We start from the raw sequence: 72089 nt of genomic DNA, 5'->3' as shown, positions 1-72089 counted from the left end.
CTAAAAAGGACAGCTTCCCCACACGTGCACTCAATATGTTACTACCTTTATTCCAAAGTTTAAGACTTTTTTTTAATTCAAAGCAAGTAAAAGTTTAATCAAATTTAGAACAATCTAGTAACAAATATAATTTTTTGTAGACATCATATAAAAATATATTTCATTATCTATTTAATATTTTGCATGTTAAATGATTTTTGATAAAAGTTTACTCAAACTTAACATAGTTTAACTTTCTAAAAATAATATAAACCTTAATCTTTAGGATGGAGGTAGTATCTCACATAGCCAAGTTGTGAACTAGTCACGGCTGCAACTTTTTTTTGGCACACACATCGACGGGATAACTCGAAGTGAGATATACTTATGTGTTCCAAATAATGTTTGTAGCACGTCTACTGAAATAAACTAAGCAGGATATCAGCAATGGCTGAACAAATCATAGCAAAACTGTAAGTACTCATAATTATGTACCCCTGGTACACTTGAAGTGTATGTGCACGTGTAAACCATGGCTATATGCATACATCTCGGGTGTTTGTATTAAATTAAATTGTCAAAACGTCTTATAATTTGGTACCCTGGAAAGTTTGATGGCTGTAAACCTGCAAGGGCTCATTTCGTTGACCATTTTTAATTAAATGCGAACGACAAGGAGGCTATCACGGGAAACACGTGCAGAGTGGAATATGAATTCAGTCACGGCCTCACCCTCACCATAATTGGACCTTGAACAGAGAACAACACTGTCACCCTCAAAACACATACTATACAAAGTAATCAGAATATATTAATTAAAGGATGACAGGAACTGTGCACATCAATAAAAAAAAGCGCCGCTTCTATTGAATATTACTCCCTGACAGGAACACGAACAACTCTCCGTACGAAGGAAACTTCAGCGAATCCGTGTTCAAGAGTTAGTAGATGACTATGCATGGTCCAGGCCAGGTCGTTACTCGTCATTTGCCTTCCAAGCGTTTAACCACTAATACCATGTTCCCGGTCGCTGGCTGGGTCTGTTCACACAGATAAGCTACCTTCTCTCGTTCAATTCAATTTACTCGTTTCTGAGTTTTTCCTCCTTTTATGTTCCCATTGTGGGAGAAGTCTTTCTGGATGTCTAGTAAGAATAATATTGGTCGGCACATATATCCTTTTCTATAATATATCTTGTATTCTATAATATTGGTCAGCACATGTACTTTTCTACAATATATGTCTTGTATTCTCAACTGTCTCGCTGCATGTTTAGTTAGAAAATCCCTCTGCATCTATTATGCCCACAGATTCAATTTTAGTACTTCCTAACTGCCCCAAAATAATTTACAATATGGGAGAACATGTTGACATCCAAACAATTATTTATGATCAGACTCAGCACCATCCACTTTGAAATGTTATTTATTGGGTCTCTCTAGGGATCCGTCTAATGAGAACGAAATTGAAATGACGCCAACGGTTTTTGTTGTTATTTCTTTTTATGTTTTTCATTCACTATGAATGTTTTTTTCAAAAAAGGAGATTTTTAATTTTTAACATTTCTAAAATCCAAAATATTGCAAATTTGGACATTTTAAATCTGAAATTTTTCAAAATTTGAATGTTTTTTCAAATATGGACAATTTAAACTTTGACCATTTTAAAATCTGAACAATTTGAATATTTTTTAATCAGAAAAATTTCAAGTTTTCAACATTTTTTAAAATATGAATAATTTTAAAAATTAAAAAATTCATAATTTGAATATTTTTAAAATATCTCGGTTGCGAACCCGTTTGATGCAACTTGAGAAAATATCCCTTGGAACCACTTGCAATTAGAAAAGTCTCATTTGCAACTAGAGATAAGTTTCGGTTGCAACCGCACTTACAACTGAAAAAGTCTCGGGAAAAAGTTCGAGTTGCAACCACACTTGTAACTAGAAAAAAATCTCAGTTGCAACTCTATTTGCAACTGCAAAAAATCTCATTTGTAAATATAACTGCAACTAATTTTTTTTGTTACAACATAAAAAAATATTGATTGCAACCCCAGATGCAACTGGAAAAATCTCAGTTACAACTATAATGAATAATGGTAAAATTATCACTTTTTCTCTATGCAATAACACATCTTTTGCTCTCTCAGAAAGTTTCAAAAAAGGGACATCAATGCTTCTCTTCCTTAACCCTTTTTAAATCCAACTCCGTCCTTAATTAATAGTGACAATATAGCTTCACAAGGTTAACCTGTTCAAATTCATGCTTCACAAGGTTAAAGCACCTTAGAGCACATCTAGCTTAGTCTTATACACACTCTGGTGTCTGGTGTCGTATGCGTATAGGATGGAATACACGCGAAAATCAAAATTCCATCTTAGCTCTCCCGATCCTCGCGTACTCCTGACATCCTCAGTTTTTTTATTTTGCAAAATGTAAATAGAGTTTATAAATATATACATATACTTATCTTTATGAACGCAGTCACACTCTACCCCTATGACCACCTCTGAGAGACTGAGTTTAGAAAAACTGAGTCGATGGGTTTTAAGAAAAACAAATGCACCACAGATGTCTCGATGTGGACGAGAACGTCGTTTCCCACTGAAAGAAAATATTTCGCATTTTATGAGACACTAAAATATAAAATCTAGGATTTGAACTTTGGTAGGCCAAGGATGCCACTGTCATCCTAATCATTCAACCACAAGTTGATTCTCGCACGGGCCTTAGTTTATGCATCATGTTCTTGGTCCAAGAACAGGGCGCATACTCAATTTACACACTCTGTCCTAAGACTGATTTCTTATTGTAGAGGATGGCGTCCCGCAAGGCAGTTTCAGTGTGGCCTTTACACCGGCACTCTATGATGCTTGCGTAACAAAACAAAAATAAGTGCACAAATCTCCAGATAAGATCTGACTGCTATACAGAGCACGAGCCCAGTTCTTAGTTTATATTTTTGCGGTGATACTCTTTATGTATTTCTCTTTCTCATTTTTTTCTTGAAACAAAGTACAAATGGAGACTATCACAAATATGTACATGCATTCACCCCTATGAATGCGTGCATACATATCGTACCCCTAGGAACACCTCTGAAAGACCGAGTCCAAAAGACTGATCCAACGGGTACTGAGATTGGCAAAGTACCACATGCGCCTCGCTACCGATGGAAATTTCGTCTCTCACTGAAAAATATTTCATCTTTTATGAGACACCAAAATATCTAACCTAGAGTTTGTACTCTGCTGGGCTGGGGGTGCCACAGCCCTCCTAACCGAAAATACCCTTTTAATCTTAGGTGTATATGCTCCCTTTATTTTAAAACAAATCTTAACATGTCCGAAAATTTAGAAAAAAAATGCATGTATATCTCCATGTTCTATGTGCACACGTAGCTGAAAATCAACATTTTTCTTGTGTCCTATGTAAAAAAAAGTCTCTCCAGCAATGTCTTATTTTGGCACTAACTTTTGTCATTTTTACATAGGCTGCACCAACGGGTTTTGCTGAAATGACTTTGTGAGCACGTAGGATGTGAAGATATACACATGAAATTTTATTTTTAATTTTATTTTTAATTTTATTAATTTCTTAAATATGTTGAAAGTGCATTTCAAATAAAAGGAGCATATGCAGCTAGGAGCCAAAACGTTGGTTCCCTTTTCTAACCGTCCAACCACATATTGGTTCTCGTCTTTCGCACCTCTTTGGTCAGACTAGAATGCATCTGAAAGAAATTGTATGTAAATATTTTGTTCCTGCAGAATAGATTTGTGCAGAATAGATTTGTGTCTGCTACTTCCCAATCTATGCATACAAGGATACTTCATATTTGTGCCTAGCTTTGGCTAATAATTTGACCCAAAGATATGAGTCAAATGTCGCCAAAATCGCATCACGGTGAACTTCTTTCCAATGTGAATCCATGAAATAGTTTTCATGGCCTGTAACTACAATTGTGTTGGTAATTTTAATGCTTAAAGTTAGAATCGACAATATTTACCATTGATTTTCGTAAACTATATCTTTAGTTTGTTTCCAAATTGCTCGCACTAGGTGATACCACTTCTTCAACAGAAGAAATGATATGCCACAAGTTGGTAATTTTTATTTTAGTAAAACATCAAGACTCTTTGGTAAGTTAGCTACATAGTAAGTTAAGATATGAATAGGAAGAAATAGTAAGTTTAGGAACTTATGACGATATACCTTTTTAGCTTAGTTTGCGGTTGTAGAATTGTGTTATGCCAAACTTAATTAAAACTTTCCGTAAAAAACTACACTATATGTGTATAAATTCAATTGGACTAGAGCAACTCTTAAAGATTCCATAAACCTATCTTTTCTCTAAAAAATGTGACTACATAAAAATTATTTACTCTAGCAGATTTCCTAAAGGTCTTCCTATTCCTAAGTTTTCTGGAGATCACCCTAAAAATAACCCAATTGTCTCTAGTTTTGTGCATAACAACCCCTAATAAACTGATGTTCCTAATTTATAGTGTCAACAAGAATTCAGCCATAAGCGACATTCTCCATCTCCCCCACATTGCTTATATGATGCTTTCGGCATCGCACTGAACCTAGACCATTGCTGACATGCTCCCTACTTCATCGTGGCCCCATTCCCCTATTTTCCTTTCGACACTCAGTCTAAGGGGCCACGGAATCACCAGCAACCCCAAGTCAAAATGTGTGATGTAGCTTCCACATGTCTGACCCTGTAGCGCTTCATTGTGGAGAGTGCATGTGACGTCTCGTCACCCTTCGCAACAACTTATCTGCTCACCTTCAAGCTCCAATAGGCACTGGGCCGCCATTAGCGACGACGACCTCCAACATGGGTTGTCGGACCTCCCAAAATACTCCAACCGCTCCTCCCATCTCTAGTCCGGCTAGTAACGAGGTCTATGATCACAAGGGATTTGTCCTATTTTCTGCAAGGTAGTTTTCTTTTTCTATACATGGGATGATTCTGATGATGATCAATAACTTTGGCGGTACATTTTTTGTAGATGAAAATTTTGCAGGATATCATCGTTGGAGGAGTATGATGATAGTTGTTTTCAGGATGATGTTGACTTAAATAATATTGCTATGGTGTTTGATCGTATGGAAGAGGGTATCAGTAAGCGGCCAAATCATGAAGGTGGAAAGTCATGACATATGTGGATCCACAAGAATATGGTGGCCGATCAAAACTGTCTTGTATGTGAATACTTTGAAAAGGCTCAATCGTAACCTCCTTCTTCGCTCGTCAGGAAATGGATCAAGATGTGCATGGAGCTCCTTGTGCGCAATGATGATTACTTTAAACGAAAATGAAATGCATCTGGAGAACTTGGTTTCTATGCTCGATAAAAGATCATGACTAAAATGGACATCAGGGCATATGGTGTAGCTAGATATTTGGAGAAGTTAATTCGAATTCGGGAAAGCACCAACATCAAGACTATGAAGAAATTTGTAGAAACATTGATCAAGGTCGTCGGAACTGAGTATCCAAGAGCACCAAATCTAGTGGATATCGTAAGACTTTTGGAAATGGCCGAAACAAGAGGGTTCATGGGGATTCTTGGGTGTATTGACTACATGCCCTAGAGGTCAAAGAATTGGTCTGCAAGATAAAATGAAAATTTCATTATCAAACAATTTAAATTGTTGGGTCTCCGGATCTAAGGATTTGGCACTTCTATCTTGGGATACCTGGCTCTCACATTGACAGCAATATATTGCAACTCTCTCCTCTGATTGCAAGGATAGCTGCTGGGGAACCTCCACCATGCAACTTAAGGACAATGTCCATGACTACTATATGGGTTACTATCTTGCAGATGACATATATCCAACATTGTCAACATTTGTCAAGACAATCTAAGAATCCAAGGTAGGAAGGGAATCCTTTTATAAAAGGATCAAGGAAACATTAAAAGGACAATAAATAATGGTTGTGTCTTGGAAGCTCAGTTTGCAATCGCGCGTGGACCTACTTGCTTCTAGTACCAGAAGACCTTGAGAAACATTGTTGTGTACTTCTCGATAAATTGATCATAGAGGATAAGAGGTTCCAAGAGGTAGATTACGAGTGCAATGGTTTCGGAACTACTATTATCATGACTAAGGACAATAGATCGACTCACTTATTGAAGTCCACACAAATAGAGGACATGGTGTCACATGAAAAACTTTGTGATGACATCATAGGCTGAAAAAGGCAACTACATAGGGGAGTAGATACTTGATTTGATTCATTTAGGCCATATACTTGTGTATGGATGATTCTTTACTTTTCATCATCTTTGCTTTTGGACGATGTTCGAGTATGATTTTTTTAATATATAACATTTTCATACTATGTAATCCAGTAATATAAAAGTTTGAATTACTATGTGGTCAAAACATAGTTAATATGCACGGATATAAAGATTTTTAGAGTGCACTCTTAAAGCATTATGGGATAAATTTTAGTTAATCTTATGGAATTGCTTCTCGACATACTCTAGTCCCCGTGTCCCAAAATATTATTTGATAAAATGTAATTATGAAACAATCTATGTTTCATATCCATGCAAATTTTAAGGACCAACTCACTCACAACCATGAGACTGAAAGCAAAGGGTCCAACTACAAGATGATGCTTCTCTACCACATCTTCTCTACCGTTCTTGCGTATTCTTCCACCCAGCTCCTCTCTCTCATTAACGACCACCCATTTCTCTCCCTTGCCACTACATATTTCTCCCTACATCTCCTCATACTACATTATTACTTCCTCTCTCTTGTCCACTTCGTTGTGCCTTCCTCTAAACCTAGGGAGATTCTTGTTACCAATTTGACACCCCATTAGCCTTGTCATTTCATTTCTTCATAATCGGTGTTAGCCGGTCATGCACCCACCTCTTGTTTCTTCCCCTTCTTACACCTCTTCTTCTTCCTCCCGTTTCCCCTTATTCATCCCCTCTTGCTCCTTGTCGCTTATATCACCCAGCATTGTGTGGAACAAAAGGTTCGCTATGATGCTATCTAAGGCTTCCTACCAAATTTTTGGTAGAAATATATTTATAAATAAGTACATAGACCTACCTCTCTAGTTCACGGGGTAAAAATGATGTTTTGGACATTCCTTAAATAAATTTCGAAAATATTCATTGTCGATATTATTTTGAATTTTTTAAGTAGAAACTTTAAAGTAAAATGCATAGATTTTTATAAAAATATATTTCAAATATTTGGAATTATCGACAATGTCTAGTAGCTCACATTTTCTGAATTTTGTTTAGCTTATATGGCTGGTCCATTGTATAAATGATTGTATATTTTACTCGATTTGTGCAAAATCTAGCCCATACCTCGTTTGTTTTATCGTAATACTAGCAACGGTGTACACGTAAAGTACATATGTTAATGTATGTTACATGAAAAATTAGAACTAATATATGTTAAAATTCATATCTCAAATGAATAGTTATCCCTCATTACTTTTTCTTCTAGCAACCCACTATATTAAAAAAAAGTAATGAAATTAAGCATGGATTAATCACAAGACGGAAATCTAAAAAAAAAAGAAGATAAATTTGACATCTAAAGGGTAAGTAGTAATAGGGGTGATTTGGAATTGATTATGCCATAAGTGTGTAGTTAACAGATCGATATTACTCCCTCCGCCCCAAAATATAAGGTGTCTAAAAATTAGTCAAAAAATCAATGTTTTTTTAAGTTTGACCAAATTTATACATAAAAATATATACATTTACAGCTGAATCAACATGAATAAATTCACCATAAAATATATTTTCTTAATATGTTCATTCAATATTGTAGATGTAAATATATTTTTCTATATTGGGTCAAAGTTAGTAAAGTTTGACTTTTGACCGGTCCTTACATTTTGGGACGGAGGGAGTAGGTTCCAACTTAAATTTTTAGCCATGTGGGGATTGATGGTTGGCTCAGATCAATACTCCCTTCATTCACAATTACCCTGTGTTTTAGATTTAGTTAAAGTGAAACTTTACATAGTTTGACTAGAAATACAGAAAAAAATATTAATATGTAATTAAAATATAAAATTTGTACCATTAGAATCATCTTGAAATGTATTTTTATATTATGTAAATATGCAATCATATATGTTGATACTTTTTGCAATATCTTGATCAAATTTTAGAAACTTTGACTTTGTTTAGAGCCAAAACGCAGGGTAAATAAAAATGGAGGGAGTACTGTCCTATATAGGGATATTGACTTTTTATATTGGTCTAGATTATAAATAATTATATTATAAATCCCCAGCATCGGGTAAATTATGGCTCAACGATCTCAATTAGAGTAAGAAGGCGTGTGGAAAGCAAAGCTAACACAAGAAGAAGAATGTCAAAAGCTCATCAATAACATTTATAATAGGAACATGATGGAGGCTATCACGGTAAACACGGGGGCCAGCGGAATATGGATTTCTGCCGTGACCTTACCGTGACTATAGTTGGACCTTGAATAGAGAACAACCCTGTCACCCTCCATGCACACCATGCTGAAGGCTCTACATATCAATCTAAATTATCGAAGGAGAGATGATAGTGATAGAAAAAGGGGCAGTTAAGAATTAGTTGAAGAAATTAACGTTTCAGCGTAAACGTGTAGGGTGTTAGTGTAGAAGACTTTTTTCAGATGGAGGTGGTCGAAGAATACGGTCCAGGCGAAGTCTCTACTCGTCATTTGCTCTTCAAACGTCTCACGGTCGTACCGTACGCATAGGTAGCATGCACGTTCTCCGGTCGTAGGCCGGGTCTAGTTCACACAGGGCACAGCCGAGCTTCATTTGTTCAACACTTCCTACTCGTTATATTGAAAAATTCCTCTATTTGGTTCCCATTTGGAGGAATCCTTATTACCGCCCGCGTTAACTATGGTTGTCTTCAATGTGCAATAATATATAGTACCACATTGACGAATTATTAAATTACAAAACTATGAAATATTCTTCATGTAAAATGTACTTATCTCTCAATCTATATTTGAGTCAATATTCCTAATATTTTCATTCAATTAAATATTATGTATACAGTCAAACTTAAAAACCAGCTGATAACAATTGAGAGCAGAATCTATTTTTAACACAAAAGATTTCCCTCCAATCCAGGGTTCAAAATTTCAAGGAAATTTCCAAAATTTTGATAAATTTGGTGGGTATTGAAATTTAATTTAGCCGAAATTTTTGGACTATATGTTCGAACCCAAACTAGATCCAATTTTATTTGAATTTTCTTTACATTTGACGGATCAATAAGAAACATCGGAAATAATTTCTGAAAAAATATAATATTTCATGAATTTTGGTGGGTATAGAAATGTATCTATTTTTTTAAAAAAAATCGCTACTACATTCTAAACGAATTGAATTTATAGTTTTGTCTTAAGTGAAACTTTTGAAGTTCTAGTTTTGTCACGAGTCAAGCGTTTTAAACGACGAACAGCCCTATAGAAAACTACATCAAAATCTATCAAAATAAATATATTTCAATAATTTGTTGGAACGGGAACATCCCCGAAGGGCCTATAAACTGCATTAAAGAGGTGGGTCATACAAAGTCACATTAAGGAACCTAAGATAAAGGGAAAACACAACACAATCCTCAGAAATTACACACGGGGGACTGCAAAGAAATCCAAAAATGCCATCGAGTCCATGTATTAGACGTAGAGATTGCTCGATCTCTAGGCTCGGGAGCTAGCACCGTCGGGGACGCAACCACTTGGGGCACCGTAATCGACGAATCTCTCATGGAGGTCATCGAAGATCCTCCACAAGAGGAAGAAGATCAACTTGGATCAACAAGAAGTCCGAGCGCATAGTCTCCTCTCTAGCATGGGATAACCCAGAGCAAAGCTTCCGGTGTTGAAGAACTCGGCAACGAACAAGAGCACTTCCCGGAGTTCCCACTACTGCAAGATATCCACCTTCCCACCGAGCTAAAACATCAGGAGGGGCAGGCTCTCTTCGGCCGCAGATCCGCCACCATGGAGGCATAGAGGACGAGGTGGGAGCTTGAAATCTTCCCAATGTTGAGGTCCATCCAGCTTATTTAAAGGGGTGTCGCCAAAATCCACCTCGAAGCCTTGCCTTCCACCATAGGAGGCGGGCTTCGGAGGCGATCACCAAGTTGCAGCCAATGCAAACAACGCGGAAGCGGCATATCGCCAGATCATTGAACATGTAGAAAGCAAACTAATATACTACAAGCTAACCAACCTCTACAGGGCTCGATAGCCTCTGCACCTCGTCCCCCTCCGAGGGGAGAGACACCAAAAGAGCAGCGGTGACTGTTAAACCCTAAGTGTGTTAGTGCGGTGGGGAGGGGAAAGAGAGCACACGGAACTGATCCATTGTCCTCAACCTAGCTCCTACTCCTTTCATCGTCTCTTGTCGTTTGTAAATCTTTCGGTGCGGAGGGTTTTCAATAATTTGTATATTTGAAGTTGTAGATATTAGAATTATTAAGTATTTATTTAGAGTTTCTGCACTGGATTTTCATGTAAGTTACGTTCTCAGTAGGAGTAACATATTTTCTGTAGAGGGTCTGACGAAAAAGTATTTATATCCACAAGAGCAAAAACATTTCATTTGCTCTAGTACGTGGAACTTTCTCCGCCTCCACTGCCTAGTTGTGCAGCGTCACCTCGCCGAGAAGAGCAGAGCAGAGCGCGTAGCCGCACGCTACTAGCCACAACCACGTGTGCCAAATAGCACGATTAAAAAACAATTCCTTGCAGCTTTGACCATCTCGTCTCTTGGCTCTTCTCCGCCCATCCTCTCACACTGTGCAAATGAAATCCATTTGACCACGTGACTCATCTCGGCCGACGGCGGTGGCTATATAGCCGCGTCAGAACATTTCCCAAACCACGGCCCCCGCAGCAGCTCAAGCTCAAACCAGCCAAGAAGAAGAAGCAGAGCAGAGCACCTGGGAAATGCAGATGGACTCCTACTACTCCTTCCAAGACGACTCCCACTTCTTCGCCGGCGCCGGTGGCATACCGGGCTCGCCGGACCTTCCCTTCGCCGACCTCATTGCGTCCCTGTCCGAGCCGCTGCCTGCGCCCGCGAGCCAGAGCGCCTTCCAGGACTACCGCGCCACCGCCGGGACGCGAGGAGGAAGGAACGGTAACGTTAACATCCACCGGAGGATGATGGGCGTGCTGGGCAGGATGGCTCCCGGCTCCGGCGAGGAGGAGGAGGAGCTGCCGCAGCAACAGGAGCAGAAGCAGCAGCACGTGGGCGCCGTCGAGAGCAGCCGCGGCTTCCGCCACATGATGCGCGAGCGCCAGCGCCGCGAGAAGCTCAGCCAGAGCTACGCCGACCTCTACGCCATGGTCTCCTCCAGGTCCAAGGTTCGTGTCTTCCTCCACCTACAGTTTCCCACCATACTTGCGCGGCCGGCGGCAATGTCTACAAATGAATTCAGAGCCCAATTCGGCGAGAGCATGAATGTCATGGCCTGACTCCTGACGGTGTTCACTGGTGCCATTGCAGCAGGACAAGAACTCGATCGTGCAGTCCGCGGCGAGCTACATCCACGAGCTCAAGGTCGCCAGGGACCAGCTCCGGAGGAGGAGCGAGGACCTCAAGGCCAAGATCCTCGGCCACGACGCGCAGCAGCCGTGCGTCAAGGTCCAGTTCGAGGTCGACGAGCCTTCCTCCTCCATCGACTCCATGATCGGAGCACTCAGGTCCCTCAAGTGCATGAATGTCAAGACGAGGGGGATCAGGTCGACGCTGGCCGGCCATCGACTGACGACGGAGATCAATGTCGAGACAACGGTGAGCTTAATTTTCTGAATTTATTCCTACCTGCTTCTTTGACACTTGGCAGTGATGATGACTGGGAAAAGCTTTAGCTTAGAGAAGATACAGCTGCACCTAAGTCAACTGCAAGATTTTAGTGTTCGATTCGTACACTGCTACATCCTCTGCCTTACCTGATTAGATTGTTAGATGTGCGCTGCATCTGCATCGTCCATAGGATAAGGAAGACGACTTTAAAATTAACCCTAGAAATGATTGAGATATAATTAAGTCTTTTTTCTACCTTTTGAAAGCTACAAAAGATCTGCTGCGTTCCCTCATTATTTTCGAAATTTTCGTGTTCTGTTAGTACACTACCACATCCCTGCCTCTCACCTCATTAGATTGTCAGATAGGGACCGCATCATCGGGATAGGTGGATAACGATGAAGAGTTCTGTAGAAATGACTGTATATAACTTAACTTTTTTTATTTCTTTTTTGATAGCTACAAAACATCTTTTGGGACTTTTGGTTTAACCATATGATAAAAGAAAGCATAAAATTACTGTTGGGACATATTGCTATAGCTATAACTTGTAATTCACTCGGCAGTCCTAAGTTTTCCTTCTGAGTTCAAAACGCAGCCGTTTCAATACAAATTAGTATGAAATTTCACTGTCGCCAAGGCAAAGTCGCCTGGACCAAGATCCTCATGCATCCCTGCAACCATGCGCTTTTTACGGAGTAAATACCAAATTAAGCAAAGTCAACGCGTCTCTAAAATGAAAATACACAACGTCAGGCTCAAATTTTATGGTTGATCTGTCATATCCAGCCACTTGTGCACTAAACTAACCTTGCTTTCCTTGTGTGTCGTGTTCACAGATAGCGGCTTCTGAAGTAGAGAAGGCCGTAGAGGAAGCTCTCCAGGAAGTCGAGAGGAAGCAGCTGCCTGCAGACAGCGATAACACGTTTCCTGGAAGCAGGAGCAGCAACTGGCCTCAATCCCATGTGCAGAACGTGTTTTAATCAGTTTATAAACACGAAGAGCACGGTCCTGGAACCCCATTTGTGCACTAATTGTTTCTCTTTTTCTGACGGAGCAAGTGAGAATCTCCACGTGCCATTTCCTTCAGAGTCTTGTTTCCTGGATCTTCCTCCTCTGGAGCAGTGGGTTTTTAAGAAAGTTCTGAAGACGCAAGTAGCTTGCCTAGTTGTGCTGACAGTGAGGTCGACTTGGATCAAATGGGTTGGAAGAATCGGAGAGCAGCAACTTGCACATTTGGCCGTGTGCTAGCTTAATGACCAGATGCAGCAACCGGTGTTGTTGTTTGGCTCTAACTGGAGCTATCAAGGGCCCAACTACACGCCAGCAGCACGAAGAAGAATGATAAGGACAGCCGTACGTGGGTGCCGACAGCTGAGGCTGTAAATTTGTAACCACCCGATTTTTCAAGCATAGTATACCAAGTTTGTTAATTGCACAAAAGGAGTATTATGCGCCTATGAAAGTTTATGAAAAGTCTTCAAATCATCCGATGCCGGGTTGTTCCCGCACGCTCCCACTCCTTTCTCTCTCCATGGCTCAAGCTCAGAGCGCCTGATGTGTCGCCCCTCCCCATCAGCTGCCAATGCCGGACTCCTTTCTTCCGGCTCCTCTCTATCGGCCACCACTAGCTCTCTGATCCCCGTCCTTCTCCTGCCGCCCCCATAGCCCAGAGGTTATAGCCATGGCCATGGACATGGTGTAGCTTCAAGCCAGAGAGTCGGGGCTGGAGAAGATTATAGGGTTAAGGGGAATGACTCCATGGTCACCTGACCTAGCAGAGATGAGGCTCCGGCGAGCTTCGCGGCAAGCGAGCTTGAATCGATGAAATCGGGGTGGACATGGATGATGATACGAAAACAAAGCAAAGTATTTCAGGGGTTTTCAATGTTGCACATGGGTTTTTGGCAGCCTGCAAACTCGTGTATGTTTTGCTGCGAAAACAAAGCAAGATGTTGCAACAGTTTTGTGCATCTACTGCAAATGTTACTTGAATGCTACAAATGTTTTCGTGAGGTTCTACAAACGTTAGTCTCCCATGTTGCATGCGTGTTTCGAATTTTCTCGAGGATATTGATGCGACCAACGGGAATTTGTTGCGACTAATACATGTTTGTTGCATAAGCATACATTTTTACTGCATTTTGTTGTTTTCAAAATGCTACGTAGTTTTTGTTGGATAATTAGGCACAATTTCCATGATTAATACTGGAATATTAAACATAACGACATCAATTACTAACATGTGAAACTGAAACATACTAGATGCATTAATCAACATGAACAGTAACAGGACAAACGGTACAACATCCTTCGCTAAACAGATCGAGATATGTCGCACGTACCGATCTAGTGGAGGTGGCGGTGAAGGTGTAGCAAATGACGTCGCAGCAGTAACGTTGTTGACGACGGGTCGAAGTAGACGGCGTTGAAGATGACTTGGACGGAAGATGACCCGTGATGAAGAGCTTGAGCAGTCGAGCAAAGCGCTTCCCAAAAACCTAATTTGCCCTCTCACGTACAGGATCACAAATGCGAGTGGTTCCAGAGACCTGCTCTCCCGTTTGTCGGTGCACGCCCGCGGGCGGGATGGAGTAGTCTACGATGGCGGCGCAGGCAGAGAGAGGTGTAAACCCTAACTCGTGTACTGAATGTGTTTCTGCGGCAACCGTACAAGAGATTATATAGGCTCAGGAAACCCTAGGCAACGTGGACCGCACCCACGTCGGAAGGAAGGTTTGAGTCGATTACAAATAGCCCATGGTCCGGGAGCGACCCGAACCGACTAACTGCGACGCGTCTGTCTAGGACTCACTAACTGTGACGCGTCCGTCTAGGACTCTGTTCGTTTTTCTGAACTGCAAAAAGAAAGGAAAGTCTCGGCTCGAGGCTCAATCCACTCAACACGAGCGCGCGCGTGCACGCGCGTCGTGACGTGACGTGTCATGTCGTGTCAAGCAAACGAGGAGTAAGAGGAGCGCACGTGTACTACTCCTCTTCTCACTCACTTACTAGCGGTGGAACAACCCACCTTATAAGGTGGTCTAACTTCCTCCCAACTTTCCATGTAGGACTAAACTTCACACCTTTTGCCACTTCCTAGTGAGCTACCACTAACTTGGGCTCAAACTCACATGGGTTGCCATAATGTGGGCTTTGAGATTTATAGGAAAATCTGAAATCTAATTTGGGCCACTTCATATGGGTCCAATATTTCAACAATCTCCCACCAGATCTCAAATGCCCATTTAGTTTTTAACAATACTCGTTGCTTGTTTATAAACTAGTGTTTCAGCAGAGAATGTTAAGTTGAACTTCTGCCTGGAACTTTAAGCTACATCCATCCACACTTGAACAATGGACTAAGCCTTAAATTGCAAGTTTTGCGTGAACAGGTTTCACTCAAAGTCATAACCAGTACATAGCTGCCAGTAGCCTATCCTGCGGGTGAAGCATATGCGTCATACTTCGTGGTCTCTTCATGAGTTTACTACAGATCACCCAAATCTCATAGATTGCTACGTTTAACAATCTGACTCATATTGGTGTGTTCTTTCAAAAATGCTCTGTAGGACAGCATTTTTGCTAAAATAGCCAACTTCAACACATTAAGGCTTGTTGTCAATCTGTCTTACAGCAGTTGAGAGTTGTGCATCTTCACATAGAGCGAGTTACATAATACTCTCCTCAAGTATACCACTAGTTTGTTCTTCCCAGGTCCTAATTCACGGGATCTCCGATCACAAAGGTTGGGTTACTACTATGGTGTAATATCAACGGGTCTCAAACCCATCTCCCTCGATGCACTTTCTATCACATTACGTGATAGTCCCTTTGTAAAGGGATCTGGCAGGTTTTTGTATGTTTGAATATACGTACGTAACTGTTATTACTCTGGAGTTTTGCAATTTCCTGACAGACTTTAAACGTCTCTTTACGTGTCTGGATGACTCCGCGTTATCCTTATAATTGTTCACTTTGATAATTACAGTTTGTTTGTCACAATTCAAAAGGATTGCCGGAGCAAGTTTTTCAACCACAGGCAAGTTCATCAAGAGCTCGCGCAACCATTCTGATTCAATGGTGACTGTGTCTAAAGCAGTAAGTTCTGCTTCCATAGTGGACCTCGTCAATATGGTTTGTTTGCAAGATCTCCATAACACTGCGCCACCTCCAAAGGTAAATACATAGCCACTAGTGGTGTAGAGATCAGCTACATCAGAGATCCAATTCGAATCATTATATCCTTGAAGCACAGATGGGTGCCCTGAATAGTCAATCCCATAACTCATTGTACCACATAGGTAGCGCATGACCCTATCAAGTGCATGCCAACGATCAGTATCCGGGTTTAACATGAACCTACTCAACTTGCTAACAGCAAAAGAGATGTCAGGTCTACTCGCGCTCGCTAAGTACATGAGTGAGCCAACAATCTGAGAATATCTCAATTGATCTATGGCAATCCTCCGGTTCTTGCGTAGTGTCACATTCGGATCATAAGGTGTTTGAGAAGACTTGTTATCAATATAGCAAAATTGGCTCAAGATCTTGTCAACATAATGGGATTGTGTTAGAGTAATCCCACTCTCGTTCTTAATCAACTTGATGTTCAAGATCACATCAGCTTCTCCCAGATCTTTCATATCAAAGCTATTTGACAAGAAAGAGTTGACTTCGTTTATTACTTCCATGTTTGTACCAAAGATCAGAATATCATCCATATACAAACATAGTATAACCCCTTCGCCCCTACCATGGCGATAGTACACTCACTTGTCAGCCTCATTAACAGCAAAGTCTACAGAAGTTAAAGTTATGTCAAACTTCTCATGCATTGCTTAGGTGCTTTTTTTAGGCCATATAAAGATTTCAGCAACTTGCACACCTTTCTTTCTTCATCTTTTACTATAAACCCATCAGGTTGATCCATATAGATTTCCTCTTCCAACTCTCCATTAAGAAAAGTTGTCTTTACGTCTATTTGATGAACGATAAGACCATAGGAGGCAGCCATGGACAGTAGTACTCGAATGATGGTAAGTCTAGCGACAGGTGAATAGGTGTCGAAGTAATCTTCGCCTTCTCTCTGTCTGTAGCCTTTCGCTACAAGCCACTGATTGTATTTCTCAATAGTACCATCATGCCTTAGCTTATTTTTGAACACCCATTTGCAGCCCACACGCTTGCACCCATGGGGTCGTTCTAATAGCTCCCAAGTTCCATTAGAAAGAATCGAGTCCATCTCATTATGGACAGTTTCTTTCCATTCATCTGCATCTGGACATGCATATGCCTCTGCAATGGACGTGGGAATATCATCCACAAGGTACACAATGAAATCATCACCAAAGGATTTTGCAATCATCTGTCTCTTTCTCCGTACAGGAGCTTCATTGTCATCCTTCTCAGTAACTTTCTCATGTGATTGCTCAAACTACTCATTAGACGTACTAGATTCCAGAATTATCTTAGTAGAAATTCTAGCAATTAATGATATGCATATCTTTCATAGAAAACATATTCTCAAAAAATGTTACATCACGAGATTCCATAATAGTATCAACATGCATATCAGGTACCTCAGATTGAACTACTAAAAATCTATAGCCTACACTCCGCGGAGCATAACCTAGAAAGATACAATCCACCGTCTTTGGTTCGAATTCGCTTCTTAGTAATTGGAATATTGATTTTTTGCCAAACATCCCCTTGTGCGCAATACGTAAGTGATGGTTTTCTCCCAACCCACTCCTCGTAAGGGGTTTTATCTTTATTCTTGTTAGGAACTCTATTCAGGACATGACATGAAGTCAACAAAGCATCCCCCCACCATGCCTTTGATAAACTAGCAGTGGCTAACATGGATTTCACCAAGTCAGTCAGCTTGCGATTTTTCCTCTCAGCAACCCCGTTTGATTGGGGCTAATAGGGAGGCGTCCTCTCTTGAATAATGTCATGTTCCTCACAGAATTCATCAAATATTTTGGGAAAATATTCACCACCACGATCCGACCTAAGACGTTTGATCTTTCTCTCTAGTTGATTTTCAACTTCGGTCTTATAAATTTTAAAATAGTCTAAAGCTTCATCTTTAGTTTGCAACAAATAAATATAGCAAAATCTAGTCGCATCATCAATCAATGTCTTGAAATATCTCTTTCCACCTTTTGTCGACACACCATAAATCTCACATAGATCAGAATGTATGAGTTCTAGAGGTGCCAAGTTTCTCTCCTCAAACGCCTTGTGAGGCTTCCGAGGTTGCTTTGATTGCACACAACTGTGGTACTTAGAACCTTTGTCAAAGGTTAAATTCGGGATTAAAATTAAGGGATTTCTATTTTCGTGCCCTCGGGTCCTTAGTTATGCTCAGTTTTCCCCAGCTCCTTAGTTTTTCCTCAGTTTTCCCCAAGCCCTTGTCTGAAACCATCACACATGCTGTAACGGCCGGTTGCCCGACGGTTGACCGTTATCTTCTGATTAGTGGGGCCATGTAGAGCCCGCAAAGACACGACAGACCATCCATATTTGTTTGACCGTAAGCATCGTTGTATCCTGACCAAAACGCGAACGAGTGGGGCTTCAGTATATCGAATGACAAGTGGGGCCATGATGCTGATACAAGGGGCAATACACGGGTAGGATTAGATTTTTAAACGGAGCTCTACAGCGATGGCACGGAGGAGGTGTCCTGCGGGGTGCCGAGATGAGATCGACGTGCACAAAGAACTGCATGATGCGAGACCAGACGCATTAGATAGATATGAACTAGACGCGTTTAACCATGAAAGAAGAGAAGAAATGGTCGAGGACATCGACGACTACCTCAAAACTTTGACTGACCGTGTCGGACACGAACGCGAGCAATGTAGAAAAAATTAGTGTCTCTCCTTTCTGGCGTGTAAAGATGGGTGCTAGGAGAGTGTGGTGGCGAAGGGAAAGACCTCGCGTTGGTCTGTGGCGTCCAGCATAGCGGGGCGGCGTGGCCGTGCCCACAACGGCGTGCATGCATGTTCGGCATTGGCATCAGCAAGTACGTTCGGCATTGGCCTCGGCGGTATCTCTGGTGTGTCAGTGATCGAATGAGGGGACGGGATTGAGGGTGCATCCCGATGGTGACCTAGCAGTGGCGGCGAGCATAGCCGTTCTGACCATGTCAATATCGGCATCGGCATCGTTTGGAGGCTGTGGTGCTCGAATCAAGGTGGGATTTGTTTCTTGTACGCCAAAATGAATTTGAAACAAGTTTCATGTTGAAGGTTAGGTAACGAAAGTTTGTAATTAAAAATTATACTAGCGCCATGGTGAGGTTCTTTTTGATAGAGCTATATGGTTCGGCAAACTTTTTTGACACTTTTTAGATAGTCCTTGTTATTACACGTATGGCATCATGTATGGCAAATTTGGGGTCATTTGGAGATGTTCAAAAAAATCACTTTGCTTAAGCGCATGCCGTTTCGTCTCACTGAAACCAGCTTTTCTAACAAGGTGATTTTTTTCTACCATCTCTAAATGACCTCAAATTTCATACAGATGATCTTATATACATAGATAGATTGATTGTTTCGTTTTTACATTTTTTAAACTTTTTATTTCCCTTTATAATACCCAATTGATTTTCAGGTCAAAACCTCGAAAAACAGCATCATGTATGGCATCATTTTCACCCTAAATTTCAAATTTTGTGAAACTTTCCCTTTTAGATATTCCTTGTTGTTATAGATATGGCATCATGTATGCCAAACTTGGTTAGGTCTCACTGAAACCAGCTTTTGTAACAAGTTAGATTTTTTCGACCTTCTCTAAATGACCTAAAAAATCATACAGACGATCTTCTATACAAAGATAGGTAGATTGTTTCGTTTTTACATTTTTTTGAACTTCTATTTCCCTTTATAATACCCATTTGATTTTCAGGTCAAAACCTCGAAAGTTAACATAAGTAGATGGTGAACCCTCCCAAACTTCAAATACAGAGATAGATAGATTGTTTCATTTATCATTTTTAGCGTGAATAGTACTGGATACAAGAAATCGGTGATGGTTTATCATTTTTTGCGTGAAAAGTAACGTCTACAACAAATCGGTGATGGTTTATCATTTTTTGCATGAAAATTAATGGCTACAACAAATCGGTGATGGTTTATCATTTTTTGCGTGAAAAGTAATGGCTACAATAAATCAGTGATGGTTTATCATTTTTTGCGTGAAAAGTAATGCCTAAAAGAGTTTATAATTATTAGCGCGTGAAAAATAATACAGAAAACCGCCCTTTAGCATACTTAGAGGGTGGAAGCTAACCGTCGACAGAGAGAGAGGGTGGTGGCCCCGATCACAGAGAGAGAGGGGTTATCCTGTCCGTTAGATCATACGATCAACGGTCGGCGGGCACGATACGCGTGACATGGGCTAAACCAATCAGGGCAGTGTTACATGGCTATGAGAATTTGTGAAAGGAGAGGGCAAAACCGAGTAGTATCAAGAAACCAAGGGCACCTGAGTAGTAAACAGACTAAAAGATTCAAATATGAGATTTAAAAAATGGAAAATGCGTGTTTTGTACAATGAAACCCATCTTGGCCTACCTCAAACTATCTGCAACACAAATATACATGAGTGTGAGAATTGTGGCCTCATTTAGACAAAATATGTTTTGGGGAAATCTGTTTTGGGAAGGGCATATTGTGGAAAGCCATGCATCTTCATAGCTACAAGGTTATTTGAGAAGTGGCAATTTGTGGTAAAACTTGATTTATCTATGATTGTTATGGTTCCCAACGTGGCAGGTCGCGTAAGAAGACTCCATGAGTAAGTGCCACTCTTTTTCGGTATTTTTTGCACATTAAATGACTCATTTAACTAGTTAATCTCATTTGTTGACTCTTTGTTGACTAGCCACTTGAGGATAAAACTGAGTATATTGCACTAGCCAGTATTAGCACTCAAGGGGAAACCTAAGCACACAAAAAATTCTAGTATAAGACTCGAGGGTATACCTGAGTATATCTAAATTTCCAGGGTTAGACTCGAGGACGCGTGTTGCGGTGCAGAAGTGGAAGACGTGCAATTGTTGATGCGTAGACGCGAGTCGCGGTGCAGAAGTCGAAGACATACAATCATGGACGCGTGTCGCGTTGCAGAAGTCCAAGACGTGCAGACGTGCAATGGTGGACGCATAGGACGCGGGTCGCATTAACCACCCCTCGCAATAATAGATGCCTCCTCGCACTATCTCTATCACTCTCACTCACTCGCGCAACGCCGCCTCTCACGTCCCATCATCTTCTCCAAACCAAAAAACCCTCTCCCTCTCCTCTGCCGGCGAGATGGACAAGGAGAATGCGAATCCCATCGTCCTTGATGCCGTCGGCTCCAAGCGCGACACCTCCCTCTTCGACGCCGTCCCCTCAACGGCCGTCGCCGTCGCCGCCGCCGGTGCATCGGAGGCTACCGCCGGTGGCGGTCAGATCCCGCCGGGATTTGACCCCTATGAGGAGGTGTCGTACATCTCGCCCCCGAACCCCTACGACACCTGCATGGACGACCCATGGAACGAGGTAACTACGGTTTGCTCCCTTTTTTGTTCCCCATTTCTTGTTGAACCCTATTTTTGTTGGTTCCCTAGTAGCTATTAGTGCCGATCTGTAGATGGATGAGTATTGGGTTAATATTTGCGCCGATTTTATTCCATTTTGTTTTGATCCCTTCTTGATTTCGTTTAAGATTTGGGGTTCGGCCGTTCGGTTAATTTATGCAAGTAATAATGGGATCTCAAGTAGTTAATTTATGCAAGTAATCATGGGATCTCAATCAATTATTTTATGCACGGAACAAAATATATCAACCGTTTAATTTTGCAAATAATTTGAAATGTGTTCAAATCCAGATCTGGAATCTGTTTCTTTGCCTATGATGAATCGTTGGGCACAAATTTTTATAGGGAGGGTTTAGCGAACCATTGATGTGTACAAATCTGTTCTGCATGAGCTTTGGTTCTCTAACACCGTCCCTGTAGATATATAATCGTGTCCACTCTAACTGAGGCTTGCTCTGTTTTTCATAAATTTGTTATCATGCACGTTAGTCATCGTTGCAACTCATGCACTCATAGTTTCCGTTTGATATGGATCAGGTGTCTGACAGCGACGTCGGCAGCGACGACGGCAGCGACGATGAGGACCAGCACACCAAGACTCGGCAGGTGCTGCAGAGGCTGCAGGTCGGCTAGTACATCTCCTACTTCGCCAAGGGTGTCTACAGGTGCCCCTTCTGCACTAGGAGACTCGGCAGCACTGACTTCAACTAACTCCTCACGCATGCCGAGGACATCGGAAGGACCTTCCCCAAGGTCGGCGCGACGGTGAACGTCTACTCCTTTTGCGCCAAGCACAAGACACTCGGCATTCACCTCCACAACTTGCACTGGGTGGAGATCTCCGCCAGGCGCATGCCTCCGCTCAAGCCCAAGGTGCCCAAGGGTAGCAACAAGTGGAGGTAGAGCCAGATGGGGTAGGCGGAGTCCTGGACTTGTGCTGCTGCTGCAAAGCAGCTTCTATTTTGTTGTTAGCTAGGGATTCCTTGTTGTTAGAGCATCTCTAGTAGAGACCGAAAAAACGCAAACCGAAAAGCGCGAGTTCAGTTCACCGAAAACGCGAGTTCTGACGAAATTGGCAGTGGCGCAAAATGGAACCCGTAAAATGGAACCGAAAATAGGAATTCGAATTGGCGTATGTAATTTTAATCGATGATCATAGTTTAGATGAAATAGATGCTCCGATTGAGCATCGATACTTACATAGTGCGGGGAATTGACAATAATTGGTACACCGGCAACCTAACCTAGCTATAATGAGCAAATTGCGGCCTACTAGAGCTATGGCGCGTGCGGCGGTGCCGGTGCTGGCGGAGATCGTCGGCGGCGTGAAGTCTTCACGCGTCCTCCTTGGAAGCGCGCCCTTGCCTCCGCCTCGCTGATGGCGAAGGGCTGCACCATCACCGCCTCCTCCTCGTGGCTGCCGTGGACGTAGTCCCTGGCGGAGAATGTTGGCGATCGAGCGGGGACGAGGTCGTCCTCCTCGATGCTCGCCGCCACGAGCAGCCGCGGTGCGCGACTCGACTTCCCGGAGGAGGAGCTCTCGGCCTGGTTGCCGTAGCGGGCGAGCTTCCCTGGGGGCGTGAGCCCCCAGTTGCTCCACCGGCGAGCGCTCCTCTTGCGTGCGCCCTCGCTTCTCTTCCACTTCCGCTGCTCCGCCTCGGTGCGGAAGACAGGCGGACGCGGCGGCGAATCGCCGCCACCCAATCTAGCGGCACGGCCCTCCGAACCTCCACGGGAGGCCATCGCGTGGCAGCGGGCGGAGGATAGGTGTCTGGCTAAGCGCGGATTGCTCGTCGGAGCGCGCTACTGGCCGCGGTGGAGGGAGAGGAGACGGCAGAGGGGAATAGGGTTTGCGAACCGAACTCCCCTCCACGATCCCTTTTAATAAGGGCCGTGCGGGGAGCTGTTCGGGCCCCTGAACACCGTATTTGGGCCGGCCTACGTTTTCATTCACTTATCGACGCGCGTTTCGGCCCAAACCCGTAAATCCGCTGGAAAAGTTCGGTTCCGGCAGGATTTACGGGCTCTGTTAGAGATGCTCTTATGTTGTTAGTACGATGGTGTTGTGAAGAACCTCGAACCTGTTACTATGTTGGCTGCTATGTATGCAGCTTATTATCTAGGGATGGATCCCTATAATCTATCCATATTCTACTATATTTTGTTGGCCCTACTTTGTTTTCTCGATTTACTATGACTGTGTGAATTTATCATACATTACCCTGGAGATTTGCTTCTAGATTTAACTACATACATATGGACCAGAGGGAGTACTAGATTTGCTGCCATATTGAGCAAACAACGAGCGCCAAAAGGCACAAATAATTGAAGAAAGACAGAAATGCAAGCTTATCTAGATTTGATACTAATTTGGTGAAAAAGGACAGAGAGAAAGAGGGGAAAAAGGTGCTCTTAAAAATGCCAATTTGGGGCCGAGAGAGACAGAACCCAGCTCCTGCTCACGTACAACCAAACGCGGTCTCGTCCTGTCCCACGCGGTCCCTTTCTACCAGCCCCACGCGACGCGGCCCCACACTTCAGCACGGAACGGTCAACTAAACGGGAATCCTCCCGTCTGAGCTCCTTCTGCGGGTTTCAAACAAGGGCTTGGGGAAAACTGAGGAAAAACTAAGGAGCTGGGGAAAACTGAGTACAACTAAGGACCTGAGGGCACGAAAATAGAAATCCCTAAAATTAAACTGAATAGCCGAGTGATACGTCTCAAATGTATCTATAATTTCTGATGTTCCATGCTAGTTTTATGACAATACCTACATGTTTTGTTCACACTTTATATCGTTTTGATGCATTTTCCGGAACTAACCTATTGACGAGATGCCGAAGTGCCAGTTCCTGTTTTCTGCTGTTTTTGGTTTCAGAAATCCTAGTAAGGAAATATTCTCGAAATTGGACGAAATTAATACCCAGCATCTTATAATTGCACGGAGCTTCCAGAACACCAGAGAGGGGCCAGAGGAGGGCCACAGGCCCACCACACAAGGTGGCGGCGCGGCCCAGGGGGGCGCCCCCTGTTGTCTGGCTGCCCTGTCAGCCTTCCGACTCCGTTTCTTCGCCTATATAAGTCGTCTTGACCTAAAACTTCGATACGAATAAGCCACGGTACGAGAAAAGTTCCAGAGCCGCCGCCATCGCGAAGCCAAGATCTGGGGGAAAGGAGTCTCTGGTCCGGCACGCCGCCGGGACCGGGAAGTGCCCCCGGAAGGCTCCTCCATCGACACCACCGCCATCTTCATCACCGCTGTTGTCTCCCATGAGGAGGGAGTAGTTCTCCATCGAGGCTAAGGGTTGTACCGGTAGCTATGTGGTTAATCTCTCTCTCTGTACCCAAATACAATGATCTCATGAATTGCTTGCATGATTGAGATCCATATGATGAGCTTTGTATCGCTACTAGTCTATGTGCTACTCATGTGATGTTATTAAAGTAGTCTATTCCTCCTGCATGGTGTAATGGTGACAGTGTGTGCATCGTGTGGTTCTTGTCGTAGATTATGATCATAATCTCTTGTAGGTTATGGAGTTGATTATCGCTATGATAGTATTGATGTGATCTATTCCCCCTTTCATAGTGTAATGGTGACAGTGTGTATGCTATGTTAGGACTAGGTTTATTTTGCAAAGATCTATTATGCTCTAAGGTTACTTAAATGTGAATGCTGAATGTTGTGGCGCTTGTTAACTCCGGCTTGAGGGAGCTCTTGTAGCCCTACGCAACGACTGGTGTTTGTCATCCAACAAAAGAGTGTATGTAGCACAAATGAGAGAAGTTATTATTTATTATGCGATCAATGTTGAGAGTGTCCACTAGTGAAAGTATGATCCCTAGGCCTTGTTTCCAATACTGCAAACACCGCTTACTTACTGTTCTGTTGCATGTTTACTCGCTGCCATATTTTATTCAGATTGCTATTACCACTCATATACATCCATACTACTTGTATTTCACTATCTCTTCGCCGAACTAGTGCACCTATACATCTGACAAGTGTATTAGGTGTGTTGGGGACACAAGAGACTTCTTGTATCGTGATTGCAGGGTTGCTTGAGAGGGATATCTTTGACCTCTTCCTCCCTGAGTTCGATAAACCATGGGTGATCCACTTAAGGGAAAACTTGCTGCTGTTCTACAAACCTCTGCTCTTGGAGGCCCAACACTGTCTACAAGAATAGAAGCACCCGTAGACATCAAGCTATTTTCTGGCGCTGTTGCCGGGGAGGAAAGGTAAAAGGCACTCATACTCCGGTCCCAGGTAACTAAGTTATTTTCTGTTGCCGTTGTAAGTGCTCGAAGCTATTTCCTTTAGATTCTGCAATTGCATCTTTTGGTTTCTTGTTTACACTAGTTAGGCATAATGGAAAGCAACAATGAGCTTCTTATTCTATTTCCTGAGTTAAGACATGGATTGTTTGCTGCGAAAATTAAAAAACCTATGGAATCTTATTTGCATGCTAGTAGCAATGATATTAGTATGAACGCTTTGAACACCATTGTTGTTAATGATATGGAAAATTCTAAGCTTGGGGAAGCTGGTTTTGACGAGCATGATATTTTTAGTCCCCCAAGCATTGAGGAGAAAATTTTCTTTGATGATACTTTGCCTCCTATTTATGATGATTACAATGATAGTGGTCTTTTGGTGCCGCCTACTATGGAGAGTAAATTTTATTATGATTATACTATGCCTCCTATACTTGATGAGAATAATAATGATAGCTACTTTGTTGAATTTGCTCCCACTACAACTAATAAAATTGATTATACTTATGTGGAGAGTAATAATTTTATGCATGTGGCTCATGACAAGAATGCTTTATGTGATACTTATATTGTTGAGTTTGTTCATGATGCTACTGAAAGTTATTATGAGAGAGGGAAACATGGTTATATGCATCTTAATAATATTAAGTTTCCCCTCTTTATGTTGAGAATCTTGAAATTGCGCTTGTGTTGCTTTTCTATGCTTACCACTTTGTTCTTCATGAATTTATTTATGTACAAGATTCCTATGCATAGGAAGCGGGTTAGGCTTAAATGTGTTTTGAATTTGCTTCTTGATGTTCTCTTTTGCTTCAAATCTTATTTCTCGCGAGAGTATCATTAAAATTACTGAGCCCATCTTAATGGCTATAAATTAAGAACTTCTTGGGAGATAACCCATGTGTTTATTTTACTACTGTTTTGTTGTGTTTTGTAAGTTTTTACTACTGTAGCAACCTCTTCTTATCATGTTTATTTCGTTTTTGTGCCAATTAAAGTCTCTAATAGAAAGTTGATGCTAGATTTGGATTTCTGCGCAGAAACAGATTTCTTAGCTGTCACGAATTCACGTTTTTCTCTCTGTATAAGAATCAAAAAAATCTGCGACAATTCATGCGTGATCCTCAGATATGTACGCAACTTTCATTAGTTTTGAGTTTTCTGATCTGAGCAAGTTAAGTGCCTCGAAAAATTTCGTCTTTACGGACTGTTCTGTTTTGACAGATTCTGCCTTTTATTTCGCATTGCCTCTTTTACTGTGTTTGAGTGCATTTCTTTGCTCCACTAAATTTCAGTAGCCTTGGGTAATGTCTAGAAGTGTTGGGAATTATTGTGTTCTTGCTGAACATGTGAATTTTTAATTATGCACTAACCCTCTAATGAGATTGCTTTGAGTTTGGTGTGAAGGAAGTTTTCAAGGGTCAGGAGAGAAGGGTGATATAATGTGATCAAGAAGAGTGAAGAGCCTAAGCTTGGGGATGCCCCCGTGGTTCATCCCTGCATATTTCAAGAAGACTCAGGCGTCTAAGCTTGGGGATGCCCAAGGCATCCCCTTCTTCATCAACAACTTATCAGGTCATCTCTAGTGAAACTATATTTTAATTCTTTCACATCATATGTGCTTTACTTGGAGCGTTTGTGTGCTTTTATTTTCGTTTTGTTATTTTCATTCTCTGAATAAATTGGAACCTACCATGCTTGTGTGGGAGAGAGACACGCTCCGCTTTTTCATTTGAACACTTGTGTTCTTCGTTTTACTTTAGTATTCATGGCGAAAGCTGAAAGCCTCAGCATTGATTGTTATTTTGTTGGGAACAGAAAATGCTTCATGTGGTAATTGGTATATTATCTTGAATAATTTGATACTTGGCAATTGTTTTGATCTCTCAAGTAGATCATGTTTAAGCTCTTGCATCATATAGTTTAAATCTATTAGTGGAGAACTACCGTAGAGCTTGTTGAAATTTGGATTGCATGATTGGTCTCTCTAAGGTCTAAATATTTTCTGGTAAATGTGTTTGAACAACAAGGAAGACAATGTAGAGTCTTATAATGCTTGCAATATGTTCTTGTGTAAGTTTTTGCTGTACCGGTTCATCCTTGTGTTTGCTTCAAACAACCTTGCTAGCCAAAGCCTTGTACTGAGAGGGAATGCTTCTCGTGCATCCAAAAACCTTGAGCCAAAACCTATGCCATTTGTGTCCACCATAACTACCTATATGTGGTATTTTTTTGCCATTCCAAAGTAAATTGCTTGCGTGCTACATTTAAAAATTCATTCCTTGTCTTTGCAATACATAGCTCATGGGAAAGTAGCCTAAAAACTATTGTGGTAATGAATATGTTGTTTATGTATCTTAGTTCTTATAAGTTGCTTGTTGAGCGGTAACCATGTTTCTGGGGACGCCATCAACCTGTCACACCTTTGTTGAATATCATGTGAGTTGCTATGCATGTTCGTCTTGTCTGAAGTAAGGGAGATTTGCCATGAGTTGAATGGTTTGAGTATGCATGTTGTTAGAGAAGAACATTGGGCCGCCAACCAAAGCCATGTATCATGGTGGAAGTTTCAGCTTGGACATTAATCCTCAGAATCTCTTATGAGAATATTATTTGTTGTTGAATGCTTAAAGCATTAAAAAGAAGAGTCCATTATCTGTTTTCTATGTTGTCCCGGTATGGATGTCCTCAAGTTGAGATCTATCAAAATCGAGAAATCAAATGCGATTTATCTCCTTGGACCTTTGTACAGGTGGCATAGAGGTACCCCTTTGTGACACTTGGTTGAAACCTATGTAATGCAATGATAATCCATGGAAATCCGAGCTAATTAGGACAAGGTGCGGCCACTATTAGTATTCGATGCATGAGGCTTGCAACTTATAGGAAGTTTTATGCATAACACATATGAATTAATACTACCATTGACACAATTGTTTCCATGTTTTCAAAAATAAAAAGCTCTAGCACATGAGTAATCCCCGCTTCCCTCTGCGAATGGCCTTTCTTTTACTTTATGTTGAGTCAGTTTACCTACTTCTTTCTATCTTAGAAGCAAACACTTGGGTCAACTGTGTGCATTGATTCTTACATGCTTACTTATTGCACTTATTATATTACTTTGTGTTGACAATTATCCATGAGATATACATGTTACAAGTTGAAAGCAATTGCTGAAACTTAAATCTTCCTTTGTGTTGCTTCAAAACCTCTTACTAAGAATCTATTGCTTGATGAGTTAACTCTTATGCAAGACTTTTTGATGCTTGTCTTGAAAGTACTATTCATGAAAAGTTTTTGCTATATGATTCAGTTGTTTAGTCATTATCTTTTTGTTAGCAATCTATATACCATTGCTTTGAATCACTTAATTCATCTCATATGCTTTACAATATTGTTGATCAAGATTATGTTGGTAGCATGTCACTTCCGAAATTATTGTTTTTATCGTTTACCTGCTCGAGGGCGAGTAGGAACTAAGCATGGGGATGCTTGATACGTCTCCAACGTATCTATAATTTCTGATGTTCCATGCTATTTTTATGACAATACCTACATGTTTTGTTCACACTTTATATCATTTTTATGCATTTTCTGGAACTAACCTATTAACAAGATGCTGAAGTGCCAGTTCCTGTTTTCTGCTGTTTTTGGTTTCAGAAATCCTACACAGGAAATATTCTCGGAATTGGATGAAACAAAAGCCCAAGGCCTTATTTTCCACGAAGGGTTCCAGGACACCGAAGGAGAGACGGAGAGGGGCCACGAGGTGGCCACCCCAACTGGCGGCGCGGCCAAGGGGGGGCGCCCTCTGATGTCTACGGGTGCTTCTATTCTTGTAGACAGTGTTGGGCCTCCAAGAGCAGAGGTTTGTAGAACAGCAGCAAGTTTTCCCTTAAGTGGATCACCCAAGGTTTATCGAACTCAGGGAGGAAGAGGTCAAAGCTATCCCTCTCAAGCAACCCTGCAACCACAAAGCAAGAAGTCTCTTGTGTCCCCAACACACCTAATAGGTGCACTAGTTCGGCGAAGAGATAGTGAAATACAAGTGGTATGAATGAATATGAGCAGTAGTACGGTGCCAGAAAATAGCTTGCTGGCGTGCAGTTGATGGTAGTAATATTGTAGGAAGTAAACAAGCAGTAGTAACGCAGCAGTAATAACGCAGTAAAATAGTAAACAAGCAGCGATAGCAGTATTTAGGAACAAGGCCTAGGGATTAGACTTTCACTAGTGGACACTCTCAACTTTGATCACATAACAGAATAGATAAATGCATACTCTACACTCTCTTGTTGGATGATGAACACATTGCGTAGGATTACACGAACCCTCAATGCCGGAGTTAACAAGCTCCACAATTCAATGTTCATATTTAAATAACCTTAGAGTGCATGAAAGATCGACACGACTAAACCAAGTACTAACATAGCATGCACACTGTCACCTTCACACCATGTAGGAGGAATAGATCACATCAATACCATCATAGCAATAGTTAACTTCATAATCTACAAGAGATCATAATCATAGCCTACGCCAAGTACTAACACGGATGCACACACTGTCACCATTACACCGTGCAGGAGGAATAAAACTAGTTTAATAACATCACTAGAGTAGCACATAGATAAATAGTGATACAAAACACATTGCAATCATAAAGGGATATAAATAAGCACTTCACTACGCCATTCATAACAGCGAATAAGTATTCTGTGAAATATAGCCTAAGAGACCCACACGGTGCACACACTGTCACCTTTACACACGTGGGACAAGGAGTCTCCGGAGATCACATAAGTAAAACCCACTTGACTAGCATAATGACATCTAGATTACAAGCATCATCATATGAATCTCAATCATGTACGGCAGTTCATGAGATTATTGTATTGAAGTACATAGGAGAGAGATGAACCACATAGCTACCGGTACAGCCCCGAGCCTCGATGGAGAACTACTCCCTCCTCATGGGAGCAGCAGCGGTGATGAAGATGGCGGTGGAGATGGCAGCGGTGTCGATGGAGAAGCCTTCCGGGGGCACTTCCCCGTCCCGGCGGCGTGCCGGAACAGAGACTCCTGTCCCCCAGATCTTGGCTTCGCGATGGCGGCGGCTCTGGAAGGTTTCGCGTACCGTGGCTTCTTCCGTCGGGGTTTTTAGGTCAGGACCTTTAAATAGGCGAAAGGGGAGCCTCGGAGGGGGCCTGGGGCCACCACACCATAGGGCGGCGCGGCCCCCCCTCTGGCCGCGCCAGGGTGGCGTGTGGGGCCCCCAGGGCTTGGCTTTGGCTGCTCTCGGGTGTTCTGGATGCTTCCGGGCAAAATAGGAACCTGGGCGTTGATTTCGTCCAATTCCGAGAATATTTCGTTACTAGGATTTCTGAAACCAAAAACAGCAGAAAACAGGAACTGGCCCTTCGGCATCTCGTCAATAGGTTAGTTCCGGAAAACGCATAAATATGACATAAAGTATGCATAAAACATGTAGATATCATCAATAAAGTAGCATGGAACATAAGAAATTATCGATACGTCAGAGACGTATCAGCATCCCCAAGCTTAGTTCTGCTCGTCCCGAGCAGGTAAAACGATAACAAAGATAATTTCTGAAGTGACATGCCGTCATAAACTTGATCATATTGTAAACATATGTAATGAATGCAGCGATCAAAACAATGGTAATGACATGAGTAAACAACTGAATCATAAAGCAATGACTTTTCATGAATAGCACTTTCAAGACAAGCATCAATAAGTCTCGCATAGGAGTTAACTCATAAAGCAATAATTCAAAGTAAAGGTATTGAAGCAACACAATGGAAGATTAAGTTTCAGCGGTTGCTTTCAACTTGTAACATATATACCTCATGGATATTGTCAATGCAAAGTAATATAATAAGTGCAATATGCAAGTATGTAGGAATCAATGCACAGTTCACACAAGTGTTTGCTTTTTAAGATGGAGAGAAATAGGTGAACTGACTCAACAATAAAAGTAAAAGAAAGGTCCTTCAAAGAGGAAAGCATCGATTGCTATATTTGTGCTAGAGCTTTGGTTTTGAAAACATATGGAGAGCATAAAAAGTAAAATTTGGAGAGGTGTTTGTTGTTGTCAACGAATGGTAGTGGGTACTCTAACCCCCTTGCCAGACAAACTTTCAAAGAGCGGCTCCCATTTTATTTTTATTTTTGTGTGGCACTCCTTCCAACCTTTCTTTCACAAACCATGGCTAACCGAATCCTCGGGTGCCTGCCAACAATCTCATACCATGAAGGAGTGCCTTTTTATTTTAGTTTTATTTAGATGACACTCCTCCCCACCTTTGCTTTCTCAAGCCATGGCTAACCGAATCCTTCGGGTGCCGTCCAACAATCACATACCATGGAGGAGTGTCTATTTTTGTTAATTAATTTGGGACTGGGAATCCCATTGCCAGCTCTTTTTGCAAAGTTATTGGATAAGCGGATGAAGCCACTAGTCCATTGGTGAAAGTTGCCCAACAAGATTGAAAGATAAACACCACATACTTCTTCATGAGCTATAAAACATTGACACAAATCAGAGGTGATAACTTTTGAAATGTTTAAAGGTATCACTCAAGCAATTTACTTTGGAATGGCGGAGAAATACCATGTAGTAGGTAGGTATGGTGGACACAAATGGCATAGTGGTTGGCTCAAGTATTTGGATGCATGAGAAGTATTCCCTCTCGATACAAGGCTTAGGCTAGCAAGGTTATTCGAAACAAACACAAGGATGAACCGGTACAGCAAAACTCACATAAAAGACATATTGTAAACATTATAAGACTTTACACCGTCTTCCTTGTTGTTCAAACTTTTTACTAGAAATTATCTAGACCTTAGAGAGACCAATTATGCAAACCAAATTTTAGCAAGCTCTATGTATTTCTTCATTAATAGGTGCAAAGTATATGATGCAAGAGCTTAAACATGAGCACAACAATTGCCAAGTATCACATTATCCAGGACATTTTACCAATTACCACATGTAGCATTTCCCATTTCCAACCATATAACAATTAACGAAGCAGTTTCAACCTTCGCCATGAAAATTAAAAGCTAAGAACACATGTGTTCATACGAACCAGCGGAGCGTGTCTCTCTCCCACACAAGCATTTATTCAAACAAAAACAAAAACAAAAACATACAGACGCTCCAAGTAAAGTACATAAGATGTGACCGAATAAAAATATAGTTTCAAGAGAAGGAACCTGATAATTTGTCGATGAAGAAGGGGATGCCTTGGGCATCCCCAAGCTTAGATGCTTGAGTCTTCTTGAAATATGCAGGGATGAACCACCGGGGCATCCCCAAGCTTAGACTTTTCACTCTTCTTGATCGTAGTATATCATCCTCCTCTCTTGACCCTTGAAAACATCCTCCACACCAAACTCAAAACAACTCATTAGAGGGCTAGTGCATAATCAAAAACTCACATGTTTAGAGGTGACACAATCATTCTTAACACTTTTGGACATTGCACAAAGCTTATGAAAGTTAATGGAACAAAGAAATCCATCCAACACAGAAAAAGAGGCAATGCGAAATAAAAGGCAGAATCTGTCAAAACAGAACAGTCCGTAAAGACGAATTTTAAAATGGCACCACACTTGCTGAGATGAAAATGCTCAAATTGAATGAAAGTTGCGTACATATCTGAGGATCACTCACGTAAATTGGCATAATTTTCTGAGTTATCTACAGAGAATTAGGCCCAGATTCGTGACAGCAAGAAATCTGTTTCTGCGCAGTAATCCAAATCTAGTATCAACCTTTCTATCAAAGACTTTACTTGGCACAACAATGCAATAAAAATAAGATAAGGAGAGGTTGCTACAGTAGTAAAAACTTCCAAGACACAAATATAAAACAAAAGTACTGTAGCAAAATAAACACATGGGTTATCTCCCAAGAAGTTCTTTCTTTATAGCCATTAAGATGGGCTCAGCAGTTTTAATGATGTCCTCGCAAGAAATAGTATTTGAAGCAAAGAGAGCATCAAGAGAAAATTCAAAACACATTTAAGTCTAACATGCTTCCTATGCATAGGAATATTGTAAATAAACAAGTTCATGAAGAGCAAAGTAACAAGCATAGGAAGATAGAACAAGTGTAGCTTCAAAAATTTCAGCACATAGAGAGGCATTTTAGTAACATGAAAATTTCTACAACCATATTTTCCTCTCTCATAATAACTTTCAGTAGCAACATGAGCAAACTCAACAATATAACTATCACATAAAGCATTCTTATCATGAGTCTCATGCATAAAATAATTACTCTCCACATAAACATAATCAATTTTATTAGTTGTAGCGGGAGCAAATTCAACAAAGTAGCTATCATTATTATTCTCATCATCAAATATAGGAGGCATATTGTAATCATAATCAAATTTATCCTCCATAACAGGTGGTACTAAAAGACTACTATCATTATAATCATCATAAATAGGAGGCATTTCATAATCAACATAAACTTTCTCCTCAATACCCGGAGGGCTAAAGAGATCATTTTCATTAAAACCGACCTCCCCAAGCATAGAATTTTCCATAGCATTAGCAACAATGGTGTTCAAAGCATTCATATTAATAACATTCCCATTAGCATGCATATAAAGTTCCATGGGTTTCTTAATTCTTTCTTCAAACACATCATGTCCTAATTCAAGATAAAGTTCATAAAGATCTCTCATATTTTTGTTGTTTTCCATTATGCCTAACTAGTGTAAACAAGAAACCAAAAGATGCAATTGCAGGATCTAAAGGAAATAGCTTCGAGTACTTACAACGGCGCCGGAAAATAGCTTAGTAGCCGAGATCCGGAGTGTGAGTACCTTTTACCTTTCCTCCCCGGCAACGGCGCCAGAAAATAGCTTGATGTCTACGGGTGCTTCTATTCTTGTAGATAGTGTTGGGCCTCCAAGAGCAGAGGTTTGTAGAACAGCAGCAAGTTTTCCCTTAAGTGGATCACCCAAGGTTTATCGAACTCAGGGAGGAACAAGGTCAAAGCTATCCCTCTCAAGCAAACCTGCAACCACAAAGCAAGAAGTCTCTTGTGTCCCCAACACACCTAATAGGTGCACTAGTTCGGCGAAGAGATAGTGAAATACAAGTGGTATGAATGAATATGAGCAGTAGTACGGCGCCAGAAAATAGCTTGCTGGCGTGCAGTTGATGGTAGTAATATTGTAGGAAGTAAACAAGCAGTAGTAACGCAGTAGTAATAACGCAGTAAAATAGTAAACAAGCAGCGATAGCAGTATTTAGGAACAAGGCCTAGGGATTAGACTTTCACTAGTGGACACTCTCAACTTTGATTACATAACAGAATAGATAAATGCATACTCTACACTCTCTTGTTGGATGATGAACACATTGCGTAGGATTACACGAACCCTCAATGCCGGAGTTAACAAGCTCCACAATTCAATGTTCATATTTAAATAACCTTAGAGTGCATGAAAGATCGACACGACTAAACCAAGTACTAACATAGCATGCACACTGTCACCTTCACACCATGTAGGAGGAATAGATCACATCAATACCATCATAGCAATAGTTAACTTCATAATCTACAAGAGATCATAATCCTAGCCTACGCCAAGTACTAACACGGATGCACACACTGTCACCATTACACCGTGCAGGAGGAATAAAACTACTTTAATAACATCACTAGAGTAGCACATAGATAAATAGTGATACAAAACACATTGCAATCATAAAGGGATATAAATAAGCACTTCACTACGCCATTCATAACAACGAATAAGTATTCTGTGAAATATAGCATAAGAGACCCACACGGTGCACACACTGTCACCTTTACACACGTGGGACAAGGAGTCTCCGGAGATCACATAAGTAAAACCCACTTGACTAGCATAATGACATCTAGATTACAAGCGTCATCATATGAATCTCAATCATGTACGGCAGCTCATGAGATTATTGTATTGAAGTACATAGGAGAGAGATGAACCACATAGCTACCGGTACAGCCCCGAGCCTCGATGGAGAACTACTCCCTCCTCATGGGAGCAGCAACGGTGATGAAGATGGCGGTGGAGATGGCATCGATGTCGATGGAGAAGCCTTCCGGGGGCACTTCCCCGTCCCGGCGGCGTGCCGGAACAGAGACTCCTGTCCCCCAGATCTTGGCTTCGCGATGGCGGCGGCTCTGGAAGGTTTCGCGTACCGTGGCTTCTTCCGTCGGGGTTTTTAGGTCAGGACCTTTAAATAGGCGAAAGGGGTGCCTCGGAAGGGGCCTGGGGCCACCACACCATAGGGCGGCGCGGCCCCCCTCTGGCCGCGCCAGGGTGGCGTGTGGGGCCCCCAGGGCTTGGCTTTGGCTGCTATCGGGTGTTCTGGATGCTTCCGGGCAAAATAGGAACCTGGGCGTTGATTTCGTACAATTCCGAGAATATTTCGTTACTAGGATTTCTGAAACCAAAAACAGCAGAAAACAGGAACTGGCCCTTCGGCATCTCGTCAATAGGTTAGTTCCGGAAAACGCATAAATATGACATAAAGTATGCACAAAACATGTAGATATCATCAATAAAGTAGCATGGAACATAAGAAATTATCGATACGTCGGAGACGTATCACCCCCCTATGGTGTGGGCCCCTCGGGACCCCTCCGACGCCGCCCTTTCGCCTATATATTCTTCCAGTCGCGAAAACCCTAAATCGTCAAGTCATATTCCACGAAGAGTTCTGTAGCCGCCGCCATCGCGAAGACAAGTTTCGGGGGACAGAAGTCTCTGTTCCGGCACGCCGCCGGGACGGGGAATTGCCCCCGGAGTCATCTCCATCGACACCACCGCCATCTTCATCGCCGTTGCTGTCTCCCATGATGAGGAGGGAGTAGTCCTCCCCCGAGGCTAAGGGCTCTACCGGTAGCTATGTGGTTCATCTCTCTCTCCCATGGTGTGATCTTTATGTGATCATGAGCTTTGTATCACTATTAATCTATGTGCTACTCTAGTGATGTTATTAAAGTAGTCTATTCCTCCTCCATGATGTAAAGAGGACAGTGTGTGCATCATGTAGTACTAGGCGTAGGCTATGATTGTAATCTCTTGTGGATTATGAAGTTAACTATTACTATGATAGTATTGATGTGATCTATTCCCCCTTTCATAGCTATTGTTGACAGTGTGTATGCTATGTTAGTACTCGGTCTAAATTGCAACGGTATTATCTTGGATTATGATTTGATGAGGATATCCCTATGAGTGGTATTTGTCAAGTACTTGATGAACTTTGAGTGGAGCTTTTGTAGCCACTACGTGATGATTAGTGATTCCAATAGGAGAGTAATTCAGAGTAGCACAAGTGAAGAGAAGTTATCTAATTATCCAATTATGTGATCATTGTTGAGAGTGTCCACTAGTGAAAGTATGATCCCTAGGCCTTGTTTCTAAGCATTGAAACACCGTTTCCAACAAGTTCTGCTACATGTTTGCTTGCTGCCATTTTTATTTCAGATTGCAATTACTACTTATCCATATTACTTGTATTTCACTATCTCTTCGCCGAACTAGTGCACCTATACATCTGACAAATGTATTAGGTGTGTTGGGGACACAAGAGACTTCTTGTATCTTAATTGCAGGGTTGCTTGAGAGGAATATCTTTGACCTCTACCTCCCTGAGTTCGATAAACCTTGGGTGATTCACTTAAGGGAAACTTGATGTTGTTCTACAAACATCTGCTCTTGGAGGTCCAACACTGTCTACAGGAATAGAAGCGTGCGTAGACATCAGCCATACGCAATCACCCTCATGGAAGCAGAGATTTTTTGGAACTGGCTGAAAACCATCACGTCGGCGGCATTTCTACGTTGCTTGAAGTAATTCGAATTGGCTTCACAGGCCTTGACGATTTTGACGACCAAACTACGCCCGCATGCCTCCTACGGAATAGATGGGGCGGATAAGTAGGTACCTCGGCAAAGTAGTCCTACATCAGCTGCTCGTGGCCGAGGAGGCGATTCCGCTGGATGTGGTTCCGGCCCATCATTGACCCGCGCCTCCGATTCAGCAGCTTCGCGCGGTCCTTCAGCTCCTTGACGTAGAGGAGGAGCATGGTGGCCTCCATCTCGTCGTCCTGGAGCAGCTCGTCGAGGTTGGAATCCTCCGAGCTCGACGAATCCGACAGATCGACATCGACGAACTCCTCGCCCGAGCTCATCCTTGATTCGGACGGCGCGGTGGTGGCGGCGGGGACGGCACCCGGAGTTGGGCGACGAACAGCGGGGGGGGGTGCGGGTCAACCTGCTCCAGGATGTGGGGCTCGGGCGAATCGGGCGGTGCGGCAGCAGCGGAGTGTGGTGGCGGCGCGGGGAGGGAGAGAGCGAGCAGTTGCTTCAGCTGAAATTTCAGCGCACCCTAGATATGGATCGAGCGTTCGGTTCGCTCAAGCGACCCCTACAAATACATGCCGATTTGGGTTTTCGGTCTCGGCCCAAAAAACTTTTTTTTGGTTTGACCCTTTTACTGTAACTGATCGGCGCCATTTTTCAGCCCGAACCTTAAACTGGCGGTTATTTTTCGGTTTTGGCCCTTTTACGGGCTCTGCTAGAGATGCTCTTAAACCCATCTCTGCATAGAAGGGAGCCGCTAACGATATTCTTGTTCATAGTAGGGATATGTTGCACGTTCCTCAGTTGCACGATCTTCCCCGAAATGAACTTCAGATCTACCGTGCCAACACCACGAACAGAAGCATGTGACCCATTCCCCATTAAGACGGAAGAATCCCGGGCGACATGGTAAGAAGTGAACATGGATATGTTAGCACACACATGAACATTAGCACCTGTATCAATCCAACAACATGGAGATTGAAATACCGAAAGAACAGTAAAAAGATTACCGTACCCATCAGCATTGCTAGCGGTCACCATCTTGACATTGACATAGGTATGCCTAACAGGCATGCCAAATAAAGGACCCTGGTTATATAAAGAGGACATGAAGCCCATGAACCCGAAGCTTTGGAGGCCCAGAAGCCCAGATATCTTCGGATAAGAAAAGTAGAGTTGTAGTAGGAATTTTGTATCAAGATAGGAAAGGCCCATTGCGCCTCGAATAGTTTATAACTTGTACGACACGAAATGCCTCGGCTCCACCTCCTATATAAAGGGGAGCCGAGGGAGAAACAAGGGATCAAAATCTTGGCCGCCAAAACCACCGTAATCTTGAGTCGAGCACCATTGTCGGTTGAACCTTCGAGATCTACTTGCCCTCTACTTCTTACGAAACCCTAAGTCTACAATCTGTATGCATTGACATGTTAATCCCTCGTCAGACATGCTTCGCCTTTTTCTTGCGGTCTACCCACTCTGGACAGTCCTTAGAAAAGTGGCCAACCTCTCCACAGGTAAAACAGCTCAGATGTGCTTTGTTTATCATCTTCTTCTTCTTGAAGGTTGTGGTCTTCATAGGCTTATTGAAGAAGGGCTTGTTATTCCCTTTGTTCTTGTTGTAGAGTTTCTTTTGCACCATGTTGACGCTAGATTGACTAGAAGCATTAAGGGACTATTGCTGTGAATATACTAAATGTGTATAGACTCGATGTAGCCATATACTTGGGGGCCAAGGTGACCCACAGAAGGTGAGGCCATAAGGCTTACAAAGAGGCATATCTGCCAAGGACCAAGATGGAGGCACTACCGACTAGAAGCCCATACAGAGTCCGGCAAAGGATCTAAGACGATATTCGGGCAAGGCCTCAGGAGGAAGACTTGGAGCGCGTATGACTCATCATGTGTGTAGCTTTATGACTTAGTAACGTAGTCAGTTAGGGATTCCCGTGTAAACCCTAGGCCCGACGTAGTATGTAAGCCAACCTCTCAATATCCTTTATAACATACGCATATCTTTACATATAGTGAATTATAGAAAGAGTAGAGATCCGTCACCACCGTGAATCTTAAATTTGGGTAACTATTGTGTACCATAGTCCTGATCATCCACCCCCATTATGCCCTCTCTCTCTATGCCATCAGGTACCCCATGGCGTAAATGTTGACACTACCACGACAACACGCCCACGCCGGACCCGACCCATAGGGGTCGGTTTGGGGGCGCCGCCACACACGACAACACTGGATTAGCCCCATGGGGCCCCCTCGTCAGCTACACGAATGCAGATGCGGCACTAGGCGCGGGTGGTAGCAGCAGGTGGTTGTGGCCAATGGTGGCGACGAGGAAATCAACGGGGATAGTGAGGTTCATGTGAATATACAGTTGGCTCTTGGCTGATTATGTGTATATATTAGGCGCAAACGTGCTAAATTCATAAAATATGTGTGGTTCAAACTGCAAACTAGTGAAGCAACTAGTCTATTTTAGGGTAAATGCAAAGTGTAGTAGGAAATCTTTTAAGCTTGGCACCCCTAGTGATTTTGTACTAGATCCCCCACAGGTAGGATTAGGCTGCATGTATGGAGGTGGCGGTCGGAGGTGAAGACGATATGAAGAATTAGAAACATATAGGTGCTAGGTGGGCCGGCCCATACGCGAGTTTCTTTCAGGCGACGACGCGTTGAATAGGAGCTCTCGAAGGCAAAACCTATCCACCGACCAGGTTGGTGCCTACAAGGCACCGCACACCCCCGCGCGGGTGTGGGCATGGCCAAGGTAGATTTTTTTCTTCTTTTTTTCGTTTCACTTTTATAATTCTTTATTTCCTCCTTTTCCTTTTTATTTTTTATTTTTTACTTTTCAGATTTTCAAAAATATTAAAATTTAAAAACAATCAAAGTAAAAAAGTTCAAATTAGAAAAATGTTCAACTTTGAAAAAGTTCTGGTTTTTATATTTACTTTTTCCCAAAATTTAAACATTTTTCGAATATGAACATTTTTAAAATTTTGTAAAAAATTAGGAAAAGGTTCAAATTCAAAAATATTCAAATTTTGAAAATGTTCAAATTTTAAAATAATTAGATTTTAAAATTATTCAAATTCTAAGATTGTTCAAATTTAAATAATGTTCACTTTTGAAAATGTTTAGATTTAAAGAATGTTCAAATTTGAAAAATGAACAAATTTAAATATGCTTAGATTGTAAAAAAAATAGATTCAGACTTTTTTAAAAAAAATTAACATGTTCAAAATTTAAATATGTTCATATTCGAAAGAAGTTTAAATTTAAAAAATGTTTAAATTCCAAAAAGAAATAGCTTTTGAAAAAATATCACATATGTACAAAACAAATAGTACGTAAACTGACCAGTAGAGAAACGGAAGAGCCAGAATCAGTAGGGAAAAGCAACGAAATAATTCACTACATGAAGGAACCTAGGAAGGCAACCGTGTCCAGCCTCCATCGAATCAATCTGAATGCAATGCGAACCAAACACGAACGTAGATAACCAGCTTTGGCCAAGCCCACATACAACCAGGGATGCTTATGTGCCGACCAGGTCGGTATAAAGCATTTTAACTCATGAGTACATCAAAATCTATACACCAATCAGGTTGGTGGTTATACCGTGCCGTACATCCAGGAGCAGCCACGGTACTGGCCAGAATCGTGAATCTGTCTCTCTTGCCGGTTTTCTCTTTTGTTTTGATGGTTCTCTATCTGCGTTTTTAAATTTTTGTGCGGTTTTGTTGGTTTTCTTGCTGCTTTTTTGGTTTCAAACTTTTTTTTACTTTGTTTTTAAATTTTGATTTCGATTTTCTTATTTGAAAATGTTCAGATTTAGAAAATGTTCAAATTTCAAAATTTGTTCAAATTTTAAATTTCTGTAGATTTAAAATTTGTTCAAGTTTTGAATCTGTTCAAGTTTTGGAATTTGTTCAGATTCCAAATTTGTTCAAATTTCAAAAATGTTCATTTTCTGGAAAAAGAATGCTTACATTTTTAAAAACATTTATATTTTGGAAATTATTCAAAATTTGAATTCTTTCAGATCTAAAAAACGTTCAATTTTTTTCAAAAAAATAAGTTTCTCATAAGACATTTCGGTTTTGAAAAAACCGTTCAGATTTTGAAAATCGAAAAATAAACATGAAAGAAATGGAAAGCAGCTGTATCTTTTTTTTTTTTGAGGAAAAAAAGCAGCTGTATCTGCTGATGAGCCACGGTGCGCTGTTTTAGTCGGCGAATATGGTACGGGTCCGAGTCGAACACAAGGAATACGGCCCTGGCTGATAAAACATGACGGCCCAGCACCAAAGACCAACAGCACGCTCCAGCCCGCAAACCTTGCAGTTGCAGACGACGCCGCCGAGCTGCTCACTCTCGCCGTCTAGCGAACTGACACGCCCTTCTCCGACGACGGGCTGCCGCCACCACCTTCCCTCCGCTACCAGATCGTCTGCCACCCCATCCTCCTTAACCTACATTTTGGGTCTGGGCAGATCTACGCGGAGGCGTCGACCCTTTTGCCAGCCACGCCCCAACCCGGCGGTCCTTCTTATCCTTGGTGAGTTCCTTCCTTCCACGCTATCTCCGCCAAATTTGAGCTGTCGCTGCCAATCCATGACTAGGCTGAACCGAAGCAAGCTCCCCTTTTCAATGCTAGGTTGTTCTGTTTTTCTCTTCCTGTAAAGTTGGAGAAGACGGTAGATTTTAGACTCAGGGTCTTCGCTGGGGAGTGATGTTTTGGCACATGGGAGCGTATGCTCCCTTTATTTTGAAATACATGTTAGGCACATTTTAAAATGTCAAAAAAATTGAAACAAAAATTTCGCACGTACATCTTCATGTGCTACGCGCTTACAAAGTCGTTTCAGGAAAAATCGACATGTCATGTGGCGTGTGTAAAAAGACAAAATTCGGTGCTGAAACAAAGACTTGTCACAAGATAAAATTTCTCTTTTTCGCTTAGACTATAAAAAATATCATTTTTTCGTGAAACTTGACAAATACACATATATTATGGAGATGTACATGTAAATTTTTTTGTCAAAATTTTTTAACACTTGGAAATATGTTTTGATGGTAGAGGGATCATACGCACCCGGGAGCCGAATTGAGTTTCTGCGCTGCACATGTTATACTTATACAGTAGTATTAAAATACATAATAATCATGGCCCCTGTGTAACATCGTGTGTCGCAACGCACATATAGGTTTTTTCTTCGAATGAACTTGATTTTTGATTAGTCTATCTTTTTCCTAACTTATATGCTGTTCTATTCCATCAGAGGCAGCGAAACGGGGCGGGCAGATAACTCTGGAAACCTGATTATCTACCGTGTGTATCCCATGGAGGGGATCCAAAGTGGCGGCGGCAGCGGTGGTGGCCAGGATGTTTCCTCTTGGCATCATCTAATGAGGAAACCTCGGCCTGACTCCGTGCCGTGGAAAAGGAGTACACATAATATGTCCTCTGATGGCCACGCACTTACGGTCATTGATCATGTCGGTGTGAATGCAAATGTTTCAAGTGCTGAGTATGATGAGAAGAAGTCCCATGAGGATAATTCAGAGATCACACCCTCAGTTAGCACTCACAAGTTCGATGCAAACCAGTTGGCTGCAAAGATTCTTCGCCTTCGAATGAAAGGCAAGCATGAAGAAGCTGACCAACTTAAGGTTGCAACTATTACTGATGTGATGACTATATCGACCGGATCGTCCCCCACACACCCCTCATTTAGTTTTGAAATGATAAAATTTACAACATACTTATTATTTGATGATTCTTAGATACTCATTGGAACTATAGGAACCGTGTAGCCTACTTAGTGTCCTCATCTAGCTAACAGGTACACAATACGAACTGCACCAGTGAATGCTGGCAATAAAAAATGGACATGTGTATCAGTGTATGACCAACTCAGCTTAGGATTCAAAGGCACAAATTTGTTGGAACTTTAATTTCTTCATCTTCTTCTTCTTGTTTTTTCAAGCTCACATAACTTCTTAACTGATGGTTGTTCTCTCTCAGAGGGAAATGGAGGCTTTGCTGGAGGATGAAGACACTTCTGTTGATGAACCTCGGCATGAAAAGGGAAGGAGCTCAGTCAGGTTAGTCTATCTTCTGCCAGAATGCATTTGCATTAGCTATTAGGCTATTACTAGTTGTGCTATGACTGTCCAGTATGTATGTCAAGTTTTGCTTCTTCTGTTTGTAACTCCTGCAGTTGAAACAAATTCAATCTCTTTGCTGATCCAAAATGTTAATACCATTTAAGTCCCGTTGCCTTCCATATTTCTCTATGCCAGTGCCATTGATAATTGGTGCAGAAGTGAAGCAAATCCATGTATATGAGCCAGCTGACATACGCTTAGTTCAATTATTCTGAAATAGTACATATTACGTAACATATACTATAGCCCAGTCCTTCAGAAAACAGCTCCTGTACTGCTGTGCCCAAATATTGTGATATTGAACACCAGGCATCCACCGTGAAGTTCCTATTTCATTCTATTACTATATATGCTCCTACAGTTTATCTGGCTGCTTAACATACTATTGCCCTTTTCTGTAACTGCAGGCACACGATAAAGCCTATTGCAGCTGAAAGCAGGAAAGGAGAGGATGAGTATGATTTCGATGATGCTCCTAGAAGGAAGAGTGAAGGCACGCAGGAGGAGAAGAGAAGCACTCATGGACATATCTTAACTCAGAAAGATCGCTGTTTGTATTGTTTCGAGAACCCATCCAGGCCAAAGCATCTGGTTGTTGCTATTGGGAACTTCACTTACTTGATGCTTCCACAGTTTGAGCGCGTTGTTCCTGGGCACTGTGTTATTCTTCCATTGCAGGTATTTTGCGTTGTGCTTTGTTTTGAGTAAAATTGCTCTCTGCTTTCATAGGAGCTGAGTTTACAGATGTTCTGAATTGCAATAATTTTCTACTTGAACTCTTACTTATTCTGTGTTTTTAATTATTGCAGCACGAGTCCGCAACAAGAGCGATTGATAGCAACGTATGGGAGGAGGTTCGCAACTTCAAAAAGTGCCTCCTGAAGATGTTCGCGCAGCAGAGCAAAGATGTAATTTTCATGGAGACTGTCATATGCTTGGCCAAGCAACGGAGACATTGCATGATTGAATGCATTCCTGTGCCCAATGAAGTTTCAGACAAAGCGCCCATGTACTTCAAAAAGGTCAGTTAACTATTGATATCTTCCTAACTGAGAGTCATTCCTTCTGCAGGTGCTTCAGGTTCTAATGAAAGATGTTCTATTTAAACCAGGCAATTGACGAAGCTGAAGAAGAATGGTCCCAGCATGAGATGAAGAAGCTTATTCCAACAAGTGGTAACCTGCGGCAAGTAATCCCGGATAACTTTGCCTACTTCCATGTAGAGTTTGGGCTGGACCACGGGTTTGTCCATGTGATAGACGACGATAGCAGATTCAGCGCTGGTTTTGGACTGGATGTCATCAGAGGGGTGCTCCGCTTGCCAGGGGAGGACATGCACCGTCGTCGAAGGCATGCATCAGTGGATGACCAGAAGCAGGCAGTTGCCAGCTTCACGAAGGACTGGCAGCCCTTCGACTGGACAAAGGAACTTGAATAGAAGTAAAACTTCAAGAGCACTTTGGAATATGCACGAAGTTTGCACTAACGCATTTTTGTAGATATCAAACTAATAGGAGGTGGCATTTTTCATGGCAGTTGAGCATCTGTAATTTAGGATCCATGCAGTCATATACAAATTCTCAACTGCTTATTGCAGTTGGCTGGTGGATCAGCCACGCACGGTTTGCCTCTGTTCATGCCTTTGTGCTGAATGTTCGCATAGCATTACCTGCCTAGATCTGACAATATACCATCCGGTCCTTGTTTTACGTTCTGATAATACTTATAGAAGGTTGTTTATCTTTCGCACTGTTTTGTCGTGGTAACGTAGACAGTCATGTGCCGGATAGCCTGTTCTTTGATCCTGTACCGAAACTGCCGATGAAATCGAACTTCTCTTTGCCAGTGGTGTTGAATATTGCACGATCTCATCCATGTTCTCTGAACCGAACCTTCACTTCCTTCCATGCAACAGCAAAGGCCTCTGTGGCGATCAGCTGTATAGACAGCACGAGCTTGAAATGAAATGTTCCTCATATCGGGTTACAGTAGTGTCCATGATCATCTGCTCAAATTCCTATATATCCAACTAATGCGCACAATCACACCATGTATACTGAAAAAACGGAGTCAGGGGAGTATTTTTTGTGGTTTTGCTGGTCGTAAATTCTTTTCGAGTCTGCGGTGGCTGAGTCTGTCGCAATGTTTTTTTTTGAGAGACAAGGTCGCAATGTTATTTTGTCTTGGAAATGTAGACACTAACAAGAAACAAGGCGTCAGGTGCTTTGTACCTTGAGGTCTGAGGAGTGAGGATGAAGGCATATGTATATCTTTTTTTTGCCTCCGTTTCAGGAGAAATAGTCTGAGCCTTGGTTCTCGCTGAAACCGCCGAGTTCTCTCAGCCAGTTCAGTATGCCATCTGTTTTGACCTTCAAGTTCCTTCCTGCGCGCAGCTGCCGCAACAGCTTGAAACTAATCAAGCTAGCAAGTACATGGAGGAGTCAGGAGTGGAGCTAGTAGGGACTGGAGTAGTAGAGTACTTGGTTCATGTCGACCCTTGCTGAACACTCCCCGAACTTCCATGAGGCTGAAATAAAAGGTGAATGCTATGTACCAGTAGCTGAGAGCATCTCCAGCCGCGTCCCTCAAAGGTACTTGGGACGCGTTGGACATTTTTTTCCGTTTCCAGCCGCGCCCTCCAAACACTCTTTCCATCCGGCGCGACCCATACGGTGTTCGACGCCCCGAACCCGTCCCCAATCCACATAGGACGCTCCGGGCACGCCGGACACAACGAGAAACGAGGCGAGGAGTGGCGGGCCCGATGCGCCAGCGACACGGAAGTCTAAAACCCCGTCGCCTACCTCTGGTCAAGCCACGTTAATGACGCCCAGCTTTTCCAAGCGACGCAGTGAAGCATCTCGTCGCCAGCAGCGACGTCCCGAGGACTGCCCAGGGTTGCACGCGGCGTTCACGGCGTCTTTGAACGACAAGGACGCCTGGAGGGGAAACCTCGATGCGGCGATCGCAATGTCCATCCGCGATGCTGGGATGCCGCTCGTCGACCTCACCAACGACGGCAAAGCTGGGCCCAGCGGTGCGGTGAAGGACGAGCCCGACGAGCGCGGCAAGCAGGACGTCGTCGTCGATGACATGTACAACTTCCACCAGTACTACGGCCCCTCTGGCCACCGCAATTACTACTAGATTAGGGTTTAGGTAAATTTCATCGAATTTCGTTTGAATCTATGTAATACTCCCTCCGTTCCTTTTTCAGAATATAAGGTTATAGCTGGGCTCTTTTTCAATTACCCCCTCTACATGCGTGAAAAAAATCCATACAAAAAGGAAATAATTAATTAAGATTCCTAATGTATGACCCCAACGATTTCTTAGATTTAGGAAGCAATGTTTTTATTTCCTTAATATAACCTGACTTCACATATATGGAGAGTCAACCAGAGAGATTTGTGGGATTTGTTATGTTAATTTATGAAGTTACCGATTTCCCTCATTTTACTCTGATCTTAAATCGTTAATCTAGGAGGTCTTGTGTAAAGAACACTCTTGTGCTAATTTCTGTGCCAAAAAATATAGGTACTATAGAATGGAATGGAGGGAGTATATAGCAAGTTTGAATAAATTTAAGTGTTTCGGTTAAATTTAAAAAAAATCAAATTTTGTTTGGGGGACAAGCCTGGGGAGGCACGAAGAAAACGAGTCTCCCAAACGCTAAATCCGGCGCTGTTTGGGGACGTGGCTGGAGATGCTTTGATATAGTCTTGTAATCGAGCAGTATCAGTGGTCAGTTGCGCCCGTTCTTGGTTCCGCTGTCCGGGATCATCCGCTACGTGCGTACGTGGTCGGTTCACTACAGAAATGACGCAAGGCGTCGATGGCCAAAAATCGGGCCAGGCCAGCCCGCTGAAAAGGCCATCGGCGGTGGAAACTCTACGCCGACACTTACCCTCGGCGCACCTCGGCCCGTCGGCGTAGGCCTCGGGATGCGCCCCACCAAACCTGGGCTGTGACGGCGTTATCATGGCGTCACATATATGCCGAGGGATGCCTTCAGCGTAGCCTCACCTTTTTTTTTAACTCCTAGCGGGCGATGTCACAGCTGCCCTCAACGCCGACGGCCACCCTAGGCGTAGCGCTTTCCTTTTTTTTTCTCCTAGTTATTATCTTATTTATTTATTAGTATCAATTATTTGAATATGGTTCTATTTTTTATTAATTGGACAAATTCGTACCCCCAAATAGAAGTCTCCACGCTCTCATAGAATAACATTGTGAATCTTGTCTCTCACCGAGAACCAACCTGTAGTTGGATGGTTAGGAAAACAGTGACACCTCCAACTCACCAGAGTTCAAATCCTAGACTAGATTTGACACTTTGATGTCTTATTAAAAGGCGGAATATTTTTCAGTGGAAGGTGACGGTCCCGTCAATAGCGAGGCTCCGGTGGTGACTTCGTCAATTTTAAAACTCGTTGGATCACTTTCTTGGACCCAATATTTTAAAGTGCTCGTGGGGTAGGATGTGCGTGTGTGTTTCGAAAAAAAAATCTTATCTCTCACCCACCCAATTTCTCCCTCAAGCCTTTCCCGCCCTATTTCTCCCGCCAAGCTTTGGCAAACACCAAAGACCAACAACACTCTCGAGCCCGTACACCTTGCAGACGACGCCGCCGACTTGCTCACTCTGGCCGTCTCGCGTGTCGGCCTCTGCGCGAACCTCTCCAGCGACTGAGACGCCCTTCTCCGACGACGGGCTGCCGCCACCACCTTCCCTCGCTACCAGATCGTCTGCCACCCCATCCTTCTTAACCTACCTTTCGGGTCTGGGCAGATCTACGCGGGGGCGTCGACCCTTTTTGCCAGCCACGCCCCAACCGGACGGCCCTTCTTATCCTTGGTGAGTTTCTTCTGATCCCCTTTCTCTGCATAATCCCCTTCCTTGCACGCTATCTCCGCCAAATTTGAGCTGCCGCTGCCAATCCATGACTAGGCTGAACCCAAGTGAACTTCCATTTTCAGTGTTCTGTTTTTTTTCTTCCTGAAAAGTTGGAGAAGACGGTAGATTTTCCAAATCCCCCTGCAACATCGTGTGTCGCAACGCGCATTGGGTTTTTTCGAATGAACTGATTGTCTGATCTCTTTTCCTAATTTAGGTGCAGCATCTCAATTCCATTCCATCAGAAGCAGCAAAACAGGGGCACAGGGCGAACAGATAACTCAGGAAAACTGATTATGTGCCGTCAGGGGAGAAAGGAAAGCACGGCAGACCAGGTGCAACGGATAGAAGAAACATTAAGGATGCTGGAGGAGCAAATAAACGTACAGCGGCGGGACGAAGATCCTGCATTCAATGCTACCGGCCCACCATCTGAGCGGAAAAGCAGCGTGGCTTCCACGGAGCTCCCGGCTGATGATGATGCAGTGATGTTGGCTGCTCCTCGCTACCCCGTGGATGATATCACGGAGAGCGAAAATTGTGAGCTGCATGGGAAACTTCGAAACATATCAATCAAGGTGGCGGTCGGCTTTGCCTTACCTTCTGGACCTAGAACAACCTCTCCGGTTCCAGATGGCTACGCTGTTGTCAGGGTGGATGAAGTTATGAAGGGATTTGAGCACGTGGAACTTGACTTCCCTGCAGGTGAAGGGGATCTGATTGAACTGGGAGAAGCCATGAAAGGCACCGTTCTATGGCCAAAGGAAGACATCGTGATTCCAAATTGGACGCCAAGGCCACCGACTTCTCAGAGTAGCAATCCAGCTCAATCTCCGCCGCCGCAGCCGTCTCCGGCACGTCAGCAGACTCCGCCGTCTCCGGCGCGTCAGCAGACTCCGCTGCCTCAGCCCCGGTTGCTAAAGCGGAAGAGCACCGCCTCTCCAGCAGCTAGTACTACAGCTGCGAAGGAATCCTCAGCCGCGAAGAAAGCTCCTGCCAAGTTACGATACGAGTTGACTGATGAGGAACTCGCAAGGGAAGTGGATGCCGATGTGAAACGCCAGCTTGCACTGAAACGGGCCCCACCAAAGCAGTATATAGCACCGAGAACAGTGAAGCACTTTGTGGACATGCTTGAGCGACCAAGGCCAGAACATTTGCCATCAGACTATGACTGCTCTAATATACAGTCACATAACGCGAATGTGCAACAGTCGAGAAGTAGTAGTGCAAGCGGGAAAACAATTCCCATGGAGGGAATCCAAAGTAGTGGCAGTCGCAGCGGTGGTGGCCGGGATGTTTCCTCTTGGCATCATCTAATGAGGAAACCTCACCTTGAGTCCATGTCGTGGAAAAGGAGTAGACGTAATATGTCTTCTGACGGACACGCACTTACGGGAAAGATCATCGATCATGGCAGTGCGAATGCAAATGTTTCAAGTGCTGAGTATGATGAGATGTCCCATGAGGATACTTCAAAGATGACACCCTCGGTCAGAACTCAGAAGCTAGACCAGTTGGCTGCAAGGATTCTCCGCCTTGAAACGAAAGCTGACCAACTCCAACTTTATGTAAGTGTTGCAACTATTACTGATGTGATGACTATATCAACCGGATTGCCCCCCCCCCCCCCCCAACACCCCTCATTTAGTTTCGAAATGATAAAATTTACAACATACTTATTATTTGGCGATTCACAGATACTCATTGGAATTATAGGAAACAGTGTAGCCTACTCAGCGTCCTCATAGTTAACAGGTAAACAATATGAACTGCACCAGTGAATGCTAGCAATAAAAAATGGACATGTGTATCAGTATATGACCAACTCAGTTTAGGATTCAAAGGCACAAATTTGTTTCAACTTTACCTTCTTCATCTTCTTCTTGTTTTTTCAAGCTCACATAACTTCTTAACTGATAGCTCTGTTCTTTCTCAGAGAAAAATGGGGGCTTTGCTGGAGGATGAAGACACTTCAGTTGATCAACCTCGGCATGAAAAGGGAAGGAGCTCAGTCAGGTTAGTCTATCTTCTGCCAGAATGCATTTGCATTAGCTATTAGGCTATTACTAGTTGTGCTATGACTGTCCAGTGTGTATGTCAAGTTTTGCTATCTTCTGTTTGTAGCTCCTGCAGTTGAAACGAATTCAATCTCTTTGCTGATCCAAAATGTTAATACCATTTAAGTCCTGTTGGCTTGCATATTTGTCTGTTGACATACCCTTTGTTCAGTTATTCTGAAATAGTACATAATACTCCCTCTGTCCATAAAAGAATGTCTTAGATTTATCTAAACTTGGATGTATCTATACACTAAACAGTGTCCACATACATCCAAATTTAGACAAATCTAAGACATCCTTTTATGGACAGGGGTAGCATGTAACAGATACTATAGCCCACTCCTTCAGAAAACAGCTCCTGTACTGCTGTGCGCAAATATTGTAATATTGAACACCAGGCACCTGCTTAACATACTATTGCCCTTTTCTGTTACTGCAGGCACACGATAAAGCCTATTGTAGCTGAAAGCAGGAACGGAGAAGAGGATGAGTATGATTTTGATGATGCTCCCAGAAGGAAGAGTGAAGGCGCGCAGGAGGAGAAGAGAAGCACTCATGGACATATCTTAACTCAGAAAGATCGCTGTACTCATGGACATATCTTAACTCAGAAAGATCGCTGTTCGTATTGTTTCGAGAACCCATCGAGGCCAAAGCATCTGGTTGTGTCTATTGGGAACTTCACTTACTTGATGCTTCCACAGTTTGAGCCCGTTGTTCCTGGGCACTGTGTTATTCTTCCGTTGCAGGTATTTTGCGTTGTGCTTTGTTTTGCGTAAACTTGCTCTCTGCTTTCATAGGAGCTGAATTACAGATGTTCTGAATTGCAATAATTTTTTCCTCGCAAAATAAATTGCAATAATTTTTCTACTTGAACTCTTATTCTGTGATTTTTATTTTTGCAGCACGAGTCCGCAACAAGAGCAATTGATAGCAATGCATGGGAGGAGATTCGCAACTTCAAAAAGTGCCTCCTGAAGATGTTCACACAGCAGCGCAAGGACGTGATTTTCATGGAAACTGCCATAAGCTCGGCCAAGCAACGGAGACACTGCATGATTGAATGCATCCCTGTGCCCCATGAACTCTCAGACAAAGCGCCCATGTACTTCAAAAAGGTCAGTTATCTATTGCTATCTTCATAGCTGAGAGTCATTCCTTCTGCTGCGCTTGAGGTTCTAATGAAACTTGTTATGTTAACTCCAGGCAATTGACGAAGCTGAAGAAGAATGGTCCCAGCACGAGCCGAAGAATCTTATTCCAACAAGTGGTAACCTGCAGCAAGTCATCCCAGAGAACTTTGCCTACTTCCATGTAGAGTTTGGGCTAGACCGCGGGTTCGTCCATGTGATAGACGACGAGAGCAGATTCAGTGCTGGTTTCGGTCTGAAAGTCATCAGAGGGGTTCTCAGCTTGCCAGCGGAGGACATGCACCGACGCCGAAGGCATGCATCAGCGGATGACCAGAAGCGAGCTGCTGTGAGCTTCATGAAGGGCTGGGAGCCCTTCGACTGGACAAAGCAGTTGTGATTTGATGTTTCTGAATGCCTCTTAGTTCAAGCCATATACCTGGTACTGACATTAATGCTCATCCTAGAATGTCACCGTGGATTGTTCGGTGACCAGACTAGATGAAAGGAAGACAGGGAGATTAGATTTTTTTTTTCGTAGCAGTTTTGGGCATCATGTATTCGGGGTCCTGGTAGCTTGAGCTTTGGTCTTATACTGAAACTTGGACATCGAATTGGACTTCTCTTTGCTACTAGTATAGTTCAGTGTTTCATCTCTGACGACTCTTCTCTGAACCGAACCTACATCTCATTCCTTCGCCTGTGTAACCATAAATGTTTCTGTGCTCAGCAAAGTTGCATCAGTTTTGGGTTCCACTGTCCATGATTATCTGCTACATGTTCAGAACAAGCCTCCTGCAGCCATGGCAACCACCTGTAAGTTCATTCAAGACAAGTACACTGACATTGGTGGCTGCAAAGTCCAGACAACAATAACTAAGGTTATTTGGGGTCCAATCCCAGTCATACAAATTCTCAACGGCTGATCGCAGTTGGCTGGTGGATCACAGGATCAGCCACACGTTGCCTCTCTTCATCCCTTGGTGCTGAGAGTTTACATATGACTGCTCCACTTTACATTTAAGAGTGCTGAGAGTTTGATCTTGTACCGAAACTGGCGATGAAACTGGAGTTGTCTTTGCTAGCTGTTTTGTATTTCACGGTATTGGCAATGTAGGCAATAACAGAAAACAAGGTTTCAGGTGCCTGATAGATATTTAGCTTGAGCTTGCAGGAACAAGGCAAATCTTTCTGCCTCCGTTTCGAGAAATACTCGAGCTTTGGTCTTACTGAAACTACCGATCAAACTGGAGTTGTCTCAAGTCTCGACGTCTCAACCTTCAGCTCCTTCCTGCTGGCAGCTACCACAACGGCTTGAAATTGATCAAGCTAGCTAGTACATTGAGGAATTGAGCTGGATCTCTTTTTGGTAGTAGAAACAAGACTAGTTCAGTGCTCCCTCCGTTCCATATTAGTTGCCAGGTCCGTTTATATTTGTATATAAAATATGTCTAGATACATCATAATCAGCGACAACTTAGTATGAAACGGAGGAATCAGTCGATTCATGTCGACCCTTCTCTGAAGTCTGAACTACCGACATCTCCTCCCAGTGCGAGTCGACCACGAACGTTTCTGCGCTGAGCTGGTTTAGCGAGCATCAGCCTGAAATAAAAGCTGAACGATATGTACTGGCTGATATTGTCTGGTTATCAAGCAGTATCAGTGAGGTTGCATCCATTTTCGGTTCCACTGTCCATGATCATCTGCTACGACAAATGAAGTGCAGTGTCAGTGTGCATACTGCACCTGCGATGAAATGTTTTCTTTTTTGCCTTGGAAATGTAGACACTACTAATAAGGAACAGGGTCTTCAGGTACGTTGTAGTTTGATGTTTGAGGATCAAGGCATATGTAATTTTTTTTGCCTCCGTTTCGGGAGAAATAGTCTGAGCCTTGGTTCTTGCTGAAACCGCCGATCAAACTGGAGTTCTCTCAGATAGTTCAGTATGCCATCCGTATCTACCTTGAAGTTCCTTCCCGTGGGGCAGCTGCCGCAACAGGTTGAAATTGATCAAGGTAGCTAGTACATGAAGGAATGGAGCTGGATCTCTCTTTGCTAGTATAGGTACTGCAGTAGTTCAGTATACTGCATTCATCTCGACTCTTCTCTTAACCGAACTTCCATCTCACTCCCGTGTAACCGAATTTCCATTAGCCTGAAATAAAACGGAATGATATGTACTGGCTGATATTGTCTGGCACCGAATGGACAGTCATACCCCTTCATTAAGAGGTCCGGGGGTAATTTACCCATTCAACTTTGGTGGTGCGGGGACAGCGGGGCACACCTCGTTCAGAACAAGAATTAGAATAGAGCTCCTCCTGCCAATGGCATTGGTCTCAGAGTTCATTGCAGACAAAGTACAGTGCCAGAGGAAAAGAAAACCGCCCCAGCCCTAACCCTTCTCCCGCACCCCAGCCTAGCCGCCGCCGCCGCCGCCGGTAGCGCCGCCGGGGCAAAGTCCCACGGGGCGTGGCGGCGGCGGGGGCTCCTCCTCGTCGACGCCTGGTGATGGCGGCCGGATCTCCCTCCTCGATGTATGGCGGGTGCGCGGATGAGTCGGGCGGCGGCGGCCTGCGCTGCGCCCCTTCTCCCGTCGGCTCCCCTGGCGGTCGGCGCGTGGGATGGGCGGCGGCGGCCAGCGCTGCGGCCTCCCTCCTCCCGTCGGCTCCGCAGCACTCCGGCAGGGGTTGGTGGTGGGCGGCGGCCAGGCTCATGGCCTGCGCCAATTTCTCCCCGCCTCTTGCCGGTGAGTGGAGGTGATCTCGGGTTTCACCCGCGACACGAGGTCGCCCGGGGCAGCAGCCTTGGGTACGACGGTGGAGGTGGCCCTCTTCTTCGCCGGAGAGGGTCGGCCTGCGGTTGGTGGTGGTGGATCTATCGATCTATCACCGCGTTCCGGCGGCGAGATGGAGATGCTTGGAAGCTGGCGACGGAGTCGCCGGTGGAGGGTTGGCATGGCTAGCCCGGGACGGTCGCCGACGAGGGGGTCCGACCTGAATAAAGGTGGTGGTCCTAGGATCTCTCTTGCGTGAAGAGGAAGACCTACTGGAGGCCTGGACTCGTGATCTAGCCGGAGTGTTGAGTTCCGGAAGGCTCCGCCGGCGAATGTAACAGTGCTTTTTGCCTGGAGTTTGCTGGATCGGTGGTATTCGGTCGTGCGCACCCATGCTTTTATTCCGACCGATTGGTTCTGGAGGGAGCGGCGCGAAGCTCTTTTTCTGTGTTGACATCAAGTGACTATGGATCCATGATGAAAGTCGGAAGAAGGGAAGTTCATGAAGGCCGGAGGGGAGGACTAGCTAAGGGAGGTTTAAATCTCCGCGCTGTTGAGGGATTTGCTTGGTGTTCCGGGCTTCACAACAGCGGTATGAAAGTGGGGGCGACAACACAGGTGAAGTTCAGAGTCCTACCTTTCAGGGTGAAAACCCAAGGTCTGGCCTTAACTGGTTGTGCCTGGCAATGACCTTGTTGGAGGCATTGTTTTGAGAGCGGGGACTATCTTCAGGGTGAAAACCTAAGATCTTTGATCGGGCGACGATGGTGTTACCGCACTGTTCCCTTCTTGGAGGCGTCGTTTTTGGAGAGTCTGTACTTCAGGTGTTGTCTTGGCGGTGGATGTATTGCTGTTGTTAGGCCCGAGATACTGTAGCGGGACTTTTGTTTCTTAGTTTTCTTTCCTTTTTTTGGCTGTGTGCATCCGTAGTGCTATTAGGGTGATGCGTTGTTGCAGAGGCTGGATGTAATTGGTATCGTTTTGATATTAATATATTCCCTTTATCAAAAAAAAAGTACAGTGCCAGCCAGCGCCGCAAAAGGCCAGACAACCATATAGCTATAGCTAGGTTGTGTAAGGCAAGCATACCGTGCACTGAATGCCAGGCGCGGCAACGAGAAAGTTGGAGTTGTGCAGAGGAGTCCAGGAATGACGTACGGATCAGAAGGTTCTAGCTGGGGGTTTATCGTCGGTGGGCATCGCCACTGTGTCTTTCTGAGGTTCTAGCTAGCTTTTAGCTAGTAGATGACTGGAGGAGCAGCCGACAAATGAGCGGAGAAGCAAAGCCTCCCGGGAGCGCACTACCAGACTAGAGAAAGAAGGAAGCTAGAGCCCCTTGGAACCGAACCTCTCGTACAGCGACCGTCAAGCATCAGCACGCACGCTGCACCGGCATTCATTCAGAAATCAGAATCGAAACATCCAAAATCCGGTCAAGATCTCAGAGCAGACCAGACCAGATCACGAAGGTCGATCGATCTATGGATCGAGCTGGGTGGGCCACGTAAGGCGGCAACAGCGACATCCGCGTCAAACATTCCTGCATGCGGCAACGACCCCGCCCGAAGAAAGGAGGCGGATCGATGGGGATGCATCACGAGGGAGAGAAAGCAACCGGACGACAAAGCCTCGTCGTCCAGTCTCCTTTGTCTTCCTTTGCCTTTCCCTCCCAAGTCCCAAGTGGAGGAGATGATGGAGTCGGGGATGAGATGTAGCAGGGATCCAGCCACGCCTGCGCTCTGGGCACCTTGTTGGGTTCGACCGCTTTATGGAACCAGATCGAAGGCGACAGCGTTTTCAGTTCAGGTGGCCGTATCGATCCACAATCATCATGGAGCGATGGATGGTGCCGTTGTTTGCATCAGCGTCCCTTCCCTTGTTGCCCTAAGTTCGGATTAGGTTCCACGTGATTCCTTTTTTCCGTTGTGTCGTCGTCGAGAGCAGCGAATGTCACGTGCACGAGACATCAGGTGCATGTTTGGTCCATTAGAATTGCTGTGGTTGCGATTCGTGCCAGGAAATTTCATTCAGTTTCATCATGTATCAATAATCTGGAACGTATTACTATGAAATAAAACTGATTGATTACATGCACAGAAGGCCTGTCCTCGTCTCATTCCGTCCATCGAGAACCAAATGCAGCAGCAAGGGATGCACCTCGCGCCACGTAGGATTTCAAGTGTGGGGTCATCCAGTGGCGCACCCGCTTTAATGAGACGTCTCCGATACCGTCGTTGTTGTGGGTATACTTTATGGGTATATCAACGACATGGCCTAGATCCGGCAAGCCCGGGTGGCCCACAGACGGTGATGGTGGCATGGGGCCCATCGGGCGGCCCAGTTGCTGTTGATCAAGAAGGATGAAGTCCAGTCCAGGAACTTGGAGCCGGATCCTAACCGACCTACGAAGGAGGCCGGATCCGTGGAGGCCATAAAGTATCCGGATCCAGTACGGCCATAAGGAAGGCGGATCCTTGACGTACACGGCAAGATATTGTACCGTAGTTAGGCAACTTGTATTCCGGCTAGGACTCTCCATGTAAACCCTAGATCCGTGCGCCTTTATAAGTCGGATCCTGGGAGCCCTAGAGGGACAACCACAACTCATTGTAACAACGCGAAAGCGCCCAGATAATTCCAGACAAGCAGCAGTAGGCCCTGTCATCGTGCAGGTGTTCCGAAGCTGGGTAACTCGCGTACCACCGTCCCGTGTGCACTCCGCCCTATGGCCCCTACTTCTTCTCCCCCTCGTGAGGATCCCTCCTCCGAGGTACCGTCGATTAGGCAACGACAGTTGGCGCCCACCGTGGGGCCTGAGGCGTCTGGAGGCCGGAACCGGGAGGGCTCCGCCATGGGAAGCAACGACGACTCGATCGCTGTGGGGCGTGTACTCTACGCCGGGAATTTTCCGATCGTCCCCCCGGACGAATTTTGGATTCCGGCTAGGTCAAACCCCGTCAAGCTCTCCATCGTCCCAATCGGCGGCATCCACATCTTCATCGGGGAAACCGTCGATTCCGACGGAAACCCACTGGTAAGTAACGCTGACGCGACCGCCGCTGAGCAGGACGCAGTCGCGAAGTTCCGATCTGAGACGCAGGAGCCTCCTAAGGAAGATTCCGCCTTAGATCTGGGAAATTTCAAACCCACCCAATCCACCCCTGAGCAGGAAATAACGGTGGAAGACCAATGCAGATCCGCCTGGGTCTCCCAGGTGTTAGAGAAGCAAAGGTGTCACTTCGTACACTTCATAGCCCATACCGCAGGAGCCGCCCCCCAAGAGGACGGAGCTGGTCCCGTGCAGGTTGAAGCGCCGGAAAACGCTGCTCTGGATCAGCAAGAGGCTGTCGGAGAAAGCGGATCTCCGGTGGAAGAGTCGATTCTGGGAAACTTAAGCCCAATTTCCGGAGATACCCAATCCATGGACACTGAAGAGTTCGATCGTAGGGTGAAGGAATATGGATACGGTGCCCAGCATGAAGTTGATTCCGCCCAGCCAAAGCAGGTACTTGCGACCATTGCGGCGCTGGGAGAAAACGGATCAGAAGCAGCAGACACCCAATCTGACCCCCAGCCATCTCGTAGGGGATCCCCGATGTCGAGGGAACGACCCCGCAGGGACCCTACCCCGGAGGACCACCTTTCAACTGAAGACATGATCGCACAAGCAGCCATGGATGCGGCTTATCCCTCGGATGTTCTTAACACACCCATCACTCCCGGAGACGTTGAAGCTTTAGAAGCTAAAAGACTGGAGTTACTGGCCACAGCCAAAAAGATCAAGAACACTGCAGCCGCCATACTGGAGGAACGCAAAGACGCAGAAATTTTTGTGTCAGGTTACATCCAGCGTGAGAAGGAAGTGGACGAAGGACTGGTAAAGGTCAAGGAACTCCGAAAGCATTGGGAGGACAAGATCGTTGAAGCTCATCAAGAGGTCGAAAAGCTCCGGCGTGACATGATAACTCCCCGCAGGATCACCTTCGCAACTCCAACGGGGCAGCAACCGCTTGCCACCCCGAAGGACAATATGACGAAAGCCGCGGAACTCCTGAAAAAGAAGGACGAGGAGATTGACATCGACTTCGTCCGAAAGCTCGTTGCTTCAGCAGTGCAGCAACAAAGCAAGGCAGATACTTCGCGCAGGTTGGCATCCAACCCGGATCTTTGCGTATCCACCGCGCAGAAGGACGCCCCAGGAGATCAACACCGTGATGATGAATCGCGCACCGGTTCCACGGAACGCAGGAGAGAAGCAAGAGAGCACCCAAACCCGATTCCGGTTCCTTCGGATTCAACTCCGAGAGACCCAGCAAGGGGTAAGGGCCCAATGTACGCTGGCAGAGACAAGCACCGTGTCCCTTCACCTCCACCCGGAACTTCGCGTCCGCCGCTCCCCTCCCGCCGTCGCAGTCCCGCAGGAAACACCAGGCACCACGGGCCAGGTGGAATCAACATCCGCGACAACATGCCACCGCCAAGGAACAGGGACCGTCCGCTGGAGCTACGCAGAAGCCGGAACCACGAGCCTGAGCCTCGTCGGAACCAGAACAGGGAGCGGGCGCCGGAACCTCGCCGGAGTCAGCACAATGATCATGAGCCCGAGCCTAGGAGGAGCCGGAATGAGGAGCGCGACCCGGAACCTCGCCGGAGCAGGAACGACCAGGGCAGCCAACGCCACGACGAAGGCAGCCACAGGAGCCGGAGCCAGCACCGGGAGGGCCGGGGAGAGTCTGAAGGCGGAAGCAGGAGGTCGGATCGGCCCCCTCACAGATCTCCCTCACCACCACCTAGCGGTGGCGGCGGAGGTGGAGGCGGAGGCGGCAGCCGGAGATCTCGCTCTCGCTCAAAATCCCCCCGACACGGCTCGCGCGATGCACGGGAACGCCTCAACGAATACAGAACCGACTACATCGGACCAAAGTGCTTTGGCAGGATGATTCGAGAGGAACCAAAGCCAAGGAGCTCCCTCAAGCTACCCGGAAACTTGAAGCATTATGATGGCACCGAAAGGCCGGATACCTGGATTGAGGATTACTATAATGCAGTAACCTTTGCCGGAGGGACCCCTAACATCGCTTGCCGCATGCTCCAATTGTACCTTGTAGGTCCAGCCCGGATCTGGCTCAGCGACCTCGAGAAAAACTCCATCTTTTGCTGGTTTGACCTGAAGACCGCTTTCGAGAAACACTTCAGAGGCACCTACAAAAGACCTGCCACGGCAAGCGACTTGCAAGCCTGTATCCAGAAGAAGGGAGAATCCTCAAGAAACTTCCTCACGCGGTGGTTGGCATGCAGGAACGAGTGCGAAAACGTCGATCACACCACTGCCATGTACGCCTTCATCGGCGGACTGCAAAGAGGAGGACTGCTGAGGCACAAGCTCACTTGTTTAGCTAATGCAAATAAGTTAACTTTGGATGAGATGATCTCCATTGCCAGCGACCACACTGCCGCCGATGACGACGCAGGCGGTGATATCGCGGCCACAGCAATCCCCTTACACCAACAAAAGAAGAATCGTGATAACGGCAATAACAGCGGCCATAAACGCAAAAATCCTGATGACCAGAAGAGCGGCGGATCCGACTTGGTCGCCGTGGCGTTTCAACGCGGAGGTTCAGGAGGCGGAAGAGGACGCGGCCGTGGAAGCGGAGCCGGCAGGGGTCAGCAGCACGGCACAGAGGCCGCAGCTGGCGGATCCCGCGCCCCGCAAACCTACGAGGAGTATAGGGACATGCCCTGCCTGGCCCACTTGGATCCGGCTACGGGCAAATCCACCCATACCAATCGCAACTGCAAATGGGTCAACGATCTGAAGAACGACCCGGAGGCAGGATACAAGCGAGCCCGGAAGCACCGCCCGCGCGGCAAAGGAGGCAAGGGCAAGAACAAGGACAAAGAGGAGGACAGTTCCGAGGCCATGGACGAGGATGACGTTTCGCCGGAACCCAAAGAGGGTACCGCAGCTAACAAATCTAACCCCTTCAGCAAGAAGAGTGTCGGAAATTACCACACCTTCCTCGGAACCCCAACTGTCCGCGCGAAAAAATCAGCGCTCCGGATCTTGAACGCCACAGTTCCGGCTGTGCCGCAGTATGTCAAGTGGTCGGAGAAAGACTGTACGTTTGACAGGTCGGATCACCCGGCCGTCATCCCCAAAGAGTGCTACGCTCTGGTTGTGAGTCCCCGCATCGACGGGTATGACTTCTCCAAGTGTCTTATGGACGGAGGAGCTAGCCTGAACATCATGTACCTGGAAACCCTGGAGAAGATGAACCTCACCAAGGAACAGCTCAAGCACAGCACCACTGAATTTCATGGTGTGGTTCCGGGTAAGAAGGCAAATTCTCTGGGCAGCATCAAACTTCCCGTGGCCTTCGGCGATGTGAACAATTACCGCGAAGAGATGATCACGTTCGAAGTGGTGCCCTTCAAAAGCTCCTACCACGTGATCTTCGGCAGGCCCACCTACCACAAGTTTCACGCCAGAGCATGCTACATCTACAACAAGCTCAAGATTCCGGGTCCTAACGGTTGGATCACCGTGTCCGGAGACTACAAGAAAGCTAGGGACTGCGAGGAGGGCGAAGCCGCCTTCGCAGAATCCGTCATATCTGGAGAGGAGCTGCAAGGCTACAGAGCCGCGGTGGATCCGACTGAGATGCAGACCACCAAGAAGCAGATCTCCGAACAGAAGACCTCGTTCAAGGCCGCGATAGAAACCAAGAAGCATGACCTCGTCGAAGGTGACAGCTCCAAGCAGGTTTCAGTCGGAGCCAACATGGACCCCAAATAGGAAAGCGCGCTCGTCGAGTTCCTCCGAGCTAACATGGATATCTTCGCATGGCAACCTTCTGACATACCGGAGTACCAAGGGAACTCGCCGAGCACTACCTCAACATCAATCCGGGTGCAAAACCGGTGAAGCAAGCTATGCGACGCTTTGGAGACAAGAAGCGCCGCGCCATAGGAATGGAATTAGCAAAGTTACTAGAGGCAGGTTTTATAGTAGAAGTTATCCATACTGATTGGGTCGCAAACCCCGTCCTTGTACCTAAAAAGAATTCTGAAATACTAAGAATGTGCATCGATTACTCCGGCGTGAATAAGAACTGTCCGAAAGATCCGTTCCCTTTGCCGCGCATTGACCAAGTCATTGATTCGACGGCAGGGGCGGAGCTTTTATGTTTTCTCGACGCATATTCCGGGTACCATCAGATCTTGATGAAGGAGTCTGACCAAAAGGCGACCTCTTTCATCACACCTTTCGGCACATACTGCTACGTTACCATGCCTTTTGGTTTGAAAAACGCAGGTGCCACATATCAACGGACGATGCAGCGGTGCCTGAAGGACCAAATTGGTCGGAACGTGCACGCCTACGTCGACGACATCGCGGTCATGACCCGGAAGGGATCCGACCTGCTGAGCGACCTCAAGGAAACCTTTGATAATCTCCGAAGGTACAAGATGATGTTGAATCCGCTGAAGTGCGTCTTCGGCGTACTGATACGTCTCCAACGTATCGATAATTTCTTATGTTCCATGCTACTTTATTGATGATACCTACATGTTTTATGCACATTATATGTCATATTTATGCATTTTCTGGAACTAACCTATTAACAAGATGCCGAAGAGCCGATTCTTTGTTTTAGCTGTTTTTGGTTTCAGAAATCCTAGTAAAGAAATATTCTCGGAATTGGACGAAACTTTCGCCCAGGGTCCTATTTTTGCACGAAGCTTCCAGAAGACCGAAGACCTAACGAAGTGGGCCACGAGGCAGCCAGGGGGGTGGCCGGCGCGGCCCAAGCCCTGGCCGCGCCGACCTATCCCCTGGGCCCCTCGTGTGGCCCCCCGCGTTGACCCTCCGCCTACTTAAAGCTTCCGTCGCGAAACCCCCGCATGCAGAGAGCCACGATACGGAAAACCTTACAGAGACGCCGCCGCCGCGAATCCCATCTCGGGGGATTCTGGAGATCGCCTCCGGCACCCTGCCGGAGAGGGGATTCATCTCCCGGAGGACTCTACACCGCCATGGTCGCCTCCGGAGTGATGAGTGAGTAGTTTACCCCTGGACCATGGGTCCATAGCAGTAGCTAGATGGTCGTCTTCTCCTTGTTGTGCTTCATTGTTAGATCTTGTGAGCTGCCTAACATGATCAAGATCATCTATATGTAATTCTATATGTTGTGTTTGTCGGGATCCGATGGATAGTGAGTACTATGATTATGGTGATTATCAATCTATTGTTCATGTGTTGTTTATGATCTTGCATGCTCTCCGTTACTAGTAGAGGCTCTGGCCAAGTTTTTACTCTTAACTCCAAGAGGGAGTATTTATGCTCGATAGTGGGTTCATGCCTGCATTTACACCTGGGACAGTGACAGAAAGTTCTAAGGTTGTGTTGTGCTGTTGCCACTAGGGATAAAACATTGATGCTATGTCTAAGGATGTAGTTGTTGATTACATTACGCACCATACTTAATGCAATTGTCTGTTGCTTTGCAACTTAATACTGGAGGGGGTTCGGACGATAACCTGAAGGTGGACTTTTTAGGCATAGATGCAGTTGGATGGCGGTCTATGTACTTTGTCGTAATGCCCAATTAAATCTCACTATATTTACCATGTCATGTATATGCATTGTTATGCCTTTCTCTATTTGTTAATTGCCCGACTGTAATTTGTTCACCCAACATGCTTTTATCTTATGGGAGAGACACCTCTAGTGAACTGTGGACCCCGGTCCTATTCTTTACATAGCATACAATCTACTTGTTTTACTGTTTTCTTTGCAAACATCTTCCACTCGATACGTTTAATCCTTTGTTACAGCAAGCCGGTGAGATTGACAACCTCACTGTTTCGTTGGGGCAAAGTACTTTGGTTGTGTTGTGCAGGTTCCTAGTTGGCGCCGGAATCCCTGGTGTTGCGCCGCATCACATTTCGCGACCATCAACCTTCAACGTGCTTCTTGGCTCCTACTGGTTCGATTAAACCTTGGTTTCTTTCTGAGGGAAAACTTGCTACTGTGCGCATCATACCTTCCTCTTGGGGTTTCCCAACGAACGTGTGAGTTACACGCCATCAAGCATAATTTTCTGGCGCCGTTGCCGGGGAGATCAAGACACGCTGCAAGGGGAGTCTCCACTTCTCAATCTCTTTACTTTGTTTTTGTCTTGCTTTATTTTATTTACTACTTTGTTTGCTGCACCTAAACAAAACACAAAAAAATTAGTTGCTAGTTTTACTATATTTACTGTCTTGCTCTCTATATCAAAACACAAAAAAATTAGTTACTTGCATTTACTTTATCTAGTTCGCTTTATTGTCCTGCACTCTATATTTAAAATACAAAAAAATTTAGTTACTTTTATTACCATGTCTAGCTCTGAACCTGTTACTTCTTCACCTGAGGACTTAGTTTTTACTTTCAAACAAGGGGATGAGGAGAGTTTTAAGGATGCTTGGTCTAGAATTTTTACTTCTTATCGTAAAACTGAACCTCAAATGACTCTAAGTTTGCTCCTTAGTAATTTTTATTTTGGTCTTATGGTTCGCTATAGATATGCTTTGGACACTTTAGTAGGAGGAGATTTCCTTCATTGTAATGGGGATCAAGCTTTTAATGCCATAAAGAAATTGGTTGCATCACATGATTCAGCTAATAACTTTGATTCAGCCCTTATTAGCATTTATAATAGATTGAACAATCTCGAGATAAGTGCATCTCGCTTAAATGACAATTATCACTATGTTCGTAATCGTCTTGAACAAGTCTTAGAGAATCCTAAACCTTCATTATGGGACCCTTCTGTTAAAATTGTTATCGGTGATCGAACTCTTCATGCCTACTGTGATATTATGTATGAATTTTGCCTTATGCCTGAAAACATTTATAAATCTTTGAAACTTTGGGGAGTCGATGAAGGGGGAGAAGAAATAGCTCTCATTGATAACTCTATTATAATTCCTAAGGGAATAGCTGCAGGTGTGCATACAACCATTCATGGAAGAACAATATCCATTGATTATCTTATTATTGAAACAGGAAAAATCATACTCGGAAGATCCCTGCTGAAACTATTGGGAGCAGTCATTGATGTGGGAGAAGGCACGCTAAAATTCACCTCTATACCAGGGGGAAATCATATATTTCCTAAACCAAAAGGAAAGAAAAACAATAAGAAAGGTAAGGGTGAAGCCCAAGGTAAGGTTGGCACACCGTCTCTCGATGTTACTTGATTTGCACTTTCTGCGCCTAGCTGAAAGGCGTTAAAGAAAAGCGCTTATGGGAGACAACCCATGTTTTTACCTACAGCAATTTTTTGTTTTGTTGAGTCTTGGAAGTTGTTTACTACTGTAGCAACCTCTCCTTATCATGTTTTTGTGCCAAGTAAAGTTTCTATGTCAAAGTTGATGTTATATTTGGGATTACTGCGCAGAAACAGCATTGCTGTCTGTCACGAATCTGGGCACAGTCCTCTGTAGAAAATTCGAAAAAATCTGCCAATTTACGAGCGTGATCCTCAGATATGTACGCAACTTTCATTAGTTTTGAGTTTTTCCATTTGAGCAAGTCTGGTGCCATCTAAAAATTCGTCTTTACGGACTGTTCTGTTTTTGACAGATTCTGCCTTTTATTTCGCATTGCCTCTTTTGCTATGTTGGATTTATTTCTTTGATCCATTAATGTCCAGTAGCATTATGCAATGTCCAGAAGTGAAAATAATGATTGTGTCACCTCTGAATGAGTGAATTATTAATTGTGCACTAACCCTCTAATGAGTTTGCTTGAAGTTTGGTGTGAAGGAAGTTTTCAAGGGTCAAGAGAGGAGAATGATATACTATGATCAAGAGGAGTGAAAGCTCTAAGCTTGGGGATGCCCCCGTGGTTCACCCCTGCATATTTTAAGAAGACTCAAGCGTCTAAGCTTGGGGATGCCCAAGGCATCCCCTTCTTCATCGACAACATCATCAGGTTCCTCCCCTGAAACTATATTTTTATTCAATCACATCTTGTATTCTTTGCTTGGAGCGTCGGTTTGTTTTCGTTTTTGTTTTTGTTTGAATAAGATGGATCCTAGCATTCACTTTGTGGGAGAGAGACACGCTCCGCTGTTGCATATGGACACATGTGTCCTTAGGCTTTACTCATAATGTTCATGGCGAAGTTTCTTCTTCGTTAAATTGTTATATGGTTGGAATTGGAAAATGCTACATGTAGTAATTCTAAAATGTCTTGGATAATGTGATACTTGGTAAATGTTGTGCTCATGATTAAGCTCTTGCATCATATGCTTTGCACCCATTAATGAAGAAATACATAGAGCTTGCTAAAATTTGATTTGCATATTTGGTTTCTCTAAGGTCTAGATAATATCTAGTATTGAGTTTTGAACAACAAGGAAGACAGTGTAGAGTCTTATAATGTTTACAATATGTCTTTTATGTGAGCCTTGCTGCACTTGTTCGTCCTTGAGTTTGCTTCAAATAACCTTGCTAGCATAAACCTTGTATCGAGAGGGAATACTTCTCATGCATCCAAAATCCTTGAGCCAACTACTATGCCATTTGTGTCCACCATACCTACCTACTACATGGTATTTCTCCGCCATTCCAAAGTAAATTGCTTGAGTGCTACCTTTAAAATTCCATCATTTACCTTTGCAATATATAGCTCATGGGACAAAATAGCCTTAAAAACTATCGTAGTATTGAATATGTACTTATGCACTTTATATTTTATTAAGTTGCTTGTTGTGCGATAACCATGCTTCTGGGGAACGCCATCAACTATTGTTGAATATCATGTGAGTTGCTATGCATGTCCGTCTTGTCTGAAGGTCTATCATTTTAGTGGTTGGAGCATGCAAAATTGTTAGAGAAGAACATTGGGCCGCTAACTAAAGCCATGAACCATGGTGGAAGTTTCAGTTTTGGACATATATCCTCAATCTCATATGAGAATAATAACTTTGCTACATGCTTATGCATTTAAGAGGAGTCCATTATCTGTTGTCCATGTTGTCCCGGTATGGATGTCTAAGTTGAGAATAATCAAAAGCGAGAAATCCGAAATGCGAGCCTTCTCCTTAGACCTTTGTACAGGCGGCATGGAGGTACCCCTTTGTGACACTTGGTTGAAACATGGCATGCGAAGATCCGGTAGTCCAAGTTAAGTAGGACGAGGTGCGGGCACTATTAGTACACTATGCATGAGGCTTGCAACTTGTAAGATATAATTTTCATAACTCATATGCTTTATTACTACCGTTGACAAAATTGTTTCATGTTTTCAAAATAAAAGCTCTAGCACAAATACAGCAATCGATGCTTTCCTCGTTGAAGGACCATTCTTTTACTTTTATTGTTGAGTCAGTTTACCTATCTCCTTCCACCTTAAGAAGCAAACACTTGTGTGAACTGTGCATTGATTCCTACATACTTGCATATTGCACTTGTTATATTACTTTATGTTGACAATTATCCATGAGATATACATGTTACAAGTTGAAAGCAACCGCTGAAACTCAATCTTCCTATGTGTTGCTTCAACACCTTTACTTTGATTTATTGCTTTATGAGTTAACTCTTATGCAAGACTTATTGATGCTTGTCTTGAAGTACTATTCATGAAAAGTCTTTGTCATATGATTCACTTGTTTACTCATGTCATTACCTTTGCTTTGATCGCTGCATTCATTACATATGTTTACAAATAGTATGATCAAGATTATGATGGCATGTCACTTCAGAAATTATCCTTGTTATCGTTTTACCTGCTCGGGACGAGCAGAACTAAGCTTGGGGATGCTGATACGTCTCCAACGTATCGATAATTTCTTATGTTCCATGCTACTTTATTGATGATACCTACATGTTTTATGCACATTATATGTCATATTTATGCATTTTCTGGAACTAACCTATTAACAAGATGCCGAAGAGCCGATTCTTTGTTTCTGCTGTTTTTGGTTTCAGAAATCCTAGTAAAGAAATATTCTCGGAATTGGACGAAACTTTCGCCCAGGGTCCTATTTTTGCACGAAGCTTCCAGAAGACCGAAGACCTAACGAAGTGGGGCCACGAGGCAGCCAGGGGGGTGGCCGGCGCGGCCCAAGCCCTGGCCGCGCCGACCTATCCCCTGGGCCCCTCGTGTGGCCCCCCGCGTTGACCCTCCGCCTACTTAAAGCTTCCGTCGCGAAACCCCCAGTACCGAGAGCCACGATACGGAAAACCTTACAGAGACGCCGCCGCCGCGAATCCCATCTCGGGGGATTCTGGAGATCGCCTCCGGCACCCTGCCGGAGAGGGGATTCATCTCCCGGAGGACTCTACACCGCCATGGTCGCCTCCGGAGTGATGAGTGAGTAGTTTACCCCTGGACCATGGGTCCATAGCAGTAGCTAGATGGTCGTCTTCTCCTTGTTGTGCTTCATTGTTAGATCTTGTGAGCTGCCTAACATGATCAAGATCATCTATATGTAATTCTATATGTTGTGTTTGTCGGGATCCGATGGATAGTGAGTACTATGATTATGGTGATTATCAATCTATTGTTCATGTGTTGTTTATGATCTTGCATGCTCTCCGTTACTAGTAGAGGCTCTGGCCAAGTTTTTACTCTTAACTCCAAGAGGGAGTATTTATGCTCGATAGTGGGTTCATGCCTGCATTTACACCTGGGACAGTGACAGAAAGTTCTAAGGTTGTGTTGTGCTGTTGCCACTAGGGATAAAACATTGATGCTATGTCTAAGGATGTAGTTGTTGATTACATTACGCACCATACTTAATGCAATTGTCTGTTGCTTTGCAACTTAATACTGGAGGGGGTTCGGACGATAACCTGAAGGTGGACTTTTTAGGCATAGATGCAGTTGGATGGCGGTCTATGTACTTTGTCGTAATGCCCAATTAAATCTCACTATATTTACCATGTCATGTATATGCATTGTTATGCCTTTCTCTATTTGTTAATTGCCCGACTGTAATTTGTTCACCCAACATGCTTTTATCTTATGGGAGAGACACCTCTAGTGAACTGTGGACCCCGGTCCTATTCTTTACATAGCATACAATCTACTTGTTTTACTGTTTTCTTTGCAAACATCTTCCACTCGATACGTTTAATCCTTTGTTACAGCAAGCCGGTGAGATTGACAACCTCACTGTTTCGTTGGGGCAAAGTACTTTGGTTGTGTTGTGCAGGTTCCTAGTTGGCGCCGGAATCCCTGGTGTTGCGCCGCATCACATTTCGCGACCATCAACCTTCAACGTGCTTCTTGGCTCCTACTGGTTCGATTAAACCTTGGTTTCTTTCTGAGGGAAAACTTGCTACTGTGCGCATCATACCTTCCTCTTGGGGTTTCCCAACGAACGTGTGAGTTACACGCCATCACGTACCAGCAGGAAAACTCCTTGGCTTCATTGTTTCTCACAGGGGCATTGAAGTTAACCCGGAAAAAATCAAGGCTATCCTGAACATCAAAAGGCCAACTTGTCTCAAAGATGTGCAACGATTAACTGGTTGCGTTGCGGCAATCAGTAGATTTGTTAGCCGTCTTGGCGAGAAAGCCTTACCCCTATACAAGCTGCTGAAGAAAACCGACAAGTTTGTCTGGGACGAAGCAGCAGATAAAGCACTCCAGGAGTTGAAGAACATACTCTCCTCCCCACCTATATTGGCAGCTCCAGCTGAGTCAGAGCCTATGCTCCTCTACATAGCAGCTACCAATAAAGTTATCAGCCTCGTAATCGTGGTGGTGCGAAAGGAAGAAGGATTTGAGCATGGAGTCCAGAGGCCTGTCTATTACATTAGCGAAGTCTTAACGGAATCCAAGCAGAGATACCCTCACTTTCAGAAGCTGGCATACGGAGTTTTCCTAGGAAGCCGGAAACTGAGACACTACTTCCAGGAGCACCCAATGACAGTGGTGAGCAAGGCTCCCCTGGCGACAATCATCAACAACTCCGACGCAACAGGACGCGTAGCAAAATGGGGCATCGAGTTATCTGCCTTTGACATCAACTACGAAGCCCGAACTGCAATCAAGTCTCAAGTTCTAGCGGATTTCATCGCGGATTGGACTGAAGCACCGGAGGGCACACCTGTGCCGGAACCTGAAGCTTGGGTCATGCACTTTGACGGATCCAAGCAACATCAAGGCTCGGGGGCTGGAGTCACCCTGAAGTCACCTACCGGAGAAGAACTGCAGTACGTCCTGCAGATTCACTTCGAAGCAACCAACAATATGGCGGAATACGAGGCTCTACTACACGGTCTGCGCATCGCTAAGGAGATTGGGATCAAGCACATCATATGCTGCGGAGATTCCGACCTGGTGGCACAACAAGTAGCCGGAACCTGGAACGCCAGAAACTCCGTCATGGCGGCTTACAGAGACGAAGTGGACGAGATCGCCAAGTGCTTCCTCGGATACGAAGTCAAGTACGTCAGGAGAGACGATAACACAGCAGCAGATATGTTGTCCAAGCTCGGATCCGGCAGGAAACCAATTCCGCCTGGAGTGTTCCTTGAGCATCTGCGAGTACCCTCAGTGAAGGGTGCAAACCCGGAAAATCCTGATCTGGCAGTTTCTCCGGCTAAGGAAGTGATGGCAATCATTCCGGCCTGGACTCAGCCGTTCTTGGATTACCTCATTGATCAAAAGTTGCCGGAGGACGAGGTCCACGCACGACAGATCATCAGACGAGCAAGATCCTACACAATTGTTGATGGACAGCTCTACAAACGAAGCGCAAACGGGGTATTTCTCAAATGCGTCTCCAGTCAAGATGGCATTGAAATCCTCAGAGAGATCCATGCGGGGGATTGCGGGCATCATGCCGCTCCCAGATCCCTCGTTGCAAAAGCTTTTCGGTTAGGCTTTTACTGGCTAACAGCTAAAGAAGACGCTGACAAGCTGGTGAAAACTTGCCGCGGTTGTCAGTACTACGCTACTCAACCAAACGCCCCAGCTCAAGAGCTGAAGACCATACCTATCACCTGGCCGTTTGCGGTCTGGGGGCTCGATATGGTTGGTAAGTTAAAGAAATCATCTCCTGGCGGTCATGAATACCTCCTGGTCGCTATTGATAAGTTCAGTAAGTGGATCGAGGCAAAGCCAGTGAGAAAAGCCGATGGTGCTACGGCACTAAAATTTGTTTGTAGCCTCGTGACGAGATTCGGCATCCCACACAGCATAATCATAGACAATGGCACAAACTTTGCGCAGGGAGAACTCAAGGATTACTGCGATGAAGTTGGGATCCGGCTTGACCTAGCATCTGTGGCTCACCCACAATCCAACGGTCAGGTCGAACGAGCCAATGGTCTTATACTAGCCGGAATCAAACCTCGCCTTGAAGAACCGCTGCGCCGCGCAGCTGGAGCTTGGGCTGATGAGCTGGACTCTGTTCTGTGGAGTTTACGAACTACCCCTAACAGGTCAACAGGATTTACTCCTTTCTTCCTGGTATACGGATCCGAAGCTGTGCTCCCCACCGACATCATCCATGATTCACCGCGAGTTTCCGCCTACAATGAAGAAACTGCTGACGAGGCTCGACAGCTATCTGTGGACCTGATCGAAGAAGCTCGGAATCTAGCCGACCAACGCTCCACCATTTACCAGCAGAAGCTCCGACGCTATCATAGCCGTCGAGTTCGGAACCGCTCGTTCATGGTCGGAGACTTAGTCCTCCGCCTTCGCCAGGTGAAAGATCACAAGTTGCAATCTCCATGGGAAGGACCTTTTGTCATCAGCAAAGTACTACACAACGGATCCTACTACCTCGTTGATTTCCGGGAACTAAAGGATAGACCTGCCAATTGGCATCGGAAACGAAAACGAGAGGATCCGGGTGACATATATGATGAAACAGATCGTCCCTGGAACATCGCACAGCTACGTCCTTTCCACACTTAGCATATTTTTCCGAGTTACAAACTCTGTAATAGTTATACATGATCAATGAAATAAAGCTTTTGGTTCACTCTCTTGAGTCTTTTACCTCCTTTACTTGTTCATTTTTAGATCGTGTATGTTTTCCGACTAAAACCGCAGAGCTGGATATTTCCGCCTAGGCGTGTATGAAAGTTGTGATTTTCAAAAATCGTCCTTTAGGACGTAAGCTTAAGTTTTCTGATTAAATTGTTATCTGTTGCGAACTTGTGGATTCCTAGTAGCGATTTCCGGCACCTATGCTTGGGGGCTTGTTTCCGCGGTTATTGACTGATTACCATTGGGTTTCGTCGCCGCTGGCGAGCGTTTCCGGCTAAGGTCTTCCGGCTCGCGGAAGGTCAAGCGAGCAAGCCGGAAAACAACGACATCAGCACTTGCTTTCTGACATAAAGCGAAACATGCAGAAATAATATTAACGGATAGCAGGATAAATTGTTTCCGCCCATGCATAGTTGTTT

General features: G+C 44.3%; 3 protein-coding genes across 4 annotated transcripts; all 3 read left to right on the top strand.

Moving 5' to 3' along the window:
- The first annotated feature begins 10868 nt into the window (after window positions 1-10868).
- Window positions 10869-12906, top strand: LOC127292941 (transcription factor BHLH148). 2 transcript variants are annotated; one of them, XM_051322489.2, is made up of 3 exons: window positions 10869-11375; window positions 11521-11805; window positions 12657-12906. In XM_051322489.2, exons 1-3 carry the CDS (start codon window positions 10956-10958, stop codon window positions 12798-12800), a joined length of 849 nt encoding a protein of 282 aa, XP_051178449.1. In that variant the 5' UTR covers window positions 10869-10955; the 3' UTR covers window positions 12801-12906. The 2 variants fall into 2 exon arrangements, with proteins under 2 accessions (XP_051178449.1, XP_051178448.1); XM_051322488.2 differs by having other exon boundaries at window positions 10870-11375; window positions 11518-11805.
- Window positions 12907-42932: 30026 nt separating this feature from the next.
- Window positions 42933-45280, top strand: LOC127292939 (uncharacterized). Its single transcript, XM_051322485.2, has 5 exons — window positions 42933-43288; window positions 43644-43723; window positions 44194-44464; window positions 44596-44808; window positions 44898-45280. Exons 1-5 carry the CDS (start codon window positions 42959-42961, stop codon window positions 45222-45224), a joined length of 1221 nt encoding a protein of 406 aa, XP_051178445.1. The 5' UTR covers window positions 42933-42958; the 3' UTR covers window positions 45225-45280.
- A 5045-nt stretch (window positions 45281-50325) lies between these two features.
- LOC127292940 (uncharacterized) lies at window positions 50326-52533 on the top strand. The gene is made up of 4 exons (XM_051322486.1): window positions 50326-50702; window positions 51186-51495; window positions 51652-51864; window positions 51953-52533. The coding sequence occupies exons 1-4, from the start codon at window positions 50629-50631 to the stop codon at window positions 52274-52276; spliced, it is 921 nt and encodes a 306-aa protein (XP_051178446.1). The 5' UTR covers window positions 50326-50628; the 3' UTR covers window positions 52277-52533.
- Window positions 52534-72089: the final 19556 nt, after the last annotated feature.

Source organism: Lolium perenne, chromosome 4 (genome assembly GCF_019359855.2).
Source record: "Lolium perenne isolate Kyuss_39 chromosome 4, Kyuss_2.0, whole genome shotgun sequence".
In the NCBI taxonomy this organism is placed as follows: domain Eukaryota; kingdom Viridiplantae; phylum Streptophyta; class Magnoliopsida; order Poales; family Poaceae; genus Lolium; species Lolium perenne.
The sequence above is the reverse complement of the archived record's forward strand: the minus strand, read 5'-3'. Positions and strand labels throughout refer to the sequence as shown.

Coding starts and splice junctions, on each gene's coding strand:
- LOC127292941 (XM_051322488.2), top strand. CDS start 10,956: ATGCAGATGGACTCCTACTACTCCTTCCAAGACGACTCCCACTTCTTC. Junction 11,376..11,517: donor TGGTCTCCTCCAGGTCCAAG/GTTCGTGTCTTC, acceptor GTGCCATTGCAG/CAGGACAAGAACTCGATCGT. Junction 11,806..12,656: donor AGATCAATGTCGAGACAACG/GTGAGCTTAATT, acceptor TCGTGTTCACAG/ATAGCGGCTTCTGAAGTAGA.
- LOC127292939 (XM_051322485.2), top strand. CDS start 42,959: ATGGAGGGGATCCAAAGTGGCGGCGGCAGCGGTGGTGGCCAGGATGTT. Junction 44,465..44,595: donor GTGTTATTCTTCCATTGCAG/GTATTTTGCGTT, acceptor TAATTATTGCAG/CACGAGTCCGCAACAAGAGC. Junction 44,809..44,897: donor CGCCCATGTACTTCAAAAAG/GTCAGTTAACTA, acceptor TATTTAAACCAG/GCAATTGACGAAGCTGAAGA.
- LOC127292940 (XM_051322486.1), top strand. CDS start 50,629: ATGGGGGCTTTGCTGGAGGATGAAGACACTTCAGTTGATCAACCTCGG. Junction 51,496..51,651: donor GTGTTATTCTTCCGTTGCAG/GTATTTTGCGTT, acceptor TTATTTTTGCAG/CACGAGTCCGCAACAAGAGC. Junction 51,865..51,952: donor CGCCCATGTACTTCAAAAAG/GTCAGTTATCTA, acceptor TGTTAACTCCAG/GCAATTGACGAAGCTGAAGA.